This window comes from Perna viridis, chromosome 5, assembly GCF_037379345.1.
Source record: "Perna viridis isolate PV_CMFRI_1.1 ecotype Kerala chromosome 5, ASM3737934v1, whole genome shotgun sequence".
NCBI lineage: Eukaryota > Metazoa > Mollusca > Bivalvia > Mytilida > Mytilidae > Perna > Perna viridis.
In genome coordinates this window covers 13,556,411-13,628,499 of record NC_142449.1, presented here as the reverse complement: position 1 = coordinate 13,628,499, position 72,089 = coordinate 13,556,411, and the positions used below count along the sequence as shown (strand labels likewise).

Genomic DNA, 72,089 nt, shown 5'->3' with positions numbered 1-72,089 from the left:
TATCGGGTAGGTAGGATGGTGCTTTCTCATTATGTTGAGACATCAAATTAATTCCATTTTAAAAGACAAGATAAATTAGATAAAGAAAGCAATGTCATGTTCGGTTCCGTCCTTAGAGAGGCCGGTAGGTGACAGTAGATTTGATATGGATCAATGCGTTTCCTACGCTACAGTGGATCACGTTTATATAAATCAATACAATGTCAAACGAAATTTAACATATAATGGATTTCAATTTACTAAAACTGTTGTTTGGTTAAGAACATGCTGAAAAAAATTTCAAACTCGGCTGGTTGCTTGTAGATCTGAACAATCGTAATAAAACACTCTGTTGTCGAGAGATCATACCACCGGCCATTGTACCGCTGACCTGATCGTGGCGAACATGCCGAGAAGAAAAGACATTTTTCCTTTAGAAGTGCGCTTGATCCCTAACAAGTTACAGATAAAATTCCGTTTGAATTTACAAAATGTATAGAACGCATCATTCACCACATCCCTGACACCTCTTCTCCTGTACTTATACGTCGTTTCAACATTAAAATGGTCATATTAGACAATTCAATACAAAAACATGGGATAGGTGTTACGTGAATTTATGACTTGAGAAAATAGAAACATGAGATGAGTCTACTATAAATGGATACGGGACGGTCTTTTTTGCAAGTTGCTACCAGACACCTACAAGCGACAATTATTAATAGTCGAACAAGAAACCCTGATTGTCCTACAATGTAAATTCTTTAAGTGACAACATCAATATAAAAGATTTAAATCTTATATTATGTCCTATATTAATGTATGTCGCCTTATTATATCTGCAAAATACATTAACATTTTTAAATAATGTTTTATCATAAAACTTACAATGACTTGAGAAAATTAAAATATTCAATTTATGTAAGGCTATCGCTTCTTGAGATGTTTATCTTATAATTTGTTGTAACTTAATAGTTTTGAGATTAACGCAGCTCATAAAATCTTGGCCTATGTTTTTCTTCCCTGAGAAATAAAATAGATCAGCTCTGTTTAAACAAAGAAGTGTTGTGGTCTAGATAAGATCATTTAACAAACGAACAAACCGTGTACAGGCAGCAAAGAAAACTGATGCCAAAAAAAACGTGTACCTCATAACAAATTTAAAATCTATATGTGACAGAAATAAACATATCAAGTCAGTTTGATGGGTTGCTAAACAGTTTATAGTTTCCTTTTTATTACTCTTTTAATTTGCTCCAATATGTTAAATGATTATAAAATACAGTTGCGAATACCAAATTAATGCGTGTTTAGTTGTACAGAGGACATTGTAGTGTAATTAAAGTAAATTACGGTAATTTACAGTTTTGTAAATGACCTCTATTTTTTCCGTAAAAACAATATCTGTCTTAATTTGTTCTTATCCTATTTTCAATCTAACACGAATGTGAAATTATATGTTAATAATTGTAAACAATTCCCTTATCTTGTTTATACCAGATTTTTTACGTTAGACATTGAAGATATCGATTGGTCAGTTATTTGTGAAAGGTCACTTTTCAGCAGTAAAATACTAACCTTGGTTACGATTGGTTCCTTCAACGCCATCTGCCTCGATATCACTATCATCCAAATCTCTGTCCTTGCCATTCCAGGATTTACTCTCCTTCTTCAGACGCCGCCTGGCGTTCGCAAACCAAGTTGAAACCTGAGTGAGTGTCATTTTGGTGATTATAGCTAGCATGATCTTTTCGCCCTTTGTGGGGTATGGGTTTTTCCTATGCTCATACAACCATGCCTTTAGTGCACTAGTGGTTTCTCTCGTTGCATTCTTCCTACGTGCTGCATTGTTCAGATCCAAACCACCATAGCTATAAGAAAAATTATCAGCATTAATTCAAATCGTCAATCCTTTTTTTAATCACTAAATAGAAGAAAGTGTAGACAAAAACGTATTCTAAAATGTAAAAAAATGTAACCAACAATAAAGGATGCATTCATTGACAACAGCAACATTCAACATTGATGACATTATCAAATGTAATGACTATAGAAAATCTGTTGCTTAAAGTGATATCAAAAATATTGTTTTTGGTGGTGTTAATTTAAGACAAATGAACAATATAAAAAATACGAGTCAAGTTATAATAATATTAACGCAATAATTAATTTGTTCAGAAACAAAGTGATTATCTATATGATGTAATTTATTTACATGACGAATTATTAATCGGTAAAATTGTTTCATTGTTCAGTATAGATCAACATGATTGTGTGTTTATGATGGGGTTTCCTCTAAACACTGCAGTTCATTTAATTTAAGGTAAAAAATTATTGAATAGCATCAATTCCTACAAAAATATCCGTTAAAAACACAACAAACTAACCAAAAAAAAAAAAAAGAGAAAGAAAAATAACAACAAAAAATAAACACAATCATTTACATCAATATAAAAAAATAAATCAATAAAAAATAAATAATTAAATTTACGGAAAAAACAAAATAAAATGAAACATTAGTTATTGTAAAAGTAAGAATTTATTAAAACTAATGGTTAAAAAAAGAAAGTCCTATATTTCTCAGAGCGCCATCATTTCCCTAAAATGATAATTCCGAAAGCTTGTTGATCCTGAATATAGAAATGTTTCCAAATGCTATTTCTTTGTTGATCTCAAATATGAATAATATCGTCTTGTTGAATTAATCGTGTCTCCTTCTTTATGTCAGTTTGTCTGTTAGTGTTATACAGCTTTTACTCTCTTTAGTATTTGTAAAAACACATTTAGATTTTTACTAACGCGTGATCTTTTATGTAACTCACAGCAAAGATGGAAAGACCTATTTTTCATACAAAAAACGAACGTTGTTTAAAATCTGATAGGTTTTCCCACATTGCAATTTGTTACATAGACTTTCCTTCTTTTGACTATTCTTTTTGATGTTGCCTTGAATTTTGTTATTTCCTATAATTAGGTAAGAGGCTACTACCATATACATACGTTTGCACACAGCAGTAAAGCTAAGCTGTGACTTAAGATCATTAGTAGTTACTGTACTACAATATTCCGATAACTTACAAAGATGCGTAAGGGTGAACAGCAAGCATGGGATCAAACGGATAGACAACAGGTGTCTGACCAGGCAATCCTTTCCATTGTTCCGGAGTGCCAGGAAGATGTCCAGGAGGATTTGCCTGTTAATACAAAGACAAAAGAATGTTATTCAACAAACCTTGCTTCAATGAAAACATCTGTCATAAAGGATAATACCATCTTATGAAAATATTTCTTTTTCAAATATAAGTCAAAAGATGTCACCTTCCAAGACTTTCCTTCTGGTTGTATTTGTTTGCGCATTTATATTTTTCATCATGCTACCTCCATAACATTCTAGAGATAAAATTTGGTGAACTTAAATATGCCAATTAATATTCTATGACGAAAGTATGATTTTTAATAATATTATCATAGTTACAATGAATTAAATACAGTTCGGCACAGAGAAGGAGCAGTCTGAAAAATGACAAATGCAATACCAACCATTGGGTAGAATGCTGAAGGTTCAACACCTAGTCCATTAGGTGTCAGTGATCCTTGTCCAAACATTGATTCTGGAGTAAGTCCGTTTATACGAGGTAGGAAGTGTAGGAGAGGCAGTCCAGATTCATGCATTAGAGTTCTAGCGTGGTCCAGTCCTGGAGGGGAGGTAGGGGAGTGTGATGATTTTGTAGTCAACATGACCTATAATATATATTAATATATTATGAAATAAAGAAAACAAAATGCTCCAAACCCAAAATTCAACATTGTGTTCCATAACATACAATAATAGATGTTCAATCATGACTTTACAGACAAATAGAACAGTAGGTGTTATCTACTTAAACAGCTATGAAATAGATACACATAAAAAAATAAATGTTTTAATGTAAAAAAATGTCATTCTGAATGAAATTCATAGCTTAAACTGATCTGAACCTTTGCCTTGATTGATTACATATCATAATTATTTCATGTTTTATTTTTTTTAATACTATTTTTATTAATCTATTGAGAAAAATTATTACAAATATAGTTTTTAACAGTTGAGAAAATAATACTGTGGCGTAAAATGGCAAAATAAAATTCTCCACGAGAGTTAAACTTAAGACAAGATAAAATACAACTGAACGAAATTAATTTATTGACTTCATTTTTTTTAATTGTCACATCTCCTTTAACAGTTTAAACGGTATGCTGCAGCACAACTGCTGTTAATGCTCTGCATCATTGATTATCTTTTAATTTCTAATATTTATTATTGTAACTAACAGTATAAAATTATGGTATTTTCGGATAATTAAACTGCTGTGCAATGTTATTTGCATTGAATGGGCGGATACGATTTTACGATTGATTTTGTACAAATTTGTATTTTTTCTTAAATCCACCGGATTTCCAGCAAAAATAACATAACGGCACTGCAGGTCATTAACTAATCATAGAAGAATGATTAAATAATAAAAGCTATTAGAAATGCAGGGTTCGACAGAAATGACGAACGGAGCTTCTACCCCAGAAAGTAATTAAAAACAGCTTAAGTTTCATACCTAAAAGGTAGTTTACAAGTAACTAATAATTTTATTTCTCTATATATCCTGGGTTCCCTGTGACGTGCTCGTTCAGCTTTAAATGTGTAAATAAACAGCGACTAATCTAACTCTGCTTAAGCAGTTTAGAACAGTAACTGGATCTTAACTGCTTCAAATGCATTTGGTTTCCTTGTATTTTATTCATTTTTATATTATTTGTTCATAGTAATTCTTGAGATGAAAACGCTTTTGAAAAACGCATGGTTTCAAATTGGTAAGTTACTAATAAAATTTAAAAAATAAGCAATGTTCACTTGTTAGTTTTAACATTATTTTCTAAAATGAAGTTCGGTCCTTTAAATTAAACAAAAAGAAAGATTTAGTCAGTAGTCGCTTCTCTCTATCAAACTACAAGTATTTTTCCAAACAAAACAATAATTCGAAGACACTTTCAAATACAATATTTGTGTCAATCAAAATCTTTGATATGGAGGTATGAGACATTAAAACAAACTAGTTTTAAACTTTTTAAATTCAAACTATTTGTGACAATTTGGAAATTTTTTTCTTTTTATTTTACACTTTATTCTTACTACAGAGAAGTTTGCATTGAACAACAAACATTTCTTATATAACTTGATAAATTTTCATATGAAAAATACTTTTTCTATAAGACTTTAAATTCTATACCCCCCTAAATACTTAGCGCCCGAAAATCATGCTACTTTTAGACAAAAATATTTGTAAATAAAAAAATACTTTCGTGGTGAATTTTATCAATTCCGAAATTCTTGTGAATTACCAGTGTTTATTTCAATGTTTTCCAACAATTCAAAAGGCAAGGCACTATAGTGTAAATTTTTTCCTTAATAAAGAAACATTAAGGTGTATTGTTTCATCTAACAGACAACGGACATTTTGAATGAAACAATTTGAAAGAAAAGAGCAAGTTGAAATATGTTGCATCTCTAGTTATATCTTAAAAAAGTCTCTACATTTTAAGTTGTACATCATCTAGGCGCATTATGCAACTTTCTAATTACTGTTGATTAATATGGTGGGCTAGACTATGATAGGTTATATCTACCTGTGATCCTGACAGAGAGGCTGCTGTGCCTGCATGCGTATATTGGTGAGCAAACGCCATGGTAAGTCCAATTAAGCACAGTCGATTATCAGCGGCATAAAACAATAACGTTCGTTTACAATTAGTTTTGACTTCCGTCTTTAAATGCAAAGACAACTTCACATCAGGATTTATCAACTGACTTAACTGTACCTGATTATTGTTGGGTATTAACTATACTGTGATAAGGTTGAACCAAATGCCGATTGGGTATTTAAAACAGATAACTGTAGGATGTTCACACTATCTTTTCTTTGATAAAATCTTCGGTGCGAATGAGATGACAACTTTTATCTCCGCCCCTTTTTCATTCACGGGTACCTTAAGATTTACGACCGAAATCTTGATTTGAGGCGTTGAGTTCACGGTACAGCTAATAACCAGTAAGTTGATTCGTTACTTCGGATGCGCACATCGACCGATGTCCGGGAAACAGCGGGACGTATCCATTTAAAATTAAAAAGTGTCTATCGAATAATTAATCAATTAAACTTAGTACCATATTGATAAATATGTGATCAAAAGAGTTGTAAATTTCTTTTATCAATGTCAACGGTTTAATTATCCATATGATGATTTGGAAAGTATATTGCCTTTGGCTCTCAGGTGTCAACGGTCAAATTAAACCGGGCAATAGGTATATGATAATCGGGTACATGTTGTAAATCTGACCAGGTTAGGCCAGTTATATCAAATGTATTGTAACGGACTTGTAGAACAATACAGTTAATCACTTGTCAATTCTATATTTATGATCTATGAGGATTACATTTCTATATCGTGTTCTGATGTATAGATTTATCAGAAAAATTAGATCCAAATCCATGATTGTCAAATTAAACATGCTGATTTGTTGTTAGATTAAAATTAAATTTGAAATAAATTGAAACGATTTTCTAATGTCCTTGTCATGAACATATGGCATAGTCATAAAACAAAAATGCCATGCCAGATTGACAAAATTCTATTTTTCAATTTCAACATCTCATAATCGGCCTTCAAATCTTAATTGTGATTAAACTTCAGTCTTTGTTCAAAATATCTAAATAATAATAATTTAATTCATAAATGTTAATATGATATGAAATTGTTTTGTACATTGCGTTGAAAAATAATTAAATTTAAAAAAAAAATTGACAAAGAAACTTATTGTAAAGTTCTACTTGATTTTATATCAAAATTTCTCTTAATTTTTGCAGGTAGAATAATTCAAAGATTTAAATAAAATATATTTTCAAAGACAATTGGTATCTACATTGAAAAAAATAAAGGACCACTATAAAATAAAATAAAATAAAATAAATGAAAGACCATAATACCTGATAGTAAACTAGTAAACACTACATAGAAGAGAAAACATGAAAACATGAACTTAACAAAACCAAACAAACAAGCACCCAAAACAAACCAGGGGTGGGTTTCTCAAAGCTATCTTAAGACGTGTCCTAAGACTATCTTAGGATTCGTCTCTGACCTAAGTCGTGTTCTCGAAGCCATCATTAGTTAAGAAGAGTCGCAATTTTCATCCAAACTTTAGGACGACTAAATAGGTGTCTTAGGATCATCTCATCGAACAAATTACCACAGAATGACCGATACGCGTCGGTTCAAATATATTTTTAAGGAATGAGCATGATTTTAAACTTTGTCCTGAATGTTTCACGATTCAGTGACACTTTATTAAATAAATTCTATTTCTAATACATAAATGTAACAATCGAAAATCAATAACTTTATTCTTTTTTTAAATTCACTCACATGCATATAATTAGGAAGTAATCATTTGATTTTTTCTGGTTCACAAAAAATGTGAAACTAAACTTTTTTGAAAAAAAATCCATAGCCCCCCTCTCCGATAATCATATGGTTTTTGCTTTATCATATATGCATTTTTGTATATTTGATATAACAATATCAACCATTTACCTGTATTTATTATTTTTTTAAATAAAAATATAATATAAGTAATAATTTAAACATTTCACAGAATATACTTAGGATGTCTTTATGACGTCTTAACTTGAGACATGTCTGAGATAGCTTCGAGACACAACCTAACATTGTCATAAGATGATCCTAACTCCATCCTAAAGTTGGTTTTAGGACGTGACTTAGGACATATCTTAGAACACCCCCCTCCCTTAAAAAAACTTGTGACAAAAAAATTATAAATAAACAACAACAACAACAACAACAACAACAAAACAAACAAAACAAACAAACAACTACTTTTTGCATATCCAAATTAAATAAAACAAAACAAAAACAACCATATTAAAAAAAATAACACCAAAATATAATTTACAAACAAATAAAAAAAAAAGAAAATTACAACTATATATTAAAGATACTTAGATGAGTAAGTAAGTAAGTAGATAAAAAAATATTTAAAAAATAAATAAATAAATAAATGAAATAAATAAATAAAATAGATTTAATTTATGGTGCAAATAAGTTCCCTTTTAAAAAAAAACACTTAGCACAAATGTAACAGGCGAGATTAAGTTGTGGCGAAGAATTTGCGCAAACTGATATCTCCATCCATATTTTCTAAAACCTTTGCTTATAGTTGGATAGGGTTCCAGACTTCCCTTACGGGAAAACCATTTAACCAATTGATTGTGGGTATAGTGGGGAGCACAGACTAGAAATAAATATCTTCGGTTGAAAAAGTTGATAATAAATATTATATTCTGAACTACATGTCACAACAATTCGAATAAAAATTCTGGGCATCAGTCCTAACTACAGCGAAACAAAAATAAATTCATCCCTAAATTACAGATGTAATTAAAAATAAATTTTCTAGCCTGCAAATTTAGAAAATAAAAAATCCAACTCAACCAATTTGCCAGCCATGCAAAGCCTGTTATAAAAATTAACAAATACAACCGATCAGTAGCAAGTGCATCCAATTTTCTCTAAAATAACAAATAATATTTATCAAAATGATTTCTTAGTCATCACGATACCAGAGAGATGTAATATAACATGTATTAAGTTATAATCAACCTGTACTGAAAAAGATATCTTTACTGGCGTAAAACCAAACTATGCGATGACTGGCGGACGGACCAATCGAATGAAAACATGTACCATCATTTCAGACTTATATTAAATTTTAATTAGATTAAGGAATAAAATGAATAATGAAAATAATGATGATAATAAAAAATCCCCCTGAATATTGTATAATGAGGTACTGAATGAAGAAAAAATACCACCAGTAATACACTTTGAAGTTATTAATTTGAAACAGTTTCATTTGAGGTATTGAAAATGCAATCAGAGGCAATTACAATATCCATCATCATAACCCTGAAAGTCTAAGGTCGATATTCCTAACCCTCAAAGCCAAAGGTTCATATTCATAACGTGAAAGTCAAAGGTCGATAGCCGCAACTCTATTAGTCAGAAGTCGATATTCATAACTCTGTAAGCCAAATGCATAACATATTTTCGGTTCACTATTTCTAGCTAGATCTTGTAGATAAAATTTTGCTTTAAATGTTGAAACATATATCAATTCCTTACATTATTCGGTATTTCCGAGTTTATTGTCAACAAGGGTACTATCAGAGCTCTCGGGTAGTATTGAAAGGAAATCTATTATGTATAATAATATAAAGTTTGAAACGTGGGAGGAACTTAAAAAATCATATTTATGAATTTCATGTGCAAATATATCAGAAGCGCAAGTAATTTGTTAGAGTGGAGTAAAACTATCTATTTCGGAGCATCTTTTTTTGTCGATAAATCAAAAAATGTGTCTTGTCCACAAAAAGTACTAATATTTCACCAATCAGTTTTGATAATCAGATAAAAACGAATGTACAACCGTGTATAATTATAATACCCAATATCTACAACCTTACAAGGGTATTCTATTTCAGTCAACGCTTTATCTTTGTACAACTTTCACACTTTATTTATCGCGCGGTCTCGTTCTACAAATAGACCAAATACCACTTAAAACACCGTTGGTCTACAAAGTTAACTCCCGTTTATACAGAAGTTTAGTCAAAACCAAAACAGGAGAAGAAAACAATTATGGCAAACTACAATTTAAATCGAAATAACTGATATGATATTATCTTTTTAGTATAACCACAGACACATAGGAGTTGGTTGTATCTGTGTTTGATTACAAACTTAGTTGTCAGACTACGATTAATCACAGGAATATGTCATAACACTTCGATGAGTTTGGTCCTGATAATAAGCCAAAGCAAAACCTAACTTGGAATAATTATTTACCTCTTAAAATTTAAATTATTAACAAATGACGTTGGTATTTTATGACACCTCAGTCACATATGCAGGTTATGTTAAAAGATGCAAGTTTTGATTTCGTAAACACTCGGTTAACCATTGCAATTCAGGAGGATTAAGTCATTGTAAACCCAATATTCTCACGGAATGTATATTTTAATGCAAATTTCTCAATTTTGTGATTCATTAATTGAAACAACTAAAATACTATAGCGATTAATACATTAACTGAATAAAACCAATTAAATAATCGAAAATAAATTGGACCCATTTCATTCATGAGTTGGGTCTATGTCGCCTAATTTTCTTAATAATAGGGAATTATTCATTTGTGTTTTACCTGGATTTGTCAAATGCTATTTAATAAAAATAATAAAAAAACAAAAACAAAAACAAAAAAAGCTTAAGAACTACAACTGACAACTAAGCTGCCCTTTTGATGTTAACGATTCATAAAATAAGGTACTGATAATTGAAATTACAAATACACCCGAAATTGATACAAATTGAATAAATAAAACAAACAAAAAACAAAAAACAAAAACAAAAAAAACAAAAAAAATGTTTTACAAGCCTTAATCAAAAGACGCTTAGCCTACTGGGGCACGTTATGTGTACATCTTTTTATAATCAATGATGGTTTTGTTTTAACTAATCTACAATGTACATTATAGGATACATAAAAGACGGGTATTCTAATTTTTTAGGGTGCTTTTGATGACAGTCTCTGAGAACAATTTCTCCACCTATCCCGATGTGGTGATTTTGATAACAGTCTCTCAGAACAGTATTTCTCCACCTATCCCGATTTGGTGATTTTGATAGCAGTATCTCAGAACAGTATTTCTCCACCTATCCCGATTTGGTGATTTTGATAACAGTCTCTCAGAACAGTATTTCTCCACTTATCCCGATATGAATTGTTTTTGTATATGGATGTATTTTATTTCAGTACATGATGTACAGTTTTTTATCCTGGTGGTCTGGGGCAATCCATCACAGCACATAATCATTACATCATTATATTAGTGTTAAATTTCTCGTTGTATTTAATTTTTTCATTCATGATGATAATCTGAGAATCGGGTATTAAACGTCCATTAAAAATCAGGAGAGCTGAAAAGACACAAAGGCATACAACGAGTGTCTTGGTCTAAGATTAATTTTATTAAATTTGATCAAAAAGATAGCAAAATGATGACTTTAAAATAGTCATTGTGTGTCGTCTCATTACGATGATTTTAGGGTACTCTGACAGAGTTCATATTCACCACCCTCGAGCTAAATAAATTTAATAGGATAATTCTATGTTTTTATATTTTTCTTGTAAATTATTAAATCTACTTGAAGTCTCTTATTTAGTTTACTCCGAGTACTCATCTTACAGACAAGAAAACATACTTTGTTTACTTTCACGTAATACGATATTTTGAAGAATATATGGGGTCACCAAAAAGATCAAGTTCTTTATGTGAAGACAGTGTTACCAGCGAAATAAGAATCCACAGTCACAGAATTAATGATAGCTTCTCGTGTAAGTAGCAGACAGTGACAAGACTTGAACGAACGCCCATGACATATTAAGGCGAAGATTTTGTATTAATATTCATAAAATAAATAAAACTATTATTTTACACACAAAAATTACCATAAATATTATATTCACCTTGGTAGAACTAGAATACCCAGGTTTTTATTTCTTTTAATATACGACTTTAGTTCCAACTACATTAACATATAAGCTATAAATATTTTTCTTAAAAAGAAACTTTACAACATTTTTTTTGGATAATGTAATTCACCAAGTAAGCCCATTTTTGTCCAATAGTAAGGGTATAGAATACTGCATACAACAGACAAGATAGTGGCTATCGAATCCGGATACTCCTTCAATGGAGATAGTGTTGTCCTTTCCTGTTTTCTTCTTATTCTGATTTTCATTTGTCACATTTTGTCTTTTTGTCATACGTTCATCTCATTTTTGAATTTCTATTTATTTGTAGTTTCTCCAGTAAGAGCTGTTGCGGTTTAGATCTTTAAGTGTTTAGAAAGAACTATTATCCTTTTTCAATTGTTTTATAGGACATTGCAGAGGATTTTGGTACAAATGGACGTTTCACTAGAATAAAATTTTGTTTGTCAGCGGAAAAAAAATTCCTTGAATTCTGTCTACATGTTTCTACAGATGTTTTACTTGGCATTAAACCAATCAACTAACATGAAATGTGAACACAATACTTTTTTGTTTCGTTAATCGCAGGAAAACGACAAGCAGAAACCATATTTGTATTCACGAATATGAAAAATATGTTCATTTTTGTAAAAAGAGAACGTTAGCAATATTTGAGTAGTAGGATGGCTTCGGGTATAAATCACGTTGTGAATATTGGAATAGCTATATTATCTGATACTCAAGGGTTAAAGTTCAATTGTAAAATAAAATTGGCTTAATACTCTCAAAAATAAAGTACCTCTCCTATACCTTCCACTATAGACCATTTTCGGCTGTTTCTAGAAAAAAGTAAAGGGCACTTAATCTACCGCTACCTACATAGTTCGAGTTTTGTATGCACTACGGACTGCTCTTTTTTTTGTTCATAATTCTTGTTCATGGCCTATCGATTTCATTTTTTATCATTTCAGAACTCCTTCGCTCCAAAAACTATTAACTTTATTGTTCTTAAAATAGGATACTTCTTTCATGCTAATTTTCAGGCTCAATTGGTTAATGCTACATGTACACCTTCCAGTAAAAACTGAAGACAATTTACAACAAATTTTAACGGGAAAGTGCATGTTGCTTCTAGTCTGCGGAAATACTTCCTGAGTGGCTCAGAAATGTAGGACGAATGGGTCTATTGCTTGTGTGGCTGATATATAGTGACCTGCTTAATACTTCTAGATACAACATTCTAACTAAAATATCATATACTTGTACATGCAATGAAAGAAAGGCTTTGGTGTTTTTCACTTGTGTCTGAGCAGAATTCAATGGAGGTTTATACAAATGTTATATAATGATTGACGACACAAAAACCGTGAGAGAGCATGTGGTATAAAATTATCTGCTGAATTAAGTAGGCATTAAATGTAAATCGTGGTAGAATCTTGTGTAATTTAAATGTATCATAGATCATCTAATTGTCTCAAATGTTACTGTATGTTGTGACAAGGCTGAACATATATTGTAACATTGTATTCATATCACACCCTCTGCAGGCTTAACGTCGGCATAATGTATCGTATCTCATAATTAATGTCCCGGCTTCGTTTACTTCACAGCATGAAAGTAGCAAGTTCTACAAACACAACTCTTTCAAAAGTGCTTCAAAGACTAAAACGATTCAAAGGCTTAAAACCTTGATGATGTTTAAGCTTGGGGTGATTTAAAGAGTTTAAATTTAATTTAAATTAAAAAAAAAAACAACAAAACCAAAACAAAACAAAACAGACAAAACAAAAGACAAACAAACAAACATAACAAAACAAAACAAACAACAACAACAACAAAACCCAAAATAACATCTCCAAATATAACACGAACAATTAAGTACCAGTCTTTCTAAAAGTCAGACAGAAGATGATTAAAGCATGTTAAAAACCCACCAAATTCAGTTTTATTTCTTGTTCAGAAACAGTTACCGATCACATAACCAGTCTTAATTTTTCATTTGGTTGTTGTACTTTTGAGAATAAAAATCATATAGACTGTACACGAAATTTGCACTTTGGAAGCGTTATCGTTCTTGATTTGGTTGATTTCAGTGGAAGATTAATGTATGAAGTGCAGATCTGAATGCAGAAAATTGTTGTTTTGTGAAAGTACAGCATATATAGACTGAAAAAGCATCGTTTGTATGGTGGGTTTTTCTTCACCATGAATCACTTTACCATTGGTATTGTCTGAATTTTATGTTGACTAGTATTTAAAAGAATACAAAAACAAACAAACAAACAAACATAAACAAAACAAACGAACGTATAATAAAACGTAAAAAACGTATTTCAGAGTCCTGGATGGTCACTGACACCAGTTGCTGTATGTATATCCGTTTTCCTTGCCCGTGTTAATCGAGGACAAACGTGAACTATATATTTTAACAGCTATTGTAAACAGTCATACACGAAACTGAGCAAACATTTATTATAACAAAAATTCATTTTTTTTATTTTAGCGGCATCATATGCAGTTAAAACATTTAAGGTAATTATTCGACAAACATTCGTGAACGACAAAAGAATATTCTGAACTATGTGGGTACTACAAGAATTTTTCAAAAGAAATCTTCCAGAAATCCTCCAATTTCTTTACGCAATACTTACGACAAAACTAGATTTTAAAAAGGTTATACACCCCTTACAAATCAAGTTTAGTCTTGCTACCGTCGCGTATTTTATCATGTAAGTTTTCAGTATATGTTGAGTTTTCCGACATCATATAGATCTACCATATAGTATTTTTTTATTTTGTAATTTATTCTGATTATGATCTTCCTGCATAGGATTTGATTTTAATGCTGCTAATGAAAGTTTACTCCTTGCAACACGTGTGCAGTATATCGAAATTTATAACGTATAAAAAAGTTTTTTTTTGTATTTAAGAACCACTGCGTCGGTACCGCTGCTGGTGGACCTGAGGTCCCCGAGGGTATTCACCAACCCAGTAGTCAGACTTGTCTGACCCCGAATTATATCATATTTTATCTACCCTATTTATGAAATCTTGCAGTAATCCAAATTTAAAAATTTAAAAACACTGGGGCTTCATTCCTTGCATTGCACATGGTAGAACCTATCGGTGATAGATTTGGCATCCTCTTTGGATAGTTTTAGAATATGATCTTCCTACATATTTGATTTTAATGCTGTGATAAGAGTTTACTCCTTGAAACACGTGTACAGCATTTCGAAATTTACAATATATAAAACTGGTATTTTTTGTATTCACCAAATCAATGTTAGTGTTTTGGAAACATTTTTCATGCAACAGCAAAAAGTAATAGTTTTTTCTCTTCATATAATTAAGCGGTTATTTATACAAAACGTGACGAAATTGTCGAATGTATACTGTCTTATCTGTTTATCCGTGTGACGTCACACAATTTTAATGTTTGTTTGTTTGTTTGTTGGGGTTTAATGTCCGAGCAGCAATATTTCAGCTATATTCAGACAATGAACATGAAATGGATGATAAAATGAACATGAAATGAAAAAAAAGGATGGGTCACAAGGATAATAGGGTCGATAAATTTTGATTGCCACTGGAAAAAGGGGGATGGGTAAGGTCGGGCAATTTAGCCTCCTGTGGCGGAGCGCAAAGGTTCCTACTCCTATCGAATACCACAGCAGGGTTCTTTAACGTGCGAGGAACGTGGCATCTTTCCCAACACGGTGCACCACTATGGTTTGCGGTCAGGTTTTCCGTATTATAGCCTGACAACCCCAGCATGTAACAAGCCAGGGGTACCCCATTCCACCACCTGGGGCACACATCCCAGTTGCTCTGTGGGCAGAGCGCCTAGCCCCCGGCTAGGTTTCTGAGCACTATTTAGTCGCCTTTTACGACAAGCTTAGCGCTGCTGCAGGCCTATTCTTTTAACACCCGGACCTGCACGGGGCCAATTTTAATGTAGCACTCCACATAAGAATTATCCAAAATGTGATTCATGGTTGGAAAGCCTACATATTTTTTATTTCTATATTTTGTTTAAAATGTCAAAATAGGTACAGTAGAAAGTGACATGTGGCTATTCATATAACCTTTGTTCATAGGAGATAAAAATTATATAGAATGCACTGTGCAATTCCAAATTAAGGGAGATAACTCTGTGAATGACACTAAAATACAATAACAACTTAGATTTTCAATGAGGATTATCTCCTAAGAGCAGGCAGATTTGAATGAATAATTATACATTCATCATAAAGACCTATAAAGCAACTTCATAAGAAAAATAAAAATGTGTAGCCCATTTTGGGGTGTATCACATATTACATAATTTGCATGATTCTTACAAAGACTGCTAATTAATTCCTGACACCAATGTTAGAACTCCTCTGCTTTTGCAAAGTGTTTTATACCTTTGCCACACTTAAAACGAAATCCGCTTCTTTATGTGAATTTTTTCTTAGTACAAGTTAAACATTTTAACAGGTTTGTGGTAAGCTCTTGTGTGATGAACAGCCTTTGGCGGTCGGGACTCACTCATACACCTCTCTCAGAAATCGCGGTTAATTGCTTTACATCAAGTGAATGAGGTTATTTCGTCATTAAGGGTTCAATAAACGAAGAACATTTATTGTAGATAAATTCCTCTGCAAAGAAAATTATTATTCGTTTTAACAGTTTAAACATAGTTTTGCTGTGTGATAGTGAAGTGATCAAACTTTTATACCATTAGTTAATCGTTAAATTTTAGTACCAGAATTAAATTGTAAGGAATAACTGGGGCATTTCTCTATTTGAACTATAAACATCAATGCCCATGGTCCACATTAGAAAATAAGGCAGGTTGTTATTTAGTGTATACCAAATAATTTCACAGACAGAAAACATATCACAGCTATGACTTTTGTTTACAATTCAAGAAAAAAGAAAGCACAAATTTTGAATACATATGATTATGTTTCTCAATAGGAAAATTGTTGAATTTGTTATGAACGTACAGTATAAAAAATAACTGAGAAGCAAAATGAATAAAGAATATTAATTTGAAGTAAAAATGCAACACATTTAGGACTTCTAACGTAGGTAGAAACAAGATATACTAAGTTTTATAACCATAGTCATCGGAATTGTTGATAACATATGTTTTGTCGAAGATAAATACTGTAATTTTAGTTTTTCTACTTTAAATACCCCATCAGAATAATATTAGTATTTGGTTACAATTTGGATCAATGTATCGCTAACACTGTAATTATTTAGATAGACCTCGTGACGATATTGTTTCTTGTTAGAACTCCTTCTACAACTTAACACGGTATGTTCAAGTAGTATTCCTGCCCCATTGATAATATGTTTTTGTAAAAACCTATCATCCCATATTGTTTGCTTATTGTCAAAACCACTATCCAGCTGATGGATTCAACACCTATTCTTCTACAAACCAAGCGTCTATATTGAGATGGGCAATATGAAACCTATAATTTCTTAGCCGACAAATAGTGGAGTATGAATGGAGTACCTCTATTGGGAGCTGATAAAGTATGGCTCAGAATACCATCCTGTAAGATAAAATGAACTGTAACCCTTTTAATGGGCTTTTAATACGAAAACAGATACACATTACACACTTTTATGGTCGTTGGTGATTTACATATGTTTCGTTATGTTAGAATAATGTATCTTCTGTTTTACATTTGTATTCATACGCTGGAATTAATTTACATAGAATTCAGACGAGAAATTATTCTTCCATTGTCATGCAAATAACGTGAACTATCACCTATTGTCAAATGATTTTACATTAATCTGTTATTTTGCTTTTTTTTTTTGCAAACGCATCCGGATTTTAATTATAGTATTAATGCATTTGAGAGGTGTTCTAGAAACAGACTTATAGCGTCACAGCAACAAGGTCGCCCACCAACTGCGCAAATAGCCACCGTCTTCATTTTATGCCAATACTGAACGTAGATATGTTGTTACAAGTAACTAATCAAACTTTATACGCATCCGAGACAATATGTAGGTTTTGTTGAAACATTGACATTTTTGTGATATAAAAGTCAACTTTTCTGAATTGATGATCATGGTTTATAATAAGACACACTGAATCTAAATTTTAGATGGTTTCTAGCAAATTCCAACTAAATACTTGAGTTAAAGGTTGTATTAAATGGAAACCTGATTGCGCTTTTTATTTAACTGAATATATCGAACGCGCATAATCATTGTTTTTAAAGAACTGACACACGTGTAAAATAAAATAATGCAAACTTTTACAGAAGTGAGTTATATATTCCTTTAAATACATTAAGTGCATGTTTACAACAAAATTCTTTAGCTTTTAAAATATGGTGTACGAAATGTAAGTGGGAGTTTCTGTTATTTTTGGTAAAAATGGCCATTTGTGAAGTCAGTGTTTGAACATAGACAAAGACGACGTACCATTTTTAAAGTTTAGTATCGGTTTTTATCAGTTATTGGCACTTTCAAAGTGTCATTACATTAATCCAAGAATGCAGAAATTGGCACGTATGGTAAAACTTGATAATAATGCATTATTTTTTACTAATTTTCAAGTTTATAGCGGAAATGCTTGCTTGACAGATAATAGTTATGTTTCCCTCCTTCAGCAGGGAAAACAAGACGCTTGTAGACTATAAATCGTTGATATGATTCATACACGTTACTCCCTTGACAGGTCTGTGCTTACACTGGAATTAAAATGGCACTGAGTAGTTTGTGTAGGACACAAACCCCAGCTCTATATCAGTATACAGGATCTGTAAGATAGCCATTCAGGATAACCAATGGATATAACACCATATCTCAAGTACCAATGTTTGGCATTGTTTAATCTAAATGTTTAGAAACAAAATATTTTTTGCTGATTATTTTTATACTTAAGTTCACCTTTCAATAACGAGAAACAAAACGTTACCCGTATTACATTCCAATAGCACGTGTACAGTAAACAACTGTTTCTAGCCATGCTCTTGTTATCTATTGGTTACTTCATGATTACGTCGTATTCATTGAATGATGGGATGATCTCGTCACAACAATTATAATCTATTTGTTGTTGTTTATGGCTTGAACAGGTAGATTCTGTTTTTGTTGTCATTTATTTTTTTCATGACGAATATTTTATAAGAAAAAAAGTTCGCTGCAATCATACTGATATCATACATGTACTTGTATTTTTTCCCAGTTTTATGGTAGTTTACGAAAAAATGAATACAAATGCGCATTGCACAGCATTTCTAATAAATTTAATTACAATTTTGAAAACAATTGAATGATTCACAAAAACAAACATCTTATCGAACCTTTTAATTTGGATTATTTCATCTTTGCTGTTCATGCTATTAATCACTAAAATTAGTATTAATTTCGAGGTACATGTATCTATTAAAATCGTAAACACGATTGAATAACTGTAATACTTTACAAATTTGGTTCTCAAGTTTCAATATTGTTTCAGGGAGACTTTATTATAGAGTAACCAAGGGAACAAAGATTCGACCATGTGATATATACATGTAGGTGTATACCTATCCTATATATAGTCTCCCTGATTTTGACAAAAGGCTCATAGTATAAGTACATATGACCATGCACATCCATGAGGCGGTATAACTATTGAGAGTGATAAGTGATATAAAAATTCGTTTGGTTTGGAAACCAGACAAGTGAATATCCTATCAAATGTTTTTGTCACAGAAAGCGGATAAAGATACTCATACTGAGTGGTCATTTATTTGATTAGACCAATGTCCGACATGTCAAAATCTCTGTTCAAGATAAAATATCAAAATTGACATATATAAATTATTGTACTGACATCGAAGGCTTAGGTCATATCATGTTTTGTTCGTCAAATGTACAATTTAAGTATGTTTAAGGGCAAAACGTCGAAGCCAAAGTTGTAGATGTGTGTAGTTTATGGCATTAATCCCTTTGCTTTGTAGCCTTTCGTGCTGCTTGTCCAAACAATCTAGCAAAAGTAGAAATCCACAAATTATTTAGACCTGAAATCCACAAATTACTTAGACCTTTCTGCTTTTAAGATTTGTTTGTTTAGTTGCTTTCCTTTTTTTTTGTTTCTTGCAAAAATTTGGCGACCACTTTGTGTCTTTCATATATTTTTTTTCAATCGTAGAATGGTAGCATCAGTATAAACATATATTAGTTTAAATATACCAATAACTGATTAAGCAGAAGCGGTAAAAATGACAATATAAATGTATACAAAGTATTGTCACATTGATGTAAATATTTTCCCAGAACAAGCAACGATAACAGTGACTAACGGACTAGTGTCAGAGTAACGGTCCTTCTGAATTAAGAACCATACAAATATCATGTTTAGATTACTCGACCATTATAGTCACATTAACAGATAAAACTAAACTACAATTTACACAGTGATTGTATTTGATCCATAACATATTGGAGAAGAGATTAACTTGCAGAATATCAGTTCGTATGTCTGAAAATGGTTAAATCTTGTAACGTAAAATAACGAAATTCGTTACTATTTACATTCAAGAACTGTTAAATCAGATCAATTTAGAACAATAGTATCCGATAGATATAAACTTTTAAGTAATACATCCTGTTTAATTCAACTGTAAGGAATTGTTTTGAATATTAAAGATTTTGAAACCTACATGTGTAATTAGTTTTTAGTTTATTAATATTTATATTCCTCACCATTCGTATACCCGTACATGTAAATAAATAAATTACCTTTGGGAACTCTAAATAGCTTATAACCTTTTGCCCTTGAAGTTAGGTGCTAGTCACTGCTGTCAAAACTTGTTGTTATGGATTAACACAATGTAAACAACCTAATGTGTACGAGGGGTTAGATCTTATATCTAATAAAATTACCATCAATATGCTAATCTTTTTCTGTAATTACAAGCCCCATCCGTGTGGTTTCTCAAACTTTATTTATTTAATGTAAACTTTTTATTCATTGTATGATTTTTAATCGAATTGATTAATTAAAAACATTATTTCTATTGTAGTGTTAATTCAAAATGCCGATTTAAACCATTAAATCGTGGACATTTGAATGCTCAATGGTATAAGAGGTACAAAAATGTATTTGCCATTCAAACAATTTAATGTGAACACGTGCCTAATAAATGGACCACCTCAGGTCTTGGTAGAGGAACGATTTTCAGCATGTTTAGAAATGTTCCGATTATTAATTAGCACGCTTCCGAAAAGGATTTATGCTTGTCAATTACTTGTATCCCTTTGTGATAAGTTTATACATTGTTGACATATAAACATTAGATTATAATACATTAAAGTGTGTGAAACCCCCATAACAGACGATAAATACGTGTCGGTGTACCTCTTAAGATACGAATCTAATTACATACGTTTAATTTAAGAAAATATTTTCTCAGACGAACCAGATAATACAGCAAACATCCATGAAAAAAGAATTAAATTATTTAAGAAATTTTACAAAGTCTTTCTGTTAAACCAAATAGTAAATGGTATTCTTTAAAGAGACGCCCTAGATTTGTAAATACGATTAACCTCTTCCAGCCACAAATGCAATTTCTAGAAATACTAATAGGAATATATTAATGTACAGTAGGCTAGCCAATGGTATTTTTAACTTGTCTACCGCTTTCGGGCCTCTAATGGACGATTCTAACGTAGGGATATTTGTAGTATAGAGAAATTATTAATCAATTCATTATTTTTTTACAAGATACCAATATATCGGTAACATCGCCACCCCCCGCCCCCCAAAAAACCCGACATATTCATAAACAGATGATTTTTTACTACTCTAAAAGAACGATTTTTCTTGATTGAAAAAAAATCTATAAGTAAGGAAGATGCAACATTGTACATATGAGATCATTTCCAATTTTTCTCTCCGGTGATTCTTTATTTTGCAGTCAATATCCGAAATGATATAGACGAATGCTGAACACTACATTGCATATCGTAAAATGAAAGTATATTTGTAAAAAAAACCCATTTTAACCATCTTTATTTCAAGTTAACGTAAGGCGAAGACATATTAAGTTTCTTATTAATGTCCATTAATTGAGTAAAAAGTATCATTGTCTGCAGGTATATTTTCCCGACATTGAAACTTCAAAAATGGTGCTGAACACTATTTCGTAAAGTTTAACCATCTTTGTTTCAATTTAACGTAAGGCGAAGACATATTGAGTTTCTAATTCATGTCCACGAATTGAGTAAAAGAAAATCATTGCCTGCAGATATATTTTCTCGACATTGAAACTTCAAAAATCTCTTTCTGTTTATCACAATTAGTATAAGATCTCATTTATCCAACTCCTCGGTATAAAGTTTCAACATTCTTTCTGCACCATTCAAACCACTTTACAAAGTGTTTAGGGCATTTTAAGCCCTTAAAACAACAACAAAAAAACCTAAGACAAATCACAACACTAAAATATCAAACACGAAAACATCAAATCAAAATAAAAAAAAACAAATATAAAATAGGGAAAAATAAATATATTCGTTAAATGAGAATGAAATTATGTTATCAAGTTTTCAAAGAGTAGTCAAGGGAACCAAGGTTTTAGCGGTAATCAAAAGAATGTAATCCAAGAACAAAGAACAGACATGCATAGAAAACAGACATACACAACAAAGAACATGAAGTAACTAAAATCATACATACAAAGTAACAAAAGCAAATGAGCAACTCGGACTCCACTAACTTGGTCCATTGGGTTCATGCACCCTTAGATATACATAAACATAAAACATTTGTTTTAATTTGTTACGACCGTCATTAAAACTGACGTAAAAGATATTCTAACATGGATATATATGTATTGTGTGAAGATCAAGCTTGGGGCTACATATATTGCTGCTTCAAGAACTGAGTAACCAACCAGTTCTAAGAGTTTTGTAACTTATGGCAATAAGTGCGTTTTGTCAACGTTTGTTTGGTTTAAAAGCAGTTAGTATCTTTTTATCAAAAAGACTTTGCAGACTATATAGAAATGCAAATATGTATGATTTCTAGTATTAGTTTTAAGCGGAAGTTCTTAAAATAGTATTTTAAGCATTACATTCAATCGTGATTTTTTTAATTTGAATACTTCCAAAGATCCACATTGCAAAAATAGGAGTCATGCTATTGATATGAATCACTAATAGCAAATTCATAATGCATTTTTTTCATTTAAATCTTCAGAAATATTTGTCACTATATAAATATGAATGAATCTAAGCTTAAAACCCTTCAGTTCACTGGATAAATTGTTAGGATCGTGATGAGAGGCCATCTGCATTGTAATCCAAACAACAAGCAGTATCTATCAGCATTCTAAACATCTCAAGGGGCAGTATGCATCAGAAGAAATCAATTTGTTGATATGCATCTCTTACATGGCCAAATTATGAGTCATAGAATGCAATGTATACCGAGCCGCCTCTGACACTATAAGATAGCTCTGGATACCTTTCACATCTTTGATCTCTCATAGATAAAACCCGACAGCTGTCAAATATGACTAGGGACAGGATAAAATGAACACTTTAACATTGGGGAGCATGTTTACCGTTGTTTATTCTTGTGTTTTGCAGAACGTCAAGTGAAGCAGCTTGGGTCAAGATCGTGTTTCCTATTCCAGCAACCAACGAATTAACAAGGAAAAGAGCGTGTTCAAGTACTGTTTACTTCTATGTACGATGGTGTCAAAACAGTTTGGAGTTTTTATACAATAAAATTTGTTCGGCTTAGTAATGATATATCTCCCGCCGAGTTTGTGAAAATTTTGTAATCCAGCGATCATTTTCAAGTGGACAAGACTGTTTAAAATTATCTAAATTTGATAACAGGAAAGAGGTTTATTAAATATGAAATTGTAAATAGAGGTGTCATCTGTATTTTGATGGGAACAAATTGTTTTAGGTTGGACAAATATTTCACTTGAAAGTCAAATTTTATTGAATTAAGTATCGCTTTTGTCAAGTATTCACATGCAACTTTGGCATCAGAAAAATCGATTTCAAATCATTTTGGTGTAATCCTTTTGAGCAGTGCTGGTAAACTTTATAATGACGAACGACAGTGGTATTCCGTTCTCCCAGGTAAAATAATTACACTTGGAACTGTTTTAGTTTGTATTGTTGCTATTGGTGTATATTTCCGAGCTAAGTTTTCAACGAGATTCATTCATAACTTAATGTAAAATATTTCTAAAAAATATTGATAATATAAAATTAAACCATTTATACTTTTCAGCAGAATTTTATTTTGTAATGCATTTCAAACTGATTTTTTCCTGTAAAAATATAAAGCGAACTAATATATTTTTTCTCTTCTGATATGAGACAAGTGACTCCTCAGACAAGACAGAAAAAACATACGGGCATACCCTAATTATTTCAATTCTGCTTGCTCATAGAATGATGGTCCAACTTTTTGCACGTCCCGTTGCCACGGCATGTGGTATCATGGGTGTTGGAGATCATTCGCAATTCGCGTTTCGAAAACTCCTTTTCCGACATTTTTCATATTTTTTGTTGGGGGCGGGGAGCTATAGAAAGGGGGAGTATATCTAATCGTTTTTACAATTATCGAAAATCTAGCAATCCGCCTTCTTTAAAGTATATAATGTTTTAAAAACTAAATTTCAGTGCTAAACGCAGCAGTACGTCCTACAAGTGGTGGACATCAATCATAAACTATACAAGTTGCATAAAAAAGTTATTATTGAAAAGAACAAGAGAAAAACAACGACACCCTCTCCCTTCCCCACCAAAAAAAAAAAATCAAACAAAAACAAAAACAAAAACAAAACAAAAAAACAAAACTAAACACAACTAACAAAAAACAAAAAAAATCAAATAAAATGAAATAAAACTAAACAAAAAGGAAAACAAAATAAAACAAAACAAAAACACTACATTGAACGCAATAAGACTCAGTTGGTTCAAAGAGCTTAGCTTTTAATTCATAAAATAAGGAGGTTAAATGATGTTTTGTGTGTATCAAAAACGAAAGGGAGCTGTTATTTGGTGTCTTGTTTATATCTAAAATTAAAGGGAGCTGTTATTTGGTGTCTTGTTTATATCTAAAATTAAAGGGAGCTATTATTTGAGTTCAGGCTATGTTTTGACTGCTACTGTTATTAACATTGATCTCAATTTGTGCAAATCATCATTATAATATACCAAAACCAATAAACATTTAATGAGTCTATTTACCGGATGCTTTTCTGTTTAAATTGCTTCGACGGTTCGATTGTCTTTTTTTTTCATTGTAACAACTATTTTAACACTATCTTTTAATCAATATCTTTAGAAATAAATTATTCAATTCCTAAGTTACTGTTACTGTAATTAGTTTATAGGATAACTATCAAAGAATGGTATTGAAAACTTATGTCAAACGATACAAGCAAACTTCATACATACAAAATTAAAAATACTTATGGTAAAGAGAATTATATGATAAGAAACACGCGAGACAAAATATACAAGTACTTTCTCGAAATTTCGGTGTGATGTAGAGCGATAAAAATCAAAACTGGTAGTTAGGAAAAATCATGTATAGAAGATTAATCAAGGGACCCAAGACTCTAGTAGCGGAAATCAAAATAATGTAATCCAGGGACAAAGACAAGACATGGAAAACAGAGAAAACACGACAAAGAACATAAAGCAACTAAAATAATACATACAAGGTAAAAAAAGTAAATGAGCAACTCGGACTCCACTAAAACCTGGGAGCATGGACCAGGTGCAACGGTAGGGTAAGCGTCCTCTGCTTTTTTAGAAACACCCGCCGAGTTCCTCATAAAAAGTCAAGTCCGTGGTAGAGGCAAGAGAAAATAAAAACTATGACAAGTTGAACAAATGAGTTTTCATGGTGCAGATGGATACACTGTAACGATCCACGAGTTCATGATGACGACCACAAAACTTCTGTAGTGATGACTTCAATCTTGTAGCAATATAACCCTGTTCCAGAAGCCTAATTGTAAGAATTCTAGCGCGATACAAAAAGTATGAGTAGTTACGGCAAGCAGCTCTGGCATAACGTATGAGTTGTGATATGAAAACTCCATACGCAGGTGCTGAAGGGATGTTGCCACAGATGAAATGAAAGTTGAAAACACGGAATGAAAAGGCATCACATTTGTCGTTTAGTTTGGTCAGTAGTTCTCCTTTACCATCGATTTCTAAGTGTAGGTCAAGACATGAGGCTGATTTCACAGTGTCTGCAGTATCCTTTATCCCAAGTTCTTTGGGACAGATGTGATGTATAAATCCCCAAAACTAGGAATGTTTAACGATAATGCATATGTACGTCATCTATATAGCGGAAACTGAGATTAAAAGATCTAGCTAAACGATGTTCTAAAAAGAAAGAACATATTTTAATTGTTGTTTTAGTGTTGAAGATAAAAAGCATGTGTTATTGGCATGTCCTTTATATGCAGATATACATAATGGATTTGTTACTCATGCCTATTGTATTTATGATTTTATGAACATGTCTGATGACCAGAAATTTATTTTTATGTTTAGTAATGATGCCATGCAATTTCATGCTGCCAAAATCTGCTATAATGTTTTATTAAAAAGAAAAAAGTGTTATATATAATTAGTATTTTAGGGTTGTTATTGTAGTCTCTCATAACTCTTTAAAGAGTGGATAACGCATTTTTATAGAAGATTATTTAGACTGTGTATATATGTGTACATTAGGTGCGACGATACAAAAGTAATTGTCTTGTCTTGTCAAAGCTTCCTGAAATGTGTATAAGAGTAATCAAGGGAACCAAGGTTATAGCGGTAATCATAAGAATATAATCCAGGGACAAAGACCAGACGTGGAAAACAGACATTCACAACAAAGAACATAAAGTAACTAAAATCATACATACAAAGTAACAAAAGTAAATGAGCAACTCGGACTCCACTAAAAACTGGGAGCATGGACTAGGTGCACCGGTAGGGTAAGCGTCCTCTGCTTTTCTATAAGCCTTCCATGTACACCTGTAATTACGACATATTCCCATAGATTGTGATACTGACAGTATCATGTAGAATAACTCGATCGAGGAGAGAGAAATATCCGTCAACAAGATTAAGGGAAGAATACAGATAACCCATAAATTAGCTTATTATAGTCCCACCACTAAATACTGAGATATAAACACAATAAAAAAAAACATATACAATATAATATTTAAAATGTACTGCCTTTCCTAAAGAAATAATTGGAGACTGCCAAGTTTTACAAAAGTATACAAATACTCACAAAAACATGATAGTAAAATACTTTCACGCACATTTGAATAAAAAAAAATCTTTCAAATAATCAAAAGTACTATTTCAGAGACTTTTGAAAAATCAAGCGTTCATCCGTCAAATATAAAGTTATCTGAACATTATACCACCAACAGGAAAGAGAAATGCACCTATGAAAGCATGATCGACCATAAAGCCACAGGGGAAGACCCGTCAGAGGGGAAAGTTTAGCTTCAGGTCAAACCAAAATCCTGAAATATCTAACACATAAACCGCACTAACTGCAGCTAGGAGAATAGCGTAATTTCATGAGACTGAATATCTATCTGACGTGGACCAGTCATTAACATCCAGGCAACCCCAACAGAAGCATGAATGAGGATGTTGCGCCTGCATTACGTAGTTTCCAGCTGCCACCGAGCCCCGCGAAATATTGATACGTTTTCAGGTTATTGCCCACCCCTTCTCAACTTTAAAAAATCTTTGTACAAATGCACCAGCGTATAACCTTAGTACAAAATATAAATGCTTTCAGAGATGTAAAATACCTTAAATGACATTTTAACTGAAGTTTACGATGCTACTGTTTATAGTTAATCTAACTGTATTTTCTAATCGACATCAAATATGTTATAAAGAATGAAAATTCATATGATGGTCATCTCTTATAAACTTACAATAGCAAACCTGAAGAAGTGTGTATAATATTGCTTGGGCAAAAATACCATGCTATTTTGAACATCAAATGATATGTTTACATACTGATTTTGAATGTATTATAAGTTTTAATATTATGTTCAAGACTTATGCATCTTTGTTAAAAATCTCAAGTATAAGTTACATATATTCCGAATATTCACGATCTCGACTTACGATGTAGCATTGCAGTACAGAAAAAACCTCATTGTTACCTTATTGAATAAGTTTTTATACAAGTTAATATTTCTACCACACCACAATTTGTCATGCTCTTGTTTCAAACCGAATCATATTTCATAAGATGATAAGATGAGATGGTATTGAAAAATAGACTAAATCTATGCATCTTGATATACCCTTCCAAAATAAAAGACCCTTATATCCCTGTTACATGACCAATAGGTATTCTGTGGCCTTTAACTGCGTGTTCCTAGGTGTTGATAATTTTTTGGTAAGGGATACAATTTCCAAATTATTGTCCATTCCTTGAACCTTGTTTTTACAAAGTGAGGTGTTGTTCGACCCTATAAAATCATTGATTAGTATTACACGACATCGAATTTTGCCTATATAGGACTTGACGTTGCTAATCAGAATCCAGTCCACTGGAATTGTACTGTTCTAATGCTAGTAGTGTTGATGGTATTGTCATTCTTAAAACATATTCTGAGCTAGCTTTCAGTAAGTGCGAGCGTTCTTTTAGTGGATATTACTTTTTGTCAATATGGCGTATGTTGAGGTATTCCATGGAGAGAATTGGATGTATTATTGAGAACTTTTATTGTGTATTTGTTGTTTCAGTTTAATGCTGACGTCATATTAAACGGGGATGTTTAAGGCAATATAGAAGTAGTTTAACCCTAACACTTTTTCATGCACCCGTCCCCAGTCTGTGGATGTTGGTCATTAATATGTCTTTGTGTCAATATATTACTTTTTAGTCTGATTTTGAAGAATTGTCATCGTCTGTTACGTTGGATATTATTACCTTTGTTGTCGGGGCCTTCTACAGCTTAATTAAATGTGTGTTTACACTTGTTGAAGACCTTTTGGTGACCTCTGAAAGTATTTTGTATTAAAGTTATACGCTGGTACGATTGTTAGGTTTCACCATATCCGTTCTTTTTTTCTGCTGTTCTCCCTATTATTTTGTCTAAAATTTATATTGTTCTGCATTCTATTTTTATAAATGACCAGTTGTTTTTGGCTTTCATTTTTTTTTAACTAAAACAAATAAACAAAAATGTTCACCATCACTCAATCTTTGGGTTTTTACCGTGAAAATATACCAATTGGAAATCAGTTTTGGCTAAAATTAGGCAGTAATTTATTATTTGTTATTGCGCAATGACACTACTGCATTATTAAACTTAATGGTTAAAATAGAGGCAAATGTAACAATGATATTACCGATGATAGAAATTGTTTGACGTTGATGGTAGTATCGTTCCTTGTCTTCACACCGATAGACTGCGAAACATTTTTATTATTCTCTCTACATGCGTAAGGGGAGACTAGTCATTTTTAACTTTTGAACCATACTGTAAAGCTACTTTCACATACTTTCAAATCAGTTTTTAATAGTTTTTATTTTGGAGCTGATAATGAGCAACCTGATATTAACTTTAATTGCTATTCCAATTCACTGCAAAATAAATTTCCTAGGTTTTTTAAATCATGTGTAATAAAAAAGCATTGTTTTTGATTATTCTAGGACATATACAAATGTAAGAATTCATTACTGTTTGATATTTCATTTGAAGTCTTCTCTGAAAGTAAATGGTGTTACGTTAAATTCAATTTATAAAGGACACTGATGAGTTCTGCATATTTTCCCTACCATCCTAAGATTAACAACATAAAATCGAAGACAAACCAATGCAATGAAAAAATACAATACAACAAAGACACAACACTAAAAAAAAAACCAAACAAGTTAATCCTTAAAAATAGCACTCCAAAATAACAAAAAATAAAATAAAATAAAATAAAATAAATAAAAAAAATTAAAGTAAGAAAAACCACATAAAAATCAAACTAACAAAAAAAAAAAAAAAAGAACAAAAAAAACAAAAACAAAAACAAACAAACAAACAAAAAACTCACAAAACAGATAAGAATTACTGAAGGAAAACAACACAGGGAATATCCCAAACCACCAAAAAACTGTTCACAAACAGAAATATATATTGAATTTTTGAAAACGTCTGTGAGCCATTTAATTCTGTTGAACTATGGTCATTTCAGATGGCCTATAATTCCTGCATTCAACGTGTTCAGACAATATAATTTAATCTCTCTGAAAATAACATAAGTATTAGTTAAGCTACATTTTGTACAAAGGAAAGAAAAAGTTATCGATTCCTTTTGATTACCATGTACTAAGCCTGTTGTTACAGAACGAGATTATATTTACGATTCAGGGCATTGTTATATAAACCGATTGTTTCTTTCTTATGCAGACCAATTATCATTCCTAGAACCAAAGTTTAAAGACCGGCACCGGAAGTTATTCTTACCGCCATTTAAGGGAAACAAAGTTTATCAGAAGTTATTTCCGCTTCATTGATCTTTCTCAACGATCTGGATACACCGCTGTTGACGAGAAATATCCGTAATTACCGTTAATGGTATATAATTACCATAATGCTATGGTTAAGTTCAGGTGCAGCCCAGAAGTTAATCAGAAATGCTATAAATCAATCGCAGAAAATGTGCATCACGAACCCCAATTCAGAAAAGAAGTATGACAACAAAACGCGTGTTGAAAAAGTATTACAAAATTTAAGCTGAGAGGATTTCTTAATCGACTTAGAAAAGATGAAAATTGTACATGTCATTAAACATGTATTTATACTATTTTTTTCGTATCTGCACAATGCAGAAGAATGTTTAAATCGACCAGATACAGGAATTAGAAGTTGTACCAGCACCAAAATGAATTCGTATAGTGATAAATCCGAAAGTGAACGGATTTTGTGGTCAAAGACTCAGGTGTTATCTGGCATGAAATGTTCTCTTCTGTGTATCGAAGATATCAGCTGTGTCAGTTACTTTTACAATAATTCTACACAAACCTGCACTGGTCATTCCATCATGTTTGGGAATTCCAGTGCTGCTTCCAATCAGGATGGGAACGTTTTCTATCATTTCATTGATGGTAGGTAAAGTCTACAGATCAAAGTTAATTTATAAAAAATAGATCAAACAAACCAGGATTCCGCTAAAACTGTGGAAGGAACCTCGTGCATCGATAGAGTAAGCTCCCACTGCTAAAACACAAAAGAAAGTCAGAATTTTTGAAGCAGTAATGTCTAGAAATTGGTATCAAAAATTTACAGACCAATCTGTTTATGTATAATATAGTTCCTATAACGAAACTTTATATTGTGTGTTTTGCGAAAGTATTCTCTGCATCGTAAAATGATTATTCAATGTTTAATCTTTTTATTATATCCTTTCTTTACTTAAATCTTTTCAAAAGCTACGAATTTTTCCCTGAAATACTAGAACATATATGCGTTTTTAAGTTCTCCAACTAAAAATGTATCGTTACCAATTGCAACATATTTTGGACTATCGAACAGTTAAAATTTCCTTACAGAGAGTGATAGAACCCTTGTAAATGCTAAGTATAACAAACCAAGTTCTTGAACAAATTTCGCAATAAAGATGTGCAAGGTATGCAGAAATAAATTATCTATTCAAGATATTGTCCATTCATAAGTTCAGTTATGATAGCATATTCTTACATACAAACTGAATGGCTTGTTATTAAACTATAACTTCGAGTATTTCTCCTGTAGGAAAATACATTGCTTTACTTCTACTATATTAATGTAGGATGTATCATGTCATGTTCAGTGCATATCTTTGTATTTCTTGCATCTATTTTATCGTTAGCTGAAAACCAGGACATATGTCATTGAAGCAATCAATTTTATCATTAGATTACTCTTAAGACATGTTTTAGGTCGAATTGCAGGAGTCGTCTCAAATCGTAAGGAAGATATCCTAACCTGAGTCCGTAGTCGTATTGAACTAATAAAATCCATTTTACATATATTATTTTGATATATTTATGGCAGCACAGAAGTATTTTTAGTTTTTGTAGTTGCCCTTAAATAAGAATGCAATTTGACGAAATTGTGTGAATTTGAACATTTCTGATGATACGACTTGGAACTTAACTAAGACACCTTGGGTAACACCACTGCAGTATATCACTGGCATCGACATCACCCGTCTGTCGCACATTTTTTATTACATTTGTAGTTATAAAAGATGTCAACCATTTCATTCAGTTATAATATTGACGCACGCATTTAAAAAAAGAAAACATAAAAGAAAAATATCAAAGCGTCAAACTGTGAACAAAAAAAATCTGTGGGCACTCATCGAGTTGCCTGTAGAATCCATTGTTTAAATTACAACGAAATGGCTACTTATGATTTTATATAGATAAATTTGTATTTATTTGACGACAAATCTCCCTCAATTCTGCTGATCATTGTTGGTAATTTTATTTCTGATGAATGGATAGCGAAGAAGCACATTCTTGGTAATAGCAGGTTAACTTAACAAAAAAAAAAAAAAAAAAAAAAAAAAAAATAGACGGCTGGACTTGTGTAACTTTGAAATGATTACCCCATTCCACTTTACTTATTCCAACAACGTGAATTTAGCGTCTATAATACACTTTACTAACAGAAGGTTTAATGTTCTTTCTATTTCGAGTGTTTAAATTTATCTTAGCATATGCATCGACAGACACCCGATACCCATGACTATACTAATTGCTTCTTATTTGAATAATTATTGAAAAAAACAATTCAATGACTCTTATCAATGCTTGACTTCAGTACATCAATATTGTACTTTGTTTGCTAATTGGCAGTTTGTTACTTTTTGATAATTATATAATTAAGTTATATTCTATTATCACACTGAGTCACATATATGTGTTTGTCTCATGATCTGAAATAAATGGTTTTGCCTGCAAACCGAAACAAATACCTAGGAAAAAAATGCATATTCAATTTGTCTGCAACAATTTGTTTTACCCTTTACGAGTTTCATTTTCTAGTCGATGCAAAACATTTCTATTCGGATTAAAAGTCACCATAAACTTCTACGCAATGAATTCATGCATTTTGTTTTACTAACAACATTTTACCTACCTGACAGCGAAAGAAACATACATTTGTAAAGGACATTCGTCGTTATCCCCTGGATTATTACCATACATATGGTCAATTTCAAAACCGTTAGATATTTTCATGGAAATCTGTAAAAGACGCAAATATTTTTTTTTCACGTTCTGTGACTGTATCAAAAACCTCCTGGCAGCACAATAAAGATGATATGGTGCTTTTTGTAAAACCGTTTTGGTTCAAGTGTAATCAAGGGAACCAATGTTCTAGCAGAAATCAAAGGAATATTATCAGGGAAAAAGACAGACCGAGAAATTAGACACACACAACAAAGAACATGGACAGAAACCAAAATAACACGTACACTGTAATAAAAGTAAATGAGCAACTTGAATTCCATCAGAGCAAGGACCAGTTACGCTGGTAGCGTAAGCATCATCTGCATTTCTAGAACCACACACCGAGTTGCTAAAAAAATGTCAAGTCCGTGGTAGACGAAATAGGAAAGAAAAGCATGGAACATTAACAATTTGTTCTTATGCTACAGATGGATACACCATAACCACCAAAAAGTTCATTATGAAGACCGCAAAACTTTTATTGTAACAAGTACATTGTAATAAAAGTAAATGAGCAACTCGAACTCTGATGCTCAGATGCCCTGGTATGGTAAGCAATTTATAAGAAATCTAGCGCGGTAACAAAAGTCTGCGCAGTTACGGTAAGCTTTGGCATAAAGTATGACTTGTGATTTGAAAACTCAATACGCAGGTGCTGAAGGGATGTTTTCACAAATCAAAGGAAACTGTGTTGACAATACTGAATGAAAATTCACCGCGTTTGTCGTATAGCTTTTTCAATGTTTTTCTTCTAACCATCGAACTACAAGTGTAGGTCAAGATATGAGGCTGAATACACAGTGTCTGTAGTGTCCTTTATTCAAGTTCTTTGGGGTTCTTTCACCAATAACCAATGAATTAAACCTGATAACATATATAGTTTATAAAGTCATTGGACTTATCGTGCTAAATCCACGCAAAAACGTTCTTGAAGCAATCTACAGATGTTGATATAAGTTCTTTGAATGGTATGGTGTATGGTGCTTTAACCATTTGCTGTTAACACTTTGCCGTACCTTTGCCTGTTTTTGAAGCACAAGATCATAAAAAATGTGTCATTCCTTCATTAATGTTGTGTTTAACGTAACACTAAGCAATAATTAAAAACTAGAGACTAAATCGCTTACCTAGAGAAATTACATTGTTGTATCATTTGGAACCAAAACAAATCACCAAAAGGCCCTATACTTATACTTTCTTAAGAATCTGTGACTCTTTTCACAAAAAATCGTCAGAGTAAAATTAGTCGTAAGTTATGACGTCACAATACTTTTACGACTAATTTTACACTTACGATTTTTTGTGAAAAGGACCACTGTTTTATAATTCCAGAGAAGTAGGTTTTAGAAATAAAAACACGAAAAGAGCAAAATATCACGACAATTTCACCATGGTTGGATTCCATCTTGCTGATCACTTATATAAACGTAAAAAATTGTCTAAACCTAATGGTGTTAGAGATACAAAATATATTTGTAACAAAACTGTTGTTTCCACTCCATCGGTCTGCTTTCAGTAATAGTGGTTATATTCTTCGACGGAGGACAAATCCCCACATTTATTCTAGGCAGATACCCTTAAGAATATTCAAACAAATAAAAATTGGTTTCAATAGGTACTGTAGCTAATGAAAAGGAGATTTTTAAAACTAGTACTAGGAAAATAACACAAAGCGTCATTTCAGGGGTAATTACTCCATAAAACGATTTCGGTTTTTTTTCTCAAAAAGTCTGACTAATAATAGGTTATATATGTTTTATGATAGCGAATACATCCCTTTTAACTTCCTGTTATACTTTTCAAGTTAACACCCGAAAAATGGTAAGGATGGCTTAAAAAGATAAGTATTTCTTAGACGGATCGTAAGATTTACTTGAAACTTGCAGGTTTCATCTATTTTTTTTACAAGTTTTGAACAAAAGTATAACAAAAACTGGTGACAGAAATCCATGGTCTATTTTTGTAACAGCTAACTTGTTTCTCGGCAGATCAAAAACCCTAACATCATTTCTAGGCAGAAAACAATAAGAAACATCATACTAAGTTTGGGTATAATTGTGTCATTAGTGTTAAAGGGGAAGAGGATTGAATGTAGTTATCGACGACGACGGGCACCAAATGATGTCAATAGTCAAAAAGGAAATTCCGTATAACAAATGGCAATATCAAGGGAAAAACCGAAAAGTTGGAAACCACCGGAAAGATCTTGACGATCCAGGCATTTCCAAAGGAAATTCCGGGTTAAACTTGTCTTAAAGCGCACTAAATACCCGCTTCCATTATGGTTAAACATGAGTGTATTATAAACTCTATTCATTGCCAAATATATTCACAATGAACACTTCATACTCTTATTCACATTTTAAACAAAAATTAAACACAGGTTATACAATTCCCTTTACGCTTTCTACATAATTAATTATCCTTTGATGATCCTCTTTTCTATGATTATCTCTAGGACATGACATCCTTTGTAATGTACTATCGTTGCCTAATCATACAAGTCATCACAAACAAAATTTACACAATTTATACATTTATTGTTTTGAGTAATTCATGTTGCATTAAATTATACAAATATTACTTTGATAATTCACCATACGTTTTAGCACAGAAGGAAGAAGTACAAAGTCAAATTTAGAATATATTTAAAGTATCTAATTACATGTGGAAAATTGAGATTAACACATCGATTTTGGTTGATAATAATGTTTAACAATATTAAGAACTTCCACTTCCTCTTGCACAAATGTACACTGAATACTACGGGATATAATACTGAATTGCTCTGTTAATATGCTTCAAAATTCTAAACTGATCAATAGTATTTGTCGCGTTCTAATCATTAAAAAAGTAACCGACTTTAGACATTTGATTGCGTCAGAAGCTGCCAAAAGTATAATAGAATTTACTTAATGGATCCAAACGATGGTTACGTTTGAACGCAAGCGGATACAGATTTTGTAAATGAAAATAGAATTAACAAGACTATTCAATTATCCATGAATAATCATTTCTGTGAATTCTGATAAACTATATAACTAACTCCTAAATTCTAACAGTACTGAAAGCAGGTTTCGTTCGTGCACAGTGCTTAAAGTTTGTAACAAAGTAATTTTCTTGTGTAATAGTGTACAGATCAGTTCTTCCTATAATATCTTTCCTGCAATTATGAAGCTCTGTTGTGCTGTTTCTTTTTAATCGACGCAGATTTGACTGATTGTTGGTCATTTAATTTGACGTATTACGAGTACAAAAAAACCCGAAAAAAGGAGGGGGCGCGACTGATATTCGTATTTTCTATTACAACAAAATTATTTTTATTCGTAACTTCTAATACGCTGTTTACGGGGTTTTTTTTTAACTCAAGTGTTTAATTACTGTTTTCTAGATAGTAAAAGTAAAACTAATGATGCATTTATTGTAGTTATTCCTCTAGGTCCTCATTTATTTCAAATAATAATGTTATCGAACAGTTGTTATATAAATTGATTATAACATTTAGGTAAGGTTAGAAACACATCTGATATGAAACTTTTATTCGGTATTGTAAGTACGACACATATCATTGTCTTGTGAAAAAATAAGTTATAGGAGTCAATGTGCTGAGGGTGCATGTGTGTGTGTTTTTGTTAATTTCATCGTGACTTATACGGCCAATGCCATGATATTGTATGTTGATCCATGTCTCATGTTCCTATTTGCAACAGTGTTTCCTCGAATTTTTTTTGTTTTTTTTTTCGAGAGTTCTGATGAAAAGTTATACGTGCATTCCTAGAAAACAAATAAAAAAAAAATGGATTCTCAAACTGACTGGTGTTCTAAGTCATACAATTAAATGGTGTAGGTCCAGTGTTTTTTAATAGCTTCTAATTATTGACCTGGTTTTTACTTGTCCCTTGTGTTTTCCATTATACGGTCCGTTCTACTTAAACTACAGATTCGTATTCCATCATTGGTTCGTACCAAGTGTTTCGTCTCAGTCGGCAAACCACACGAACCGGAAGTAGAATTAGAGAAAATTAGTTCGTACCGATTAATGGAAAGCAAGCCTGGTCTTAACTTGTCCCTTGAATTTCGTGATAGACGATTTAGGTTAAACAATGCTATGATGACACTGCACAATACAAATGGAATTTTTCTCATGTATTATATATTTTTCCAATGTAGGACTATTGTTAGTTAAATCTACTTACAAGGCGCGTAACTTAGAATCTGGGTTTTCAATGAGTGTTTTTTTTTACTGCATTTATTCCCATAGAAACAATCACTTTGTAGACTTAGTTGGATACCATCTATATATATATATATATAATATTAACACATAACTAATCTGGGCATTGTTTCCTTTATGACAGGAAAGACTCGAAATAGTAAATACCATAACTAGACGTACTCCGCTTCTTTAAATGGTTCTTTCAATTTAATTGGTCTAATGTATCCTTATATTACCCATACATGTGTTTGCTGTTAAGGCAAACTTCCCCATCCATTGTATATGGGGGGTAAGAAAATGGGGATTGGAAAAATGGATATCGTATTGAGGATAGGAATTTTGAATGAAGAGAATGAGATTCGGATGTAGTATAACGAAGTTAATTGTTAAGAAGTCACGAGTTGTCATACTTGCCTTTTAACACTTTTAGAAAGAAAATATTTAAACCACATTAAGAACGGTCAATATCAATTGTAAAGTAAAAGCAAGACCATAAACGAATGCAAAATATAGACCGTACAGCGTTTGACATGATAAGTCCAATAGGTTATTTGTAAGAAGGTTTGCAAGTATGGGCTATTTTCTGTGTCATCTTTGTAGCGAAAACTGAGGTCCTGGTTGTTTTTTTTTCTTTTGAATCAAATCTGCTAATAAACTGACAGAAACAGATCGGATCGTAAATTATAGTCGAAAACAAATGATCATTAAAGCATTTTTGCACTCTGTTTCATGAGGTATTGCTAAGATTCCGGAAGTAATCATATATTTTAAGTATATATGTCAAGAGTTGTTAATTAATTAATAGAAGCTACATCATATATTTTTATTTACGTAATTCACGACGAAGGCTATAATGAGCAGATTGCGTTTCTAGTCTCTTCTATATAAACTACAATAAAACTACAATAAATGCTGTTGGTTCAGAACATGTTTAAAACTTAAGAAATGATTGATCAGTTTTTTTTATTCGAAGCAACATGATCATTCTCCATCTATTGTTCGTCTCTAAAACACATATTGCTTTTATAAAGTGATATTTTAATACATTTAGCTGCAGTAGTTATCATACATAATCAATCACAGATTATACCGTCTTTTTTTTTCGCTAGAATTCAGTTTGCAGTTTAATAGATTTGTTACCGCCTATTTTCATTAAAAAATGTTTGTCCACCATGAACTCTAAAGTTAATTCATTTTCATTTCTCTTTCCGTACATCACGAGCAGTTCATACGCGTTTTGAAAATGTTGAAGCTAGCCTAACCGTTGCACCATGCTGATACTTTAAACTTGTAATGTGTGAGTTACTTTTGTATTCTGTAACTTGATATTGCTTTATGTGCTATAGATACTCGCTCATGTATAAACCATTCTGAATATTCTTTTGAACTGTTTATATACAATATTCAATACTGTAAACGTATCAATTTTTCGGATTTTGTAAAGTGAACATATTAGCGAATATCAACTTTCGCTGTTTTAAAAAAATATAAGCGTTATATATTGTTAAACTTCATATTTAAAATTTATACCGCAGATACAATTTTTCGCGGAAGAGAAATAGCAAAACTAAGTGCACCGCGAAAATTTATATGTTTACAGTATTGGTTTGCATCGAGAATTGCTCTTGACTTATTCACAACAAGCTTATTCAAATAAAACATACATAAAATTATTTTAAAAACCGGTTTTATACGTAACGGCTATGATTGTAAAAAGAAATAGGATTGTTACCTAGCGAAGTGCTGTCATTTACCATTGAGTTCAGTATGTTTAACCCTTAAGTTATTCTACGGCATGGGATCAATTTCCTTGCTTGATATATAGTAAACACCAAGGGCGTCATGAAACGTGCTTCTCTATAGATGGCTTTAGAGGTGAATTGACATTTAATCATTCAACAAAACCTAGATTTTGATGTAACCAGGCATATATACCAATTATTTGAAATATATGAAATTACTTAATTACTTAAGTCATTTATTCTATTGCGAGGCTGTCATTATAACCGTAATGGTAGTTTTCCGGTTGCACCACATTTCCTAGAAGTTCTTTGAACTTTAGAGTCATATTTCATCTTTGAGTTATGTACACTAGGGTTCCGATATAATTAGTAGAAATGTAGACTTTGCCCAATTTTTCTGAAATAATGACATCAGAAATGTTAAAAAGCCTTTGCAATTTCATGGTTTATAACAGTTCTATCAGAAAAAAAAACATTATATTTTTAAGTTATTTTTGACAAATTCATTAATCCTGTATGACAAATGAAAGGAGGAAAGGGATGTTATTACATAATTTTGATATGTCCCTAGGTCTACATAAAGAGGCTATGATTAAAAAATTGTATGGATCTATAATCGTTTTGAATTAACAAAAAACATTGTAGAAACGTGATAGTCATTTAAATGCAATATACTGTTCAATGATTCTAACATATTCCGTTTGAGTTAAAAGCTAATTAAAGGACATTAAAGAACACTGTGATACAAAGGCGATCACATCAAAATGAAAAATAAAATATCGCCCATAGTAGATTTATGAAAGCGCTAAGATGGGATAAGTCTGTTTGATGACGCTTACTCTACTGGTGCGCCTGGTCCATACTCCATTTTAGAGTGTTTGCCTTTTATATTTGTTTCTATGTACGTGTTCTTTTTGGGTTTTTCTATTTTGTTTGTCGAATCGTTATCACTGCATGGATTATGTTCTTTTTTTGGTTCCTTTGATTTCTGCCAATCTTTTGTATATACTTCCAAATATGTAATTGGTTCTAATGTCGAAATTAGCAAGATTTATATAATGTTTTTTTTTTTACTTAGTAATAAAAGGGGTTGTGTCGCTGCTAGTTTAACTAAAGATTCCGACAACATTAGTTTCTAGCACTATCTGTCACTTTGTTAAAACCAAATATTGATAATAAAGAATTCTTGGCAGAGGAAATCATTACATTTTATGTGAGAAAAACAAGTTATAGTAAAACAAGGGCAAACATGTACCAAGGGTTATTTCTGAATGGTTTTGTTACAACTGACACTTTTTCATTGAATTGTATTAATCTTTTAATATTTCATGTTGTGGGGGCTAAGTACATGTAGTTTATAATATATTTACTTTATCTAAATACAACTTATAAAAATTCAAACTTGTTTCAAGGTCAATAGGAGATAACTCCCCCGAGTTTTACTAAAAACATGATTTAAACCCTGATGAGTCATCATATATAATAATTGTTTTAGTTTAATTCAGGTCCAATGGGTAAATAATGATTCATTAAATTAATGAAATGATTATCATTTAAATGATTCATTAAAATATAATGAAATGATTAGCATTTTATTAATTCCTTAAAATTAATTTCAAGATGAACAAAAAATTATTTAGATAATTTATTTTTATCACTTGAAAGATTAATGACAAGTTGAAAAATACACAGTTGATAAATACTTTAGTAGTTGATAAAATATTTTTTAAAACTAAATTATGAGTTCTAGCCTTAAAAAATAACAGCACAAATAAACTAGAATAAACGGTCATATCCGTAAATGGGTGAAGTGACGTGGTAAGATGATTTACATGAAAATGTAAGGGTATCCTATTCTAGGCAATAACATCTATAAGACTTAAGATATAAAAACCTTGCTATTGAGCCCAAAACATTTACCAAGAAAGGTGTAATGGTATTTTATGAAGATGCATTCACAACTGTACATCTAATTTAATAAAAAAAGCATAACGAAAAGATTTTAGAAAGAGTTGAGTTCGTTTTGCTAAGCAACAACTATACAATTTATTAATAATTGTCAAATTTGATTTGCAAATTCTCGTATTTCTCTTAGATTTAGAACCAAATCTTCTTTTAATACGAGTGAGCCACAGCATACAACCAAGCATCGCACTTATACATTTTTTCTTTGTTTGCAAAATCATTGAAAAAAGGGATGATGGCGGAAAAAGGCGAGATAAGATAGGTAAACGTTGTATATTTAGGAAAAAAAAAATCCGACGTACCGGATCAAGAAACTATAAATAATTCTTTTTATATTTTTCCTTTGTTTTTAAATTGCATATTTTAATTTTAAACTAATTTAAAGGCTGAAGGTCTATCGTCTGCTTCGCATGCGATGCTCGGTATTAAGGACTTATGTAATGATTGTTACAGCAACATTTGATTTCAATTTTAAACTTTGGGTCGGTATTACTGATGACTGAAAAATAAGGATGATATTGGTCTAAAATTTTAATGTTCGATGTTAATTGTTTAAACTAATTTTGTATTTATACTCAAATGCAGCTAAGATCTGAAAAAAAATTTAAAAAAAACGACAGCAGTATTTATATCATAATTTAACAGAATACAGCAAACAGCAAAAATTTCACAACAGCGTTCACGTCCTTACATGTTCATCGTTGTCTTCTTTTGTAAGCAGCACATTTAATTTCATTTCAGCTGATGGATACATCGGAGCTTTATGTAATAGTAATTTGGATTGTACTGTGACGAATTCAGAATGCAGAGCTGACTGCAAAAACACAACTGAGTCATCTGAATGTACAGCCAAAAGGTGTTGGTGTACGCCTGGGTATAGTTTCTCTCCTTCACAACATACTTGTCAACCTTGTTAGTATAGTTATAAGTGATATTAAGTATCAGACGTCGATTTCACAAAAAAGTCGTAAGTGTAAAGTTGATCGTAAGTAATGACGTCACATCCTTAAATAGCATTGTGACGTCATAATTTACGATCAATTTCACACTTACGACTTCTTGTGAAATTGACGTCTGTAATTTAGGATATTTTGCCGTATGTTGTTTTTTACTTGATATATATGATGGGTTATAACAAAATTAGCGAAATAATACAAATTAGGCAATATTATTCGAAAAAGTAATCAAGGGAAGCAAGGTTATAGTGGTAATCAAAAGAATTCAATCCAGGGACAAAGACCAGACATGGACAACAGACATACACAACAAAGAACATAAAGTAACTAAAATCATACATACAAAGTAACAAAAGCAAATGAGAAACTCGGATTCCGCTAAAAACTGGGAGCATGGACCAGGTGCACCGGTAAGGTAAGCGTCTTCTGCTTTTCTAGAAACACCCACCGAGTTGCTCGTAAAAAGTCAAGTTCGGGGTAGACAAACGAGGAAAGAAAAACTGTGACCTGTTGAATAAATCACTTTTCGTGGTGCAGATGGATACACCATAGGGTAATCGTCCTTTGCTTTTCTAGAAACACCCGCCGAGTTGCTCATAAAAAGGTGAAGTCCGGGGTAGACAAACCAGGAAAGGAAAACTATGATCTGTTGAATAAATCAGTTTCCATCGTGCAGATGGATACACCATAATGATCCACGAGTTCATGATGACGACCATAAAACTTCTGTAGTAATGACTTCAATCTTGTAGCAACACAACCCTGTTCCAGAAGGCTATCGATAACCATCTTACCATATATACAGTGAAAATAATGGGGCACTTGTAATATTCACGATAAGAACCATTTTTCTGTAGTATTTATTGTCTCTTAGCCTAACTTTCCGGAAAAAGTCAAGATGTTAAACAAAGTATTAAGCTTTTATAGTATATCTTTATAATTCCTTATCGCAGTTGATAGAGCTTATTTACAGACATTTCAATAGCAGTTGTAGCTTTATCGGTTCGAAATAAATGAAAAATATATATTCAGTGATGATAAAGAATAAATAATTGGATATCTTTCTCTGCTGGTTAGCACTTCGTTCAAAATAATTGTGGAGGAGAAAGTAGTTTTTATCAGTAGTAGTTTAACACAAAACCGTGCATATCTGAGTTATCAAGGGAACCAAAACTCTAGCGGAAATCAAAAGAATGTAATCCAGGAACAAAGACCAGACAATGAAAACAAACACACACAACGAAGAACATAAAACAATCAAACTAATAGTACAAAGTAACAAAAGTAAATGAGCAACTCGGACTCGACTTAAAACCGGGAGCACAGACCATATGAACCTGTAGGGTAAGAGAGAGTAATCAAGGGAACCAAGGTTATAGTGGTAACCAAAAGAATACAATCCAGGGACAAAGACCAGACATGGACAGCAGACATACACAACAAAGAACATAAAGTAACTAAAATAATACATACAAAGTAACAAAAGCAAATGAGAAACACTGACTCCAATAAAAAACTTGGAGCATGGACCGGGTGCACCGGTAGGGTAATCGTCCTTTGCTTTTCTAGAAACACCCGCCGAGTTGCTCATAAAAAGGTGAAGTCCGGGGTAGACAAACCAGGAAAGGAAAACTATGATCTGTTGAATAAACCAGTTTCCATCGTGCAGATGAATACACCATAACGATCCACGAGTTCATGATGACGACTACAAAACGTCTGTTGTGATGAATTCAATCTTGTAGCAACATAACCCTGTTCCAGCGTCTTCTGCTTTTATAGACCTCAAGAGTTGCTCATAGAAAGTCGAGCCGGGGTAGACGAGTATTTTTACTATTTCGCGGATAGTTTTTGTTCATATTGTGAGCGTGATTTTTATATTTTTTGTACAAAATTCCAATATGCAAGAATAAGTATTAAATCGAATATTTACTTATCCTGGAAAAAAGATCATCAGTCAGTGAACCCCAAACAATCAATCCATGTCAAATTTTATTACTGTAGATTTCTACTTTTTACAGGCTTCTTCTATGTTTTTTTGTTTTAATTTGATTATTGATTCCTATCCAGTAAGAAGCAATTGGCGTAGTTTTATTTTCAAAAAATCTTAAATTGAACATGAAATATCTATAAATGTCACTATAATTTTTTTTATATTGTTCCATGTTCCAGGACATTGATTCTTAATATTGATACTGCTATTGATAACTTGACAGACCTGTACTAAATTGCACAGGATGTAATATAAAAACAGGTGGTTACTCCTTCATATGTTCAGTTGTAACGTAAACCACTTTTTACTGATTTGTTCAACATGTCATAGTTTTCCTTTCCTCTTTTGTCTACCCCGGACTTTACCTTTTTAGCAACTTAGCAGGTGTTTCTAGAAAAGCAGAGGACGCTTACCTTACCGGTGCACCTGGTCCATGCTCCCAGTTTTTACAGTTTTAGTGGCGTCCGAATTGCTCAGTTGCTTTTGTTACTTTGTATGTATGATTTAAGTTACTTTATGTTCTTTGTTGTGAAAGTTTGTTTTCCATGTCTGGTCTTTGTCCCTTGATTACATTATTTTGATTACCGCTATAACCTTGGTTCCCTTGATTACTATTTGACTTAATCTGTGAATTCAACGGAAACTTTTCTATTAAAGAGGAAGCGTTTAGGGCTCTTAACACCGTTAAATACAATTGAAACTAAATCATCAAATGCTAAAAGTATTTTAGTGAATTGTAAGACTTGAGTCATTAACACTGTGAAAACGTAATAATTTCTGATAGTTCTTGCATTATAAGAACAAAAACACAATTTGGCATCTTTCTGGAAAAGAAATGTTGTCCACACCCGAAATAAACTGCATATTTAATGATTCAGACTACATTCATAATTAAATTTACATAGTTTATAATTTGTAAAAAAATGAATTTCTAGTTTCTTGAGTTGTATGGACTAAAATTTTGTATGACAAAGTAAATAAATGGGAGTGCATTGGTATATATATATATATAAAATTGCTTTGATCTCAAAATAGCGAAATCGCCACAGAAAATTGTTGGAACCGTATTTTACATTCACACTTGCTTAAATATAAGAATACATAGTCTATGACAGTAAACTACAGATTATCTATATGACCATAATTTGACACATTTCTTATGAACTACTTATGTTAAAAAGACCCTGTTGCTGTAACATTACAACGTTATAACATATTGTATACATTTTGATTTTGATATTATTAATTTTATGTGAAATAACTCGATGAGTGCGTGAGCTCGACTTGATATGTTCTACATGATATCGTCAGTATTAAAATCGAAAGTGACTATTATTCTGTTTATATGTTATCTAACTACGATTTTTGTAATAATTTTAATGTACATTTATGTTTTTTTTTTTACTTTTTAAAGCAAAGAATCTGATAGAGCGACTAGTAAGATTGTGCGTGACACTATCTTTATTCAAACTTGAAGAGGATAACGTTCAATGTTTTTTGGGATATTTTTGATTATGTTGTCATATACGAGAAATAAAGAAATATCCGTCAACAAGATTATAGAAATGGCGTTCAAATTATTAAAAAAAAGCGATGCATATTGTAAATTAATGTCAAATCATGGTATATAACTCACTCCCTTGTTTAATGCATGTGATTTTAAACATGGCGTTTTTTCTATCTTTTTTACAGCATGTACACAATATGGCACTGATTACATTAGAACATTCCTGCACTTTTTATCAGCTAACGCTGGTCCAGATTTTACCGAAGTAACACTGGATGATTGCAAACAGAATTGTACCTCGGCAACCACGATGACGTGTAGAAGCTTTCAGTATGGAGCCGATAACCATGACTGCTATCTTATGAATCGTACTAAACTTGACTTTACCCCAGAAAAATGGCTTTACGACAAGTACTACTTTCAGTATTCATACTATCAAAGGGATTGTCAGTAACAGCATTCTCACTTTACAGGAGTTTCAAACAACAACCATATCATATTGGTATTAAAACAGCACTCGTTTTGTATGCATTGACAAAGAGTCATCGAGAACATTTTGTAATGCGCAATTTTAAAAGCTTATTTTACCAGAATACTCGTATGTTGGTTACATCTTGTAAATATATCATGACTGTTTTTTTTTCATTCCCAATATTTCTTAATGTTTTTTTTTATATTCTGATGAGTTGACTAGTAACACCCGGTCAACTAGGAACGAAATGTAGTACACTGTTCTTGCAGTATTTGTACTTTAAAAAGCAGTTGAAACTGAAGGTCTGCCTACGGTTACTTAGAAAACAAGGTTGCAAGCACCGCGGTTATTTTAATAAAAGAATACACATAAGTTTTATTTCATTCATTTGAAAATTAACTTAGAAAGAGATACACACAGACAAAAACCCCGCGAAGGTTGATTTTCATTTCCATTATGAATGGTATTCTGTGGACGTTTAAGTAACTGGACGTATACCTAAATGTTAAAATAACCAAAAAAAACAAAAACAAAACAACAAAAGCAAAACAAAAACAAAAACAAAACACAGAAACAAAAAACAATTTATGTATGTTTTATTCATCCATTCTTATAATACGTGAGGTTGGTTTAGCCACCATTTTTCTTTTGTATTTGAACTATAGACAATTTTCCCCTTGCTTAGCCAATTATGCCATCAGCTAAAGGGTCCAATGTTTTTTTTTGTTCATGCGCATTCGACGTAATTGTTGAAAGTCATGTGAAGAATATTCCTTCGGTGTAAGTTTTTCATCTTTTTCTGTTGTTTTGTTAATTCCTTCTTCTGTATACTTTTTTAATCTATCCAACGACCACAGAAGGAGCTGGTATATATTAGATTGAGATGTCCCTTTATTGACTTCAAATGGAAAAGATCTTTTTACCGCATCTACATCTTTTACCCATCCATATCCATAGCAAAAACTAAATAATAAAGTTATGAATAGTACTAAGATTAAAGAATATCTTTAACATTTGAAGTAATTAACATTTTAATATGCAGATTTAAACATTTCACATTAAAGGTAAAGTTATAACAGAGAAGCTATTGGATAGTACATGAGTAGTGTGAGGCAGGTTTAACCTGTTAGAGGAGTAGTGTGAAGCAGGTTTAACCTGTTAGAGGACGACGGTGAAGATATTTTTAAAAATAGGCCTAATGTCTTTAACATTTTCACAACTACTAGCTGTATAATTAATTTTTCTATTTTTCTTCATAATGTATGCTGGCTATAACCACTTATTGTTGTCATAGATAAAAGAAAATCTAAAAACGATCCTTGCCTTGTTTTACCTTTGGTATTTTGATATCATAAGTTAACTTCCTGTCAGACTGAAATCAGACTATCGGTGCTTCTAAGGTCAAATGTTAAGATCGCATTAATTACCAATATACGGACTTCGTCCTTCCATAAACATAATCATCACATTCTGGTAAAAGGTCCTATTTCATATATTGTGTTACTAACAAATCAGTTGAAGGTGAAATAAAAATTATACAAAAATAGATTAATTATGGAATTACTTACCATGTCATAAAAACAATGCAAATCACGAATTCTCGATTCATCATTCCTACGAAAAAGAATATTTATTTGTATAGTCGCCTATCCGCAAAATCAATTATTTTCAACACACTGTATTGTATTATATTAAATTGGTATCCGCAACAGTATACACAAAAGGCATTACTGCAAAAATACTAAAATGCAGTGGTTATGTTTTGAACATATAGACATCATAAAAAGTAATTGCTACCTCATTAAAACTATTTAAATTAAAACCACATAAAATAAAACTTTTAAAAAATCTTACTTACTCATTGGTCTTGATCCTTCAGTATAAAGGAAAACACTGGAGGTATGACCAACTTGACTTCAAACCTCACGTCATAACCAACCTTTGACTGCACCTGGTATAATTAAATGTGTCAATATAAAAGGAGTGCTTGCATTGCCAAACATACAGTTTCCATCGTATGTTAATTAAAAGGTGGTAAACTGAGAAAGACTAGGTGTTTGTTAACAGGATTCGTGTAGGTTACTGCTTGTCATTAACGTATGTCCTATACTTGTTTTTTTTAAGATTGAAAATCAGGAATGTACGTGCATTTCCCAAAGTCATTACATTTTGATATTCAAGAAGTACACGCTCATCATACCACAAACAATAACCTAGAAAATATAATGTTAATTTTTTTTCATTGAAATTGGTGTATACAAAACGGAGATAATATATAATATAATAACAGATAATATATTTTGTTATACTTCATATCAATTTGCTGATATTTGATTGGTTCAATACAAGTGTGATATTCTGCTATATCACTTGTCTCAGAGGGTGATAGTTTTTTTTCTGTTACCCTCTCGTGAACAGCTAAACTAGTTCCGGTAAATATTAGGTACCAGTTTGATTTCAGTCCATACTGATATAACATCGATTCAGCAAACGTTTATTTTTTGTAGTTATGATGCCAAATATACTATGAATCTGTACACAAACATTTTTTTGTATTGTCAAATTAAATCGGCATGTAGGTTGGAACTGGACAAAGAAAGTGTTCTGATGAGTTTTTATGTCATTGATGTTAAATGTCCATACATTGCATTCTTGATATTTTTTGTTGTCTTTTTGTTTGTTTGCTTTTTTTTTTTATTCTTTGTTGTTAATTCTGCCTAGTAATTACCTACAGTTACAGTCGGATAATATATATATATATATATATATATATATATATACACAAGAGAATAAAACAATGGTACATTCATTGCAATAAAATAGATAACACATTGCTTAAGGGCTGATGGAGACTTTGGTGGCACTTGAAAAAAACATTGTTACTCTTAGCTACGCTTCGGGGTGACAACGATTTTCTCGGGGTAACCAACTGCTCTATCACCCTCTCGGCTATATGTTATTCATATAATATCACCCAATAAAAACCGTTAACACTGTAAAGTAAATTTACCAATAGAATAAGCGTGTTTATTACTATCGGCACTAATTCGCTGATGACTATGTCCTATCATACAGACAAAGTATTACTTTTTATTTCTTTCTGTTGTGAAACTTGCTCTTCGTCTATTGTCCTTTGATTGTTTCAGCATTGTTTTGTCCGTGGTTGACTTCTCGTATGTTCCTTCAAACATTGTGAACATTATTGATACCGATGAGCATTTAACAACTTCGTTACGAAAAAGCGTTAACATACTGATTTTCAAGATTGTCTGCTGACGCCTTACTTTCAATTTGTTGTTGTTTGCCAAAGCATATTGTTACTTCAAAATGTTCATTTTTGATGCGTAATATTTTAAGGAGATTGAAACAGACCTCCCACCATGTAGCGTTAATAAGGTGATAATAATAATTTTAATAATATTCGAAAATTCCTAACATATTAGCATTGGGCATTTTAATGCAAAATATATGTATTTTGCTATGTATAACCGTCTTTATACAATTTAAAAAAAATACAACAAATAGAAAATGAAACTCAGCTGTCTCCATGTGACAAATCTGATTTACTGACTAACAATAAACTTTCAGCCAACGGACACTATTTTTGAAAATTACATTCGATGTACTTTTTTCACAGTTTCACTTAGTCATCGTAATGTCTTGTTATAGGAGATCAGAATTGAAATTTGCTTACCTATCTTCATTTTCTAGATAGTTCGGAACATTACTGAATAACCCCTTTGCCCTAATTGTGATACACAGGCAATATAAGAATAGCATTTTAATCTTTCTAACAAAAGCCGTGATTTCAAGCAAGACCTTGACAAAAAGATTTGATTTAAAAATTCGACTTTTCGGGCCAAAAATCGAAGCGTTGGACAACAAGTTTAAGTATCAAGTAAGAGGAATGTATCAGTTAATTTTGTATTTTAAAACTAATACATTTGACACTATGTGTTTAATAGGCCGTTACATAGTAGATTATACAGTCAAATATTCGCAACCAAAACTCACACAGCTGCATAGGAAAAATCTAAAGAAATTCTAACATATACCAATATCAGAATTGGTTTAAACAATATTCGAAACGTATCGGTCCTCCGGAATTAAAACTCGGTCTTTCAGCTAAGTGGAAATATTTATTGATAATATTTGTATGTACTTCTCCTGCACAGGAAAGGACAATTTATGATATTAAAATCAAAGTCACCTCTTTTATTATAAATCGTAGTGCTGAGACAACCACTGTTGTCAAATTCGAGATGCAAGTCCAAAAAATAAAAAAAAAATGCAGGAGAAGCTTTTTTCTGTAGTCTCTTTTATCTTGAACTCTGGTGGTTATATTGACGGTAACCATTTACCAAAAGAAGGTTTGTTGATAGACAATACATCCTGAATATACCTGTATGTAAAGTTAAATGATTTAGCATTTTTGAAATTTTAATTCTTTACGAGATTATGAAGAAATTCGGTCTCGTATAAATATAAAAAACAAATCGGCTAAGAGAGGAGCATAGTAAGTGCCCTTGGAATGCAAACTTGTTGAAAAATAGCTCCTTCAAATACAACAAATATATTATGAATGAGGAAATCAAGCATATCGCAAACCTGCTTTGCTTTTCTGTGTAACACACTTTCCCCATATGCGATGTTTTAGAGAAAAATATGTTGATTTGTAACTAACAGCGACATAATTTTTTGAAAGAGCAAAAGATTTACAAATAAGTCCTTTCAAACGGAATTTCAATTTATCATGTGATAACGTAGTGTAAAGTGTTGAGAAGTCAAAAGTTCCGAAAAGCTGCGGAATTTTAAGTTTTGAAGTAAATCTTTAGAATTTTAAAGTATCCACACATGATTAATGTCACTACGAGAGTAGGTGGTATTGCAACAAGTTTGCTGCCCATCCTTCATAACTGACAATATCTTTGTAAGATTAATTGACGTCTCCATCGTGGAGTAAGATGAAGATCCTGTTGTATACCTTTTTATGGATTCTTATGAAGTGTGGGAATACACACACTTTGTTTCGATGTTGAAGGATTTATGGTTGTTTAAGTTTCATCTTTGTCAAAAGTAGTACGTTTATATATGGTATTACCGGGGATGTTACTGTCAATGCATAATTTCTTAATAAGGCAACTAAGGTAATGCACTTTACAAACAATTATAATGTTTTTCGAAGCTTTGTCCGCGGGGACGATGACATATTTCTCATGTAGTGAGGAAAGGCATTCAAGTGCCTCACGATCGTTGAATACGGACTTAAGTCTTTTATTGACACATTTCTGGAGATTGTCAATACGATTCCGTACCAACGATTGGATGTCACGTATCCAATCTGACAAGGAATCGATTCCAAAGAGACAAAAATCGACCTAATTTATATAATATAAATGCGAAACGAATAACAAAGAACATAAAAAAACAACAACCACTGGATTACAGGTTCCTGGGTTGGGGCAGGAAAATAAAGTATGTGGCAGCGTAAAACATGTTTGTGAGCCCCCAACCCTCCCGTAACCTGGGACGGTGGGGGAATACAACAATAAAACTAACTACAAAAATCTGCAGAATTTTTATTTAAAAATCGAGATCGATAAAGAAAGAGTACTCGCTTTATCTGTCAGCTATTTCAAAATTAAAAAAAAAACAACAGACTCACACTAAGTTCACTGAAACAAAATTAACAGTAAAACACGCCCAATAGAATTAAGTGAAAATATATCAGAAGTAAAACAAGGTCTTTGTGCAAATGCAATCAAGTTAGACGTTCAAATAACGCGGGATTCGTGAAACTTGAACTTGGTGAAAGAAATGTTAAACGTTATCGGTATACAAGGAATATAGTACCTTTGTATACTATTAGAATTAATTGATATTTAATTCATTAACAAGAGAGTCAATATTAGAGCCAAATAAATGCATAATTTAAATATTTAACAATGTTACGGTGAAGAAAACCCTTAGGGATAAGTTTATTCAAATATTTTTCCAGACTAAAAAGATTCTGTTTAAACTTTCGAGCTTTATTTATTATATTACCGTAAAACTAGGATGTAAAATCCAATTTTTGATTAAGTTACGGCAAGTGCAACCAAATTGCAGCATCAAATCTTTATATTTATGGAGGAATTTAGTAAACCTCTTAACTAATTTACAATAACGAAAACCTTGACTCAACAATTTATCGGTAATACAGAGATTTCCTTTTTTAAAGTCTAAAACCTCGCTGCATATATCTAACTAGTTGAGAAATATATACATCGTATGAAGTGGCAAAAGCGACGTCACCGTCAAGGAAGGGAAAATATGCAACTGGAAACGAGATATTGACCCTTTTATTGTTAATTTCAGTTTTGAGTTTACCTTGTAAAATTAAGAAAAGGACAATTAGAATTGTCTTTGCTAGCTTTATTCAAAGTTTATTCTTAAAGGTAAATTTCAGCCGTGTTTTTTTAATAAGTTTGGTTTATTCAGGGTATAAATATTATCAAGGTAACGAAAAGTATTTTTCATTTTTTTTCTGTTCAATCAGATTTTTAAGGATCTTTATGAAGTTTGGCCAAAACCTGAGATTCAAATCAATACAGTAATATGTCTGCAATTAGATGGGCACTATTTGTGTCCATCTGAATTTCAACAACCTGTTGATAAATTGTATCGCTGAAATGGATATAAATGTTGTCAAGAAGAAAATTGACTGAGTTAATCATGTCCTCACTGGTCCAGCTAATATTTTTTATAACCATCTAGTTCGTCTGAGAAAAATTATACTCTCGATCTGTTTTATCGAAACCCCATGTGATAATATTAGAAAATTACATTTTATGAGGTAATGTGGAAGTGTGGTGTAAAGTGTATAGAAATCGGGTTTATCCAAAGAATGTAATTTATGATGAACTAATTCCACTTCCCATAGGCTTCTATGCTAATTTCACAATATTCAATGGCTTCTCTGGACTTTACCTTAACTTTAACCTGCAGAGGACTACATATCAGCATGATTCTACATATGTCAGCTCACAATCCTCAGAATGGCATGTGGGGTTAGCAGACTTGCAGAGCAGTACTGGTCTCCGGAAGTGAAGGGTCTATAAATAGCATGTGAAATCCCAGTGTTTTCACAAGATAGGGGTATATTTAAAAATCATTATGGAGATTAGGCTTCACGTCACAAGAAGCAAAGTGCACCTATACAATGTACAGAAATGTTTTTCCTTTCAGAAACTGTTTAAATTTTTTAAATAAGACGAGAACTTTTTTCACAGCACTATGAGGAACAGGGGTAATTTCTGCGTAGGACTATTTTTGCGTACGTTCCAAATGCTCATTGGTTAAATTGGTGGTCTGTAACCTGTATCATCACTAGGTAATGATACCTTTATTTGGCCAAAAATCACCAATATTCATGCAATAACCCTGTATCATCACTAGGTAATGATACCTTTATTTGTGCCAATAATCACCTATATTCATGCAATAACCCTGTATCATCACTAGGTAATGATACCTTTATTAATTAACTATCATTTCTTGTAGCCTTCTTCAAACATTTGAAAAGTAGCAGTCAGGCAGAAGGTGATTCAGAAATAGTCACTGATCACATGACCAGTTTTAATTTTTCATTTGGTTGTTGTGCTTTTTAAATAAAATTCTTCAGATTGGCACTTTGCAATAGTTGTCGTTCTTGATTTGGTTTGATTTGGTTGATTTTAGTGGGAGACAAACGTATGGTTTTCCAAAAAAGCGCAGATTTAAATGCAGAAAAGATTATCGCTATGTAAATGTATAGCATATGTAGGCTGAAAAAGCATCCTTTGTTTGGTGAGTTTTTTTTTTCTACACCGAGAATCACCGCGACCGTAGCTAGTGTCCGAATTTTATGTAGAGTTGTACTTAATGTATTCTTACGTCATGGAAGGACGCAAACCTTTTTGCTGATATTTTATTTTATATCATTGAAATTTCATCTGTATATGTTCTAAATTTGCACATTCAAACATTTGTCCTTGAAATTTTGTAGTGTTTACTTTTTTACAAATTTTCTGCAACTCTTTGAAAATTCGAGTCAGTTGAAGTCTGAAATTCTGAATAATTCACATTACGTTGAAGCCAAGAATTTACGAACGACAGAGAGCGGAACCCGGCCAATATTGCCTAAATGTCTTTTTTTTCCAATATATTTCTTCTCTGGTATTAACTAAAAATAATTCGTTTGCATGACCAGTATATATAAACGTCCCTGTTTCAATTTGATCCGATGGAGCAGTGTGGCGTATAGAGTCGTCACATTCCGAGACGTTTGTATAATATTGATTTGTTGTGGCATGCATCATTGATTTGATCCTCTTTCCTACATAATAACACCCAGATGAACTGTCCCGTACTACCATACATCGTGTACTAAGGTACAGCCCTAGATTAATCCTACGAGGAGGAATGACCCGGCCAGCGAAAGCTATATTTTTTACATATCTAAATATGTTATTTAACTAAATCATATCATTGATCTGCAGTAATCTGCATAAATAATTGTAATACATTGTATCTTCAAATTTAAAATCATACAACAATTTGAGCAGTCACAATGCACTGAACATGTTTTTGCATGTACACCACGTAATACATTGTTACAGACCTTGTATTTTTGTACAACTAAAGCTTTTGTATCCAAAAAATATGTTCCTGATTTTCAAATAAAAACAAAACCTGCTGAAAAAAGTTTTTTTTTTTCTTATTTGTGCATATATATCTTAACACAAGTCATGTTTGTTGAACAATTATGTGTTAACAATGCATTGAAATCACGTATTTGTGCATTATACAAATACAAATTTTCAGAAAGAGAAAAAAGTTAACTGAATCCTCTTGAGATAAGCGCCAAATAGTTTATCCTTTATGTTTTAGATAATTCAATATATCGTACAACGAATGAATAATAAGACTCTGTCTCCTTTTGTTCTTTGGAAAGGAGTAATACATGTACATCAACTTGTTATCGATTTTGTTCGGATTACTTCTTGGAGTTGTCTCTCCTTCCTCTGTATTTCTCTTTCCAAATGGCCGGTTAATGAAGGGTTTAAACACTTTCCATACACTTTTATTGCCCTTTGATACTGCCGTTTCCCTTGCGTTGACTCCACTGTACGTGCCAATAAATAAAACTATCAAAAGACAAGTTATCCTGTAAGTAAAAATTGAAATACTTCAAAATAAATTTTAATTATTTACCAATTTTGCAGTAACAAAAAACTTGAAACAGCTTTAACTCTGAAGCTTCATGTAACTTGTATCATACAAGGGGTTACAATAACGAAGCTCCTTTGACGTACTTTTGTCGAAGTTATCGGTGCTTGATTTGCCTTCTTAATTCGATATCAGTGAGATGATTTTTTTCATCATTATTTTAATCACGATTTTTAATCACCTTTTGATTTTTTTAAAATGATATCTATTAGAATGAGTTATCAAGGGAATCAAGACTCTAGTGGCGAAAATCAAAAGAATGTCATCCAGGAACAGAGACTAGACATGGAAAACAATCCAGGAACAGAGACTAGACATGGAAAACAGACACAAAAAAGGACACAAAATAACCAAAATAATACATACAAAGTAACAGAAGTAAATGAGCAACTCAGACTACACTAAAACTGGGAGCATGGACTAGGTGAATCGGTAGGGTTAGCGTCCTCAGCTTTTCTATAGAAACACCCGCCGAGTTGTTCATAAAAAGTCCAGGGTAGACAAAAGAGGAAGGGAAAACTATGACCCGATGAACAAATCAGTTTTCATGGTGCAGATGGATACACCGTAACGATCCACCAGCTCATGTTGATGACTATAACATTTCTGTATTGATGACTTTTACCTTGTAGCAACATAACCCTGTTCCAGAAGCTTAATTGAAAGAAAACTGGCGCAATACAGGAAGTGTTCTACTATATATTTGTATTTGTTTGTTTTGGTTTCAATATTCATTGTGACGTCGACAAAATAAATAATTCTAAGCAGCTCAAGTCAAACTGATAGAAACGACAGATTCTAGAATTACTCTTCATTGTTCCTATCACTGTTAAGTCCATAGGTCATACTTCAAACAATTAGTTACTTGGCTAAAAATTCGAAGAAAAATAAGAAACATTTCCTGATAAACGCTAAGCAATAGTAAAAGAATGCCGGTAGCCAAAAAGGAAAGTCTGAATAACAAATGACAATATCAAGGGGGAAAACCGGAAAGTTGGAAGCCACAATTCTTATAATTTTTTTTATATAAAATCGGGCCCTGGACCATATGATGATCCTATGTGTTAGCCGAATATATTTTATAATCGTTATAGCAAACAGAGTAATGATCAGTAAACTTTACTGAAATAGTAACTGTTAGTTTTGGTTTATGTACAGATGTGCAGATCCTAAATATGAACAAGAAGGTAATATATGTTTGTTTTATAAAAGAAAACATCAAATGACTTATAAAATCAATTCACTGAGTTTTAAGTTTTCATTTTTTTTAAATATTGTAAATGTCTCGCGACTGCTGGAAAATAAAAATCAACTGTTTTTAAGATAGGTCGGCCTCACAATAATGCTTCAAGAGAAAAAAGGAAGGATTCGGTGACACGTATCAAATTCACCATTCAACCTAAATACAAGATACATGTAGTTAATACATTCAGAGATCACCAAAAGGTATTCAACAAGTTTAAACACACTTATAAGTAAGCTCCGAAAGACCCCGAGAACAAAAGTAATAAAATCCTCGGTAACAGAACGATGATCTTTTAGAAAGTAATGTAATGACATAAATACTCATGAATGACAGACGCACGAAATCTGCGGCGGATTTATACTAGTTTTATAAGGCTTAACCACCTCCCTTAAATGTAAGGTTAAAAATGAACGGACACAACAAACAAGCACACGATAATATTCACTCAACAATACATCCAATTCACTCCATGGAATACCACAATATTCAACATTTAGACAAAATGAGTGATCCACTTTAAGAACGCTCAGAATTTATTAAAGAACGACAATACTATAGAAACTACCAGTTTTAGACAAAAATCGGTCGCTATCATTTCAGTGGACGTGATTTGGATTAGTGAAGTCAATTGTTGATTGATTGATTATTGCTGTTTATTGCCGTTTCGGCGACCAGGGCCATATCACGACAAGAACATTTAATGCAAGGAAAATATTAAAATTAAGATCAAAGTCTCTTCATAAAATAATGAAATTAAAAAGAAGCAGCTATTTACATATAAAAAGGTACATAAAAGGTGAACCTAAGACATAAAATACACATAGAAACATAAATTCGATAAAACATTTAAAATATTGAAAAATTAAGGAAGGTATCCAATTTAGATTTTATTAAATAAACTGATGTCCCGCAAGAAATCGATGATGTTTTCAGATGAAACGGTCTTGAACAAATCAAACATATTGGCGCAGTCAAAATAATTTTGCCTGGTGTTGGCAAAATCCACACAATCTAGAAGAACATGTTTGATAGAGAAAGGGCAATCACATGGGATACACTCAGGTGGAGGATCACCAACAAGCAAATGGCCATGTGTAAATCTAGAATGTCCAATGCGGCATCTAGTCATGACCACTTGCTCTTTGCGATTGCCCGACCCGGATTGATGAACGCCTAGATCGGCTTTTATGGAATTGAGTTTGTTGTGTTCAAGACCGTCCCAACGGTCCTGCCACATCTTTAAAATATATTTCCTTATTAAAGGTTTAAAATCGGTGTATGGCAAACTAACGTCCTTTATTATTTCATTTAATGCCTTTTTGGCAACCCTGTCTACAACTGAATTCCCCTGAATACCAACATGACTGGGTACCCAGAGAAAAACAATCTCTTTATCAAATTCCCGAAGTCGATGAATAAAATACAAAATTTGTAAAATAAGAGTGTTTTTCAGTTTGTGATTCTTAATTGCCAAAAGACAGCTCAAAGAGTCAGAACAAATAATAAACTGTGACAGATTAGACTGAGTAATCAATTTAAGTGCTAACAATATGGCTCGAGCTTCAGCTGTGAATATGGAAGCGCTCGATGGCAACCGTTCAGTTACAGTTCTGTCACCATGGACAGCAGCACATGCAACGCTATCGCCATCTTTTGAGCCATCTGTATACACCGTCGAAAAATCCGGATAATTTGCTTTAATTTCAGAAAATTTTTGTTGTAAAAATAAAGGATTGGTATCGGACTTTTTATATTCACGCAGATCAAAAATGAAAGAAGGATGTGGAAGCTCCCATGGAGGGCATTTCGAAGTAACAACAGGTGTCACTGCATTGGTCTCCAGATGAATTGCTTCCAAATGAGGTTTTATTCGAATTCCAAAAGGAGGGGTTTTGCTTTCATGTTTTCGATAAATGTCGACATAAATAGGATTAATGACACAGTCGTAGGCAGGGCTATCTGGGTAGGCCATAAGTTTACTTACATATTGAAGACCTAATTTCAAACGTCTGTCTCCAAGGGATGGTTCATTTGCCTCGGCATAAAGGCTCTCAATAGGATTATAAGCATTAAAGTCACCCAAAATAATAAATGGTTTGGGCAACTGTTTAACCAAATCAACTAATTTATTTCTGCACAAAATTGAATTTGGGGGAATGTAAATGGAACAAACGGTTATGGTTTTATCAAGGGATAACCGAACGGCCACTGCTTGTAGATCGGTAGTTAAAGGAACTGAACTATGTATTACTCTGTCCCTAATAAAAATGGTAGATCCACCAGCAGCTCGTTCATTTGCCTCAGCAAATGTACTATACATTGTATATCCTTTTACGGAAATTTGATCCGTTTCTTTTAAATGAGTCTCCTGGAGACATAATGCAACTGGTAAAATAGACTGAACAAGAAGAGTTAATTCCAAAATATTAGCCTTTAAACCTCGACAATTCCATTGAAGTAATTTGGCCATTTTTATGGGTGACGAATGGGGGATATTTTCTCTGACTTGGATCCGCGACCACGACTCGATGACCTTCTAGTACGAGTGCCACCATTAAGGTCAATTCGAATTGACTGAGCGCGCTGCTCCTTGTATTTTTGCATGGCAACAGGATCTGTTTGGTCAATCTGATCAAGGTCGGGACCCAGCCAGTTTTCACCTGGACAAAGTCCATGATCTGTTGTTTCCATGTCAGATTCGGAATCCGAGTCCGACACCACAGGCGACACAATCTGTCGCCTAGACTTGGATTTCTCCAAGTCCTCCACACGGAAATTCCCCAACTTTTTTGGGGGTTGGACATTCTTCTGTTGAGATTTGGAAGACGATGACTGTTGTGATGATGGAGATGATTTTGAAGATGATCCGGAATTTTGGGATGACTGAGTCTGGGAACATTGGTGAGATTTCTTAGCTCTGGCCTTTTTAATTTCCTCTAAACATTTTTTGGATGGTTTCATTATTTTGGTGGATACCTCAGTGGGCAGTTTGGCAAGACCATTGATATCCTCTTTCCAACTCATGATCGTCTGCACCTCAACTGTCGAGGACGGACAAGCACGCTTTGCAACACTAGCATAAGATGTTTTGCCAGATGCAAGAAAATTGTTGGAAAGGGACCACTTCTGGCGAGCTTCACTATATGAAATTTTGTTTTCAGTTTTTATCTTTAAAATATCTTTTTCTTTCTTATAAAGAGGGCAATCTTTAGATGATGACATGTGAGCTTCCTCACAGTTTCTGCATTTCAGATCTTTTCTGCAGTCGATTCCCTCGTGTCCTTCTTCAGAGCATCGGAAACAAAACAGTTTTCCTCTACACTGGCCCTTTCCATGCCCAAACTTCTGGCATTTAAAACACCGAAGTGGGTTAGGAATATACAGACTGACAGCTGTCCTGTATGGACCAATGTAGACATGAGATGGCACTGAAGTGGTACTAAATGTTAACAGGATTGTTCTCATTGGTGTGGTTGCATCTGCACGTCGAGAAGTAAATCTTTTCACTGACTTAACGCCTTGTGATTTCAGTTCCTCACAGATCTCTTCATCAGTCAAGGCGTCGAGGTCTCGACCCCGGTATTTAAGGACACCCTGTGACTGATTTAGTGACTTGTGTGCAGATGAAACCACATCAAGGTCACCAATCCTGGTTAATTTTAACAAATTTGATGATTGGCCAGGTCTGAGGCATTCAATTAAAATTCCTGATCTTATTTTCTTTGTATCTTTAACATCACCAGCTACACCCTTGATAGTTTTCTGTATTAAAAAAGGAGAAAGTTCATTAACATTTTTGTCTTTATCTTTTGCAGAAATTACAATAAATCTTGGCCAGTTTTTATCACTTTCGTCAGAAGAATTGCAGACATCACTTTTTCGTTTTTTTTAATAAGAAACATTGGACTCCCCGTTGTTTTTTGTCGCCATGTTAAGTTTTAGTAAGTTTCATCGTCTCTGTTCCCCACCCGCCACCGAGTGCCAACACGGGCGATGCTAGGACTCTACGGATTTCCAGCAGATAGCACCAGGGATTCCAGAGACGACATACTCGAACAGAGCGTATCTATCAATGGCGCATAGAGAGCGTACTACTCGATTGACCCATGAGCCACCGCCTTCTTCATTTGCCATTTGTAAGCTTTTGAAAATCTTAGATACATTGGATTTAACAAAATGCCATCAGTAAAGCAGGTGGACAAATGAAGGGCATGGCGTGACCAGCCGATTGATCGAACCGGGTCCATCCGATCTCCCGTTTAGATGACCTAAGAGCCGAGTGGCATATACAGCCGTATCCTCAATCATCCAGCCATCGATGACACGGGGGTTACGTCACGACTGGAGTCTAGATACGACCTTCATCCACTAGGACCTCCTCGCCCACCAATAACTCACGGGTTGCAACTCACGGCAAACAAGTAGGTGAACCCACTTTTTATTTTAAACACCGGGCCCACGGTCGATGTTCGGATCGCTTTAGTCTGGCCTCTAACCTTTGACCTTTCCAGCATGGGTAACCCTACCAGGAGAAAAAACTCCAGCTGGCATAGCTCTTAGGATCACTGAGGCACGCAAGCCCCCCTACCACGACAAGGATAGCGATCCACAGGGGGGGAAGTCAATTGTGCAATCATTAAAATGACTTAGTTTTTACGTAGGGATGCAAATAGGGGTTGAATATATCTGTGGAAACTATATTTAAAGAATGTACAGTAATAATAAAATCGCATCCTTTACCAATAAATCTCTTAAGGGCTGTCGATACATCCATTGTATTTTATTTGAAAGAATGTGCCTTATAACTATATTTTAGTAAAAACGCTAAGTAAACAATACTGTTTTAATTAAAAACCCGCATGTGCTATAATATTTGCATATCAAAGTTTTGTAACGGTGAAAAACCAACTTTAGAAGTTTGTAATATCAATATCCCTGATGCAAAAGTTTTTCTGCCAGGAATATGTTGCGTTCATTCACTTCTGACACTTCATTACAAATACAAGCAACACGGATCAGTTGTGAAATGTTAATACCATAAAAAGGCGCTACAAGAATATCACCATCTAGGATTCAACAATAGGACAATCAAAAACATCTTTTTGTCATAAAGTTCAGTGCAAATTTTCTAGTGTAATATCTTAAGTAACGGTGTACGAGTTTCTAGTATCGTTAAAAATAGTTAAGTTTCTGGAACTTAGTTATCATCAACATTGTTAAATTCATGAAACAGATTACGTTTTGAAGGTAAAGAGTTTATATCAGTCGACCCCAATATACCAGAAAACTTCATATGAATAGTATAAGTACTGTTATAATACATGATTTCGCTTTTTTTTCTTTTTTACCAAAACAAAAACAAAAAAACCAAACAAACAAACAAACAAAAAACAAAAACAAAACAAAAACAAAAAACAAAACAAAAAAAGGCAACAAAAAAAAATAAATACCATTTTTTAACATTTTGCATGGATTTGAATAACTGGAATAGAAGAAACTTACATAAAAGATTATGTCTCTCGTTATTCTAAATTATAGTAAGGTCAGTCCATGTGAAACAGATAAGTCATACTACTATACTTATAACAACAGTTTGTCACGATTAAAAAAAAAGACTATTCATATAACGGCCTTTGCTGTTATCGTCACATTTGTGATTGTGATTAAAATTCAAAATTTGCTTTCAACCAAGAACTTTTGAATATTTGTATATTTACAAGTCTTACCTGCAAACGGAAATGTTAATGTGCATGCTGTTCCTAAACCCTGCTTCTCTGAGGTATCGGAGGTCTAACTACTTAAAATATAAGTGTAATCGTATAAGTCATTCCTTTTATGTATTCACCATCTAATATCCTTTTCAATAAAAAAAGCTTTTCACACAATGAAATGCAATTACTTCATTAGTTTCGCCTACTATCCATTAATGGTGTGGATTTATTACAATGTTTCTTGTTTAGGGGGTAATATTTGTCTGTCTGGAACTTTTATGATATATATTCATTAATATTATATTTTCATAAAAAGACAATGTGTGTATGGCTTCTAAAGAAATTATAACATAAATAGGTGACAAAGTTTATCGAAAAACAGTATTAAACAAAAACGATATGGAATGGTTTGTTTTGCAATATCATTAATTCTGATAATTGATGGGAAATTATGTTGAGAAATATCAGATTTATCCAATCTCTAACGTTCTATTTTCATACTCAGAAGCCCCGTGCAGGTGCAGGTGTCAAAATAATAGGCCTGCAGTAGCGTTAAGCTTGTAGTAAAAGGCGACTAAATAGTGCTCAGAAACCTAGCAGGGGGCCTAGGCACTCTGCCCACAGAGCAACTGGGATGGGTACCCCTGGCGTGTTACATGCTGGGGTTGTCAGGCTATAATACGGAAAAACTGACTGCAAACCATAGTGGTGCACCGTGTTGGGAAAGATGCCACGATAGGAGTAGGAACCTTTGCGCTCCACCACAGGAGGCTAAATTGCCCGAACCTACCCAGCCCTTCCTTTTAACTTGTGGCAATCAAAATTTATCGACCTCATTATCCTTGTGTCCCATCACTTTCTCATTTTATCATCAATTTCATGTTCATCGCCTGAATACAGCTGAAATATTGCCGCTCGGGCGTTAAACCCCAACAATCAATCAATCAATCATACTCAGAATGTAACTTAAGCAATAGGTCGTTGCTCTAGTTTTGAGCGGAGTCTGCGTTGCTCATTTTACCTTTGTTTTTTTTTATTTGTACGTGTTATTTTGGTTATTTCATGTTCTTTGTAGTGTGTGTCTATTTTTCTTATCTAGTCGTTATTCTTGAATTATGTTCTTCTTGAAAACTGTTCGAATCCTGATTCTCTTGATTTCCCTTAATGCAAGGTTTGGTTGACTCAAAAACACAGGTATGGCTAAAAACCACACCATGTTTATATATATATTATGAAAGCTAACTAACTTTAAAATCGCGGCTTCAGATTATGTTTTTTTTCTCCCAAATACGCCTTCTTAATATAAACCGTTTTGTCGCCAAAAAGATTACTGAATATAGCACTTTTATTGATGATTAAAGAATATGTTTATTTCTTTTTAAAACATACTGTGTTTTTCTACAAATTAAAGCTCATTGAGCTTTTTTTCGTAGACTGAAAAAAAACACGTTATATAACGCGAAAAGTATTTATTGCAGTCTTCGAAAATAGCTCAATGGGCTTTTGTACTTTTCTTACAGCCAAAGCAATGTGCGTAAAATGTTTTTTATATCATTTATAATAAATTAGGAACGAAATAAATTCAGTTTTCAAAATACTGAACTATATTTTATGACTCTGTAGAGATTGACTTTATTGCTTGTAAATGTCGATTGAATAAGGGAAATTGAAATTAAGACTTATAAGTATAAATAAAGTTTGCCTTGTCTTGCGAAGTTTTTTTGCTCCATGTACCGCTGAGAATCAAATGTTTTAAGTAACACTCCACCTAAGGATCTTGCAAAATATATATATAAGTCTAAAGGATTGTACAACGATACCGATAAAGATGTTAACACACTATAATAAAGTATATAATGGGCAAAATTTTCAGTCAACAAATGACCTTCTTCAGTGCCTTAAATAAACTGAGTGTGTATGAAAGTAAATGATCTGTAAACACAACTCACTACCTAATCAGGTGAATACCTGTGACGTATAAATTTTTTACCGACAGTAACAAAGATCTTGAACATTGTGCTATAGACACACGTTGTGTGTTGATCTTGAATACTGAACTATAAAAATAAAAATATTTACAAACACCGTTATAAGAAACTATACAAAATAGGAAGAACTTAATGTTTTTTGTTAATTCCGTGTGGGTGTAAAACACGGAGTTCTTTTATCCAAAATCCCTCCCGCTTCACTCTCTGTAGATTGCTCCAGATCGTGTTTTGTTCCACGATGAAGATTTTCATTTTGTTGAAATCATCGAGGCAGTGGTTAGGTAATCTGAAGTGTTGACTGACTGGGAGTAAAGGCTTTTTTGTTAGGTCGCTCCTGTGTCCGTTCAAGCGCTTGTGAAAAGGCTGTTTAGATTCACCAACATATTGAAGGCCACAAATGGGACAGTGGAGCAAATATATTACATTAGCACTCTTGCAGTGCACGTTGCAAAATAATTTGTAGCGTTTCCCCGTGACTGTGCTGGTGAATGATGACGAGTGGTGCATTTGGTTGCAACATTTACACCTTTTGTCACCACAGGAGCGACTCTCGCCTGGAGTCAAGTTGGGCTTAGATATTTCAGCCCTCACAAGTAGACTACGCCAACTGTCTGGCTGTCTGAAAGCAATCATAGGTGGTTCGGGAAAGACTTTGGATAATGTTGAGTTTCTCTCGACAGAGGCCCAGTGCTCACGAATGGTGTTGTGGCTGTTTTTAAGGCAGAGGTGGTATGTTAGAACACAAGGGCTTCTTTTACATTTTTTCTTTGCCTTGTATTGTAACAGACTACTTCTTGGGATATTGTGAATTATTTGGAACTCTTCTTTGATGGTCTTGTATCTATATCCCCTTCTTCTTAAATTGTTCTTCAGTTGACCTAGACGTTTCTTTAAGGATTCTTCATTTGAACAAATGCGTCTTAGCCTATGAGCTTGACTGAATGGTATACTCTTAGTCAGGTAAGATGGATGACAGCTCTTAGGCATAAGATATTGATGTGTGTCAGTTGGTTTTGAGTATAGGTCCGTGGAGAGCTCCCCCCCCCCCCCCGATAAGGTGCTGGAGGTATCGAGGAACGAGATGCTAGTAGCAGATGTTTCGTGAGTGAACTTAATTGAAAGATGTTGATTGTTGCCACGAGCGATAAAATTGTTTAGTTCTTCTTCATCATGTGTCCACTTCATGTCCACGTCGTCAATAAACATATACCAGGACAGAGGTTTTTCTATAGAGGATTCAAGTAGTTCTTTTTCAAATTTTCCCATGAAAATGTTGGCATAAGACGGAGTCATTTTGGTACCCATAGCTGTGTCATTTATTTGTAAGTAATGGTCTCCATTAAAAGTAAAATTGGTTTTTTTTTAAACCATTGTGAGCAAAGTGACTAGGCAGTCAGTAGGTGAAACTTTGACCTCCCGAGAGTCCCATACTTCTCTGCAAGCCTCGATACCATCAGAGTGAGGAATGTTGGTATAGAGAGATGTAACGTCCATAGTGACCAGAGTGGTGTTTGGTGGAAGGGGATTCAGAGCCTGCATCTTCTGTAAGTAATCAGTCGTATCTTTTATAAATGATGGAAGTTTTTCAACATGTGGACGTAGATGAAAGTCCACGAATTCCGAAATGTTCTCTGTTGGATGGCCGTTAGCAGAGACTATAGGTCTACCTGGGTTGTTAACTTTGTGAATTTTGGGGAGTAGGTAGAATTGACCAGGTTTAGGATTTTCAGGTTTCAGATATTCAAGAGTTTTAATGTCAATGTGGTTATTGTCGTACATTTTGTTTAACTCAGTGTTTATTTCGTCCGTAAAGGATTGAGTGGGGTCTGTTGTTAATTTGATATAAAAACGGTCGTCTTTAAGTTGACGCTTGGCCTCATTAATGTAGGCGGATTTGTCCATGATCACTACAGCGCTGCCTTTGTCTGCAGGTTTTATTATGATATTGTCATTGGTCTTTAGACCTTGAAGTGCAGCACGTTCCCCTATTGTTAAATTATCGCGACTCTCTACGTTGACCCTTACATTTCTTATTAAGTCAGATTTTACATTAGACTTTATATATTCCTTAAGACTTTATATATATATATAAAGGTCTGAAAAATTCCCAACGATGTTAGAACTGTCAAATTTGCGATGCAAATTTTTGGTCGTTCCCTCCGCGGGACTCGAACTCGTACCGCTGTGACATCTATGGCAACACCGCCTGCACAAAGTCCAGCGCCCTAGACCACTCGGCCAGCTAGGCTATATAAAAATTTAGCTTTCGCTGGCCGGGGCATTCCTCCTCGTCGGATTAATCTAGGGCTGTAACTTAGTACACGATGTATGGTAGTACGGGACAGTTCATTTAGATGTTATTATGTAGGATAGAGGATCAAATTAATGATGCATGTCACAACAAATCAATATTATACAAATGTCTCGGAATGTGACGACTCTATTCACTACACCGCTCCATCGGATCAAATTGATACAGGGAAGATGAGACCTTTCTATACGTTTACATATCTTCCCTGTATCAATTTGATCCGATGGAGCAGTGTAGTGAATAGAGTTGTCACATGCTGAGACGTATATATATATATATATATATATATATATATATATATATATATATATATATATATATATATATATATATATATATATATATATATATATATATATCTATATATTGCTTAAAATGTTGTAGTAAACAGAAATTAACATGTGACTTTTCATCTAATCCTTGTTCTTAGACGTAAAAATTATATAGAATGTACTGTTGAATTAAAATTAAGGGCGATAACTTTGTAAATGACACTGAAATACAATAATTACTGTTAGATTTTAAATGTGGATTGTCTCCTAAGAGCAGACGGATTGGAACGAATAATTATACATTTTCATCATATAGATGAATAAAACAACTTAAAAATGTGTAGCCTCCTTTTGGGGTGTATCACATATTACAGAATTTGCATGATTCTCACAAAGACTATCACTTAAATTGTCTTTAAATACTTTCTCAAATACTCATGTGACAAACCAAAACAACTTGATAGTTGGGCTGTATTTCGTTGGGAGTAACCCACCTACAGTAGCGATGAATTTGGCTATAGATTTCTGTTTTTAATGTATGTTCATTACGATTTTGACATTTTACATAACACATTTTTTCAAGATAAGCCTATTCTATTGAATCGTTATAAAGTAATTAAAGTCCTTGACTACTCTAACGAGTCTCGCACGGACGGACCAATTATGAGGGCTTCATAATAAAGTTATTTTTAAATTTAAATTTATAACTATAGCTAAAAAAAAAGAAGAAGTAAAAATAAATTAATAGTAAATAGTTAAATAATTTATTAAAATAAAGATGATAAAAGAAAAATTGAATGAATTAAATATTATAAAATGAATTTGATAATAATGATTTTTTGAATATTTTATTACAAACAGCGAAACGTGAAATAAGTGCATGTATCTAAAATAAAGTAATAATATAAGTGATTTGAAAAAGAAAAGTTTGTGGATAACATTTAATTTAATAAGGGGGGGAATGAAATGGCAGAAGACAAACCATACCACAGCCGGACATACGACCTGACCCAGAATGAGAACGTGAAATTTTGATTGGCAAAAAGGTGTATGCATTTTGTAGTCGAATATGTGTGGTTTGTTGTATAACCAAAGGTGAAATGTAAATTTGGAAATTTGTAGTGTTGGGAATTTGAAGATATTTAAAGTGTATACAGCATGTGATACAGATTTTGGCATTTAATATTCAGTATATATCACTTGGCCTATACTGGTTCTGAATATATCTCATTTGCTGAATACTGGACTTCACGACTCCAATTAAGTGTTCGTACTTGTAACTCTTTGACTAAAGCCCAAAAAAGCACACTCCTATGTCATGTTGGAAACGAAAAAAAAAAGCTCTGAAATTAAATAATTATTGATGACGATATAATGAACGCTTTTTAATGATGTCTTCGTACAACGGTCGGCATTCCAATGGGAACAAATTGTGCTCCTTTACTTGCTGACCTATTTCTTCACTCTTATGAGGCTTTATAGCTGATTTGATCATAAAGAAGAATATCGTTTGGCTAGATCCTTCAATCTCAGTTTCCGCTATATAGATGACGTATTATCTTTAAACAATCCTAATTTCGGGGATTTGATACATTGCATCTACCCAAAAGAACTTGAGATAAAGGATACTACAGATACTGTGAAGTCAGTCATATCTTGACCTACACTTAGAAATCGATGGTAAAGGAAAACTATTGACCGAACTTTACGACGAACGTGATGACTTTTCATTCAGAATTGTCAACTTTCCTTTCATCTGTGGCAACATCCCTTCGGCTCCTGTGTATGGAGTATTCATATCACAACTCATACGCTATGCCAGAGCTTGCCGAAACTACGCAGACTTTTTGTATCGCGCTAGAACTCTAACAAATAGGCTTCTGGAACAGGGTTATGTTGCTACAAGATTGAAGTCATCACTACAGAAGTTTTATGGTCGTCATCATGAACTCATGGATCGTTATGATATATCCATCAGCACCATGAAAACTGATTTATTCAACGGGTCATAGTTTGCCTTTCCTCGTTTGTCTACCCCGGACTTGACTTTTTATGAGCAACTCGGCGGGTGTTTCTAGAAAAAACAGAGGAAGCTTATCCTACCGGTGCACCTGGTCCATGCTGCCAGTTTTTAGTGGAGTCCGAGTTGCTCATTTACTTTTGTTACTTTGTATGTATGATTTTAGTTACTTTATGTTCTTTGTTGTGTGTGTCTGTTTTCCATGTCTCGTCTTTGTCCCTGGATTACATTCTTTTGATTACAGCTAAAACCTTGGTTCCCTTGATTACTCTTTCGTATTCCATAAATACAGAAATATAAAGTTTCAGCATCAGTGACTGAAATGTTGTTTTGTTTTTATCTCAGTATCAACTGTTCAAAAATAAGAGTCAATTGTATTAGTACATGTGTATAGTAGCAGTTGTACCGGGATGGCATGCCAAGACAAACCGCTCCAGAATCCAACTTTAGACACTACTGAGATAATAGATACATTAATGACCACATCTATATTATCGCGTTACTAAAAAAATAGTGCCTGTAGGGGGCAGACCAGAAATTTTTTTGGGGTATTTCTTGGTATGGAGAAGTTTCAGAGACTGAATACTTGTAATAATAATAATAAGACGAAACCGACCAAATAGAATATGTTTCCTATTTCGTTTTGGGAGCATAATAATTACATAAAAACTACCAACAACATTTGCAATTTGATTGTGGTGATAAATAGATAAATAGAATATCGACTTGACTCGTGTACCTCGGAATACCCTTCTATATATAGTATGCATACCCGTAAAGTACGATGGATCATAATGTCAATAAATAAGGGATGGGGGTGGTCACTTGAGATGATATTGCAATGTATACCTAGGGACTAGGAGGTCTGCCCAACGCTTGTTCTATTCCCTACTTGTAGTTTTTTTTAAAGAAATAAAATAAAGTCTTTACGATCTTTTTCCTATTTTTTACGATTTTTTAGGCTATTTTAATGAAAAATTTTCATTTCCCGACGGTGGTCATGTTAACCGTGGCTTTTGTGGAAATTTAAATAAGGTCGTCTGAAAGGCCTAGTAATTACCTATTTTATTTACAGTGAAACCTGTCTAAACCGAACCCTGAATAATCCGAAAACCTGCCTAAACCAGATACTTCTTGAAGTCCCTTTGTATCAATTTTAATGTATTTAACCTAGGTAAACTGAACTCCTTTCTAAACCGAACAATCTGAAATTCCGGAAGGGACTGGATTAGACAGGTTACGTTGTATATGGATTTAAAATAAGATTTTGTCCCTTATTTTTGTGAACATTTATTTTCTTTTTTTTAAATGGCGGTACTGTTGAGTTCCTTAATATGTATGCTGTTGCACAACTTCTTTAAATGTCGATCGATAGATCTTGTACCAAATTCGGTTTGGTTGGAACAAGGTTCAAAACTGTAATCTAGCCAGATAACATTTCTTAATTATTATTATTTTTCATTATTTTATTTAACCATAGCGGTTATAAATATATAACAATCTGAGACCGTCGTTTAAAATTAACTCCCCCGCCAAAAAGAAAAAAAAACTGTAAACCCTCCTGAGATAATAGATACATTAATGACCACATCTGTACGATCATTACCAAAGATAATTAGTGCCAAAAATTAATTAGGGGGCAGACCAGACATTTTTTGGGGGGTATTTCATGGCATGGTTTGTAAGTCTCGTTCTGGTTTCGGTTTCCCTTCCAGAATTTCCGATGTAGAACGCATTGAAATCCGAAGACCGATCTGTATTTTATTGTTTACTTCCGGAAAATTGAAACGCTGCATCACAATTCACAATCTTCTACTTTATGCTTTTCATCACATTTTTATCCTGCGGAACTATGTATTTGTCATTTTTTATCAGTATTTTAACACAAAAAGATATTTTGCTTTTAATATTGAACCCAAATGATATGTTTATGATGTATCTCCATTCCTGTGAATGGTAGACGAGGACCAATTCTCGTGAAACCAGAGAGTCACTTGACGAGACTTACTAGTACATACCCTACTGAATCAATTAATATCACTGTCATACAATTTCGAAAACCGTTGCATGCAACATTGTCATTATTGTCATAATAAGAAATGTGATATGTTCAAATATACATACATTGTATATATAATCATATATAATAACTTATGCTGCCAATGGAACAAGTGAAAGTCTACATAATGCAAAAACTTGTAATTAACTTATATTAACTAATATTAAGTATAGCGATATGTGGGTCGGCTCGGGGTGAAAATGGCGCCTGCAGAAGTCTTCTAAGTAAGCTGTAACTTTATAAAAAATATATATTAAAAAGAATACGACCTTATATCATTATGTGATGCTTTAAATTTGCTTATAATTTACTTGTATATTACTTTAGTTCGTTTCCGTAGATAATACTGAGCAAATAAGTTCAGAATCAACGTGTGTAGGTGTGCGCACATGTCGGGATACATAAACGAAAATGAATTAATGTTAATTTTATCATCGAAAATATACACTATTTCGTCTTCAATGCATTATTACAGTTTTCTGCTTCACCGTACAATTCAGGAATCCATCCTGTTTTTAAAAAAATCGAAAAAAGTTGGATGCATCGTTCACCGCTATTCCGATGGATATTCAAGAAATATATCTCCGGTTATATTATTCAAACCGGAGCATGTTTTTTTTATTAGAGGAATGGCAATCATTTTTGGAATTTATAACAAAAAATATAAAGTGATTTACACTTTTTTTTTTACAAAAATGTCTTTGACGTCACAGATTTTGTGTAAAATATTTCCGCCATCCATGGAGAATTGCAATATGTATTTCTGGAATTTGTACAAATTATGAAACTTAAAAGGATAAAGCTTGAGCTCCTTGTAAGCGTAAAAATTAATTCAATGAAGTTGAAGTTCACTCTGCTTGCTATAGGCAGCGCCTATTACCTTATTTGGTATGTCACTCTTTACATTTTTTGTAACCTAATATGTTTCGATATGAACATGTTTTCTTTCAACTTTTTTCATATATTAGTTAGACATCACAGTTTTTTTTAATTTATATCAGTGAGTGTTATTTTGCTTGTCAACTTTAATTTGTAACGTCGGATTACTTTTAAATATTAGATTTTTCAAGCGAACCCAGAGCGTGCTGGTCAAAGATAATAATATTATATTAAATAAACCCTTTTTTATAGATTCTTTGAAAACAAATCCCGGTTAATGCTTAGGCATTTGTTGTTCTCCTTTTTTCTTTTTTGTTTTGTTTTAATACCAGCATCAATTCCAGATAAAACTCAGACGGAAGTCAATTTACTGACTAAAAGGATGATCAGACTTAAAGATGTGTTATCAAACAAATATGGTAAACACGATATTTATGAAACCGTATTCAAAAAATAGAAAAATACACATGATAAGGGCATGCATAAAAAAGCAGAAATATTCTAGGCCCACAATTTATTTTTATCAGGTCTCTGTAGTATAAAAGTACAGACGCACATGACTGTTCGAGTACACACTTAGGGATCTGGGAAATAACAACCAATCCATAAAAAAAAAGATCGTGAAGGGTT

At 32.8% G+C, this 72,089-nt stretch overlaps 4 protein-coding genes across 4 annotated transcripts in view; 1 reads left to right on the top strand and 3 right to left on the bottom strand.

Annotated features, from left to right (window-relative positions):
• LOC148616117 (uncharacterized) overlaps window positions 1-5,884 on the bottom strand; it is a 7,847-nt gene extending 1,963 nt beyond the window's left edge. Inside the window, exons 1-4 of the mRNA XM_088582818.1 lie at window positions 5,638-5,884; window positions 3,520-3,720; window positions 3,058-3,173; window positions 1,558-1,850 (exon numbers count right to left, since the gene is read on the bottom strand). Of these exons, the coding sequence (XP_088438944.1) occupies window positions 1,558-1,850; window positions 3,058-3,173; window positions 3,520-3,720; window positions 5,638-5,697 (670 nt within the window). The 5' untranslated portion in view covers window positions 5,698-5,884. The remainder of the gene's footprint in view (window positions 1-1,557; window positions 1,851-3,057; window positions 3,174-3,519; window positions 3,721-5,637) is intronic.
• A 24,337-nt stretch (window positions 5,885-30,221) lies between these two features.
• LOC148616116 (uncharacterized) lies at window positions 30,222-46,096 on the top strand. Its single transcript, XM_088582816.1, has 3 exons — window positions 30,222-30,761; window positions 41,538-41,708; window positions 45,438-46,096. Exons 1-3 carry the CDS (start codon window positions 30,422-30,424, stop codon window positions 45,704-45,706), a joined length of 780 nt encoding a protein of 259 aa, XP_088438942.1. The 5' UTR covers window positions 30,222-30,421; the 3' UTR covers window positions 45,707-46,096.
• Window positions 46,097-46,323: 227 nt separating this feature from the next.
• Window positions 46,324-47,656, bottom strand: LOC148616115 (uncharacterized). Its single transcript, XM_088582817.1, has 3 exons — window positions 47,583-47,656; window positions 47,293-47,338; window positions 46,324-46,687 (listed from the first exon to the last, which is right to left on the bottom strand). The coding sequence occupies exons 1-3, from the start codon at window positions 47,584-47,586 to the stop codon at window positions 46,426-46,428; spliced, it is 312 nt and encodes a 103-aa protein (XP_088438943.1). The 5' UTR covers window positions 47,587-47,656; the 3' UTR covers window positions 46,324-46,425.
• A 17,624-nt stretch (window positions 47,657-65,280) lies between these two features.
• Window positions 65,281-65,820, bottom strand: LOC148616114 (uncharacterized). The gene has a single exon (XM_088581717.1). The coding sequence runs from the start codon at window positions 65,818-65,820 to the stop codon at window positions 65,281-65,283; it is 540 nt and encodes a 179-aa protein (XP_088437843.1).
• Between the last annotated feature and the right edge of the window lie 6,269 nt (window positions 65,821-72,089).

Excerpts from the sequence above, each read along its gene's own strand:
- LOC148616115 (XM_088582817.1), bottom strand. Across the intron at positions 46,688-47,292 it reads TGCATTGTTTTTATGACATG|TTTTTGCTATGGATATGGAT; the intron begins GTAAGTAATTCC and ends TTTATTATTTAG.
- LOC148616114 (XM_088581717.1), bottom strand. The coding sequence starts at position 65,820 with ATGGACAAATCCGCCTACATTAATGAGGCCAAGCGTCAACTTAAAGAC.
- LOC148616116 (XM_088582816.1), top strand. The coding sequence starts at position 30,422 with ATGAAAATTGTACATGTCATTAAACATGTATTTATACTATTTTTTTCG. Across the intron at positions 30,762-41,537 it reads TTTCTATCATTTCATTGATG|CTGATGGATACATCGGAGCT; the intron begins GTAGGTAAAGTC and ends ATTTCATTTCAG. Across the intron at positions 41,709-45,437 it reads ACAACATACTTGTCAACCTT|CATGTACACAATATGGCACT; the intron begins GTTAGTATAGTT and ends TCTTTTTTACAG.